Source organism: Chenopodium album, chromosome 1 (genome assembly GCF_948465745.1).
Source record: "Chenopodium album chromosome 1, dcCheAlbu1.1, whole genome shotgun sequence".
In the NCBI taxonomy this organism is placed as follows: domain Eukaryota; kingdom Viridiplantae; phylum Streptophyta; class Magnoliopsida; order Caryophyllales; family Amaranthaceae; genus Chenopodium; species Chenopodium album.
The window spans coordinates 17,147,965-17,208,912 of NC_137834.1; the positions used below are offsets into that span (position 1 = coordinate 17,147,965).

Genomic DNA, 60,948 nt, shown 5'->3' on the forward strand with positions numbered 1-60,948 from the left:
AAGATTTATTACTTTGGTCATGATTTTATGTTTTCTATTTTATTAATTTTTTACTTAGTCGTTGTTTGCAAAATATTTGTGGTTCACACTAACATAGACTGTGCAGAACAAATACACTCGACGAACTAAAGAAAACAAAAGGCAAAGTACCATAAGCAAAAGTATGACAAGGTCATAACGATGTCCAAAAGAATCATTTGCCTCCAAGTGGAACAAAACACAAGATGCAAAGAAAAAACAAGAAAATTTCTTCAAACATAAAGCCTGAAGCAAAAAAAAAAAAAAACCTAAGCAAAAGCATAAAACCATCATAAGCGATGGCCTTCAAGCATGAGCATCAGATTTGTCGGCATTTAGACCGTCAACAATGTCCTTGATAACTTTATCAGCTTGAGCATTGTCGTCGATGCCTTTGTCAGTCAGAAGTGGCATCACAGCACCATCAGCAAGCTAGGAGGAAGCCTCGTCGAAATTCGACGGCACCTAAGCAGCAACGACAGGGAAAGGAACAACATTCGATAGAGACGACTCCGAATCAGTATGTAATGTGATCGCAGCATCCTCTCCAAGCTCAGCAAGAGTCCCACCATTGGTTAAAAAAAAATTTATCTTCTCTTGAGGATGCCACTCCAAGGCCTTTCCTTCAAGGTATTCCTTCAGCAGTTTAGCTTTAAGCAACAATAAAAAATCATCATCATAATATTCAATAAAGCATGATAATATTTGCAAGATCCTAGTCATGATATTAACAAGATTATTAACAAATCCTAGCATGTCACTAAACATTAAAAATCAAAGCTTTAGCCCTAACATGATGCTAACATTATAGAAGAAGCAGGAAGCAACATAGAAACATACATGATGTTAGAAAGCAATAAATAACATCCTAACATGATACTAGGAATTAAAATAATTTAAGCATGCTTTCTATATCAAAAGAATAATTAAATATCGTACTTTGATGCCTCGTATCTCGTTCTAATAACAAAATACAAACGTTGGTAGTTTTAAGAAAAATATTAAATCAAACAATTAATTTAAATAAATGAAATAAGGATTTGGGACCAAACCCTCAAAATTTATCATCTTATCACATCTAGGGCGAAGGCTTGGCTTAGAAAAAGAATAGAAAAGAATAGAGAGAGAATAACAATTAATTTAAATAAATGAATGCGATATTTTATTTGTAAAAGGCTTGGCTTAGAAAAAGAATAGAGAGAGAATAAGCTTTAGCTTAGAAAGAGAAAAGAGATGATCGGTGATCAAGCTTTTAGCTGATTGAAAAAGGGGTTATATGAAATCTATTTATAAGGACAAAAGAAGGTCAAAGGAATAGAAAAGAATCCGAATTCGAATCGAAATAAAACTCGACGGTCAGCAGTTTTTACATATTTTGTTTTTATCACAACTTTAGATCCAAGAGACCAAATAAGGCATATAATATGTAGTTGGAAAGCTCTTGAAGTCTACTTTCCAACCCAATTATAATCATATTAAAATATTTTTTGAATAAAAGATATGGCCGAAATAGTGGAAGAGTGTCAATTTTGGATAGAGTTTTGTATTTCTTTCATATCTTTTTCGTTATAGTTCGAAATTGATATTATAATAAATCATTGGAGATATAATTTCAAGATCTATCCAACCAAAAAAGATTTTGATCAAGATCATGAGGAAAAAAATAATATCTGAACATATTCCATTTCGCACAGAACAAGGACACTCAAAATGAGAAGTTTTATTCAATTTCGAATTCTTTGATCTTATCTTTTCAAAAGGGATAATTAAGATATTTAGAAACTTATAGAAGCTTCTAATTAATAATAATTATTTTAGGAATGGTATTAAGCTTTTGGACCCTCCACATGATCATTAGGTCGTAGGTATAATCCAGTTTGAGCCAAGTTTAGTATTTTGGCAATAACTTCCTCATTATTCATCGGAATTGGGCTTATAGTACATCGTTGAAAAGGTATTTTCAAAACCCATACAACTACACTATTATTGGACCCACATCACAGACCAAACAAAATTGGATTGGCTATTTTCATAAATAGAGTACACTTTCAAAAACAGAAAGAAAGTAATTTATTAAAAATGACAGCATCACAAGACTTTTCACACTTTCACTTCGTTTGTTCATGAATGACGTGAAAGGTATACATCACTAGGTTTAGTTTTTGGGGAGACACAATAAGGTGTCCATAGAAGCCCCCACTTTAATTGAGTTTGGAGAAACGCATGTATCGAAAATAGAATTCAAAGTAGCAATAGGGACGGAGATTGATTCAAAACGTTCTGCGATCCTAAATTGTTCTTATAATGTCGATACCTTCAAACTAGCATTAGTTAAAATTGATAAAAGAGTTAAGAAGCGCGTATCTTGCACCGTCCAGTACACGCCTATGGGGTAACCATCTTTGTTGCTGCATTTTTGCTGTGAAGACCGCCATAGTGCCTCATAAACGCCATCATTGAAGACTAGTGCTTTAGCTATCTTCAATTGTTTGTGACAACTCTCCACATCATAGGGAACGCCGTCGAAAGACCATTCTTCTTGTAATGATCCTCAGTTTTGTTGTTAGAATCTTTCACATCCTAGGGAACATCGTTTATTATTGCTGCTTCTTCACGAGCTATTTTCTTGAATCATGGTGACAACCTTCACAATCATAGCGAATGTCGTCAAGGGCAGCCTCATCACAAACTGTTCTTCTCAAATCTAGGTGATAACTTCCACAATCTTAGAAAAAACTATCGAAGATTGCCTATCTCGTGTTATCTTTTCAATTCCAATGACAACCTCCACAATATTAGCAAAAGCCATCGAAGATCGCCATCTCGCGCCATCTTCTCAAATCCAATGACAACCTCCATAATTTTAGCGAAAGCCATCGATGATCGCCTATCTCATGCCATCTTCTCAAATAAAATGATAATCTTAGCGAAAGCTATCAAAGACCGCTTTATCTAGAAATGTATTTCTCAAATCCAAGCGAGAGACCCTTTAATCTTATAGCCCCCTTGTTTAAGACTTCTTCATCTTGAGTCTTCAAATTTTCTTTTCCTTACTCCTAGAAGTAATTGACCTTTCTATCTCTGGAAAATTCTTCTTAAGAAACATATCTAATATTCTTAAAGTCTTCAAATTGATTTGTAGAAATCTTTCATCCTAGGAATCCTTTTGTGATCATAATCAATCACTACTCAAATATTCTTAATCAATTTTCAAATCTGCTTCAATCGGTCGTCGTCAGGCCAGTCATCAATCAAGTTGTAATTAGGATGACTACCAATCAAAGGTGTATTTCAAAGCTTTTCATTTTATATGATCATCATCAGGCCGATCTTCACTCCAGTTATAATCGGGGCGATTACCAATCAAATTAAAATTAAATGCCCATCATGCGGCTCAAACGGATCAGTCGCGAACCAACAAATCAATGTTGTGAGACCATCGAAGGCCGACATAGGTGAATTAGAGCCATCGCGCAACGGCAACACTATCGTGTAGCGACAGGTCTGTCGCGCCACGTTTGGGTGCATCGCGCTGCGTTGGGGTGCCTCGTGTTGCGTTGTGCTAGAATCCAAGTTAGAGCTTTTTTCTGCTCTCAAATTGTGTCTTAGTGTACTTATAGCTATGTTTTAGATTATAGGACTTTGCTCATTATTTTCTTTGGGTTAACCTACCTAAAGCATGGTGTTATTTGACTCATTATGACTTGATGTGTTCTAGCACATATGTTAGACTTGACTCAAGGTGCAAACTCGATTTGGTGATGACTCAATATGACATGACTCGACGTACATGACTCGTGTGTGAATTGTATTGTGATTGTGCTCGTGTGACATCGAAAAAAGCAAAAAATTTCCGTCATTTTAGTGGAGGGTACCGAATTTCTCCCGAAAAAGAAATACACAAAGAGGAAGAAGTGAAGTGTTTGCGATGCATGTTCAATGAGCTTAATCAAGTGTATGCATTGATCGTTGTATCTTAAGGTGCAAGGATCGTAACATCCTAGACTATCCTAGTTAATGACTTGATGATGAAAGTATTTGGGTAACTTAGGTGCGGAGGCTAAGCAATTCATACTTCTTGATGTGATGATGTTTATGAGTGAAGAGTGATTTTGATATGACAAGGTATGAATGCTTTAACATTACGTTAAGATTTCATGACGAAGTGTTCCTATGGGAAATTTTATTTGGTCATGTATTTGTGATGTGTATGAAAGTGATACTAAAGTTAGGCCGCAAAGGCTAAGTGTATGGAAAAGATACTTTGAGAAGAGTCAAATAATGGTGACTCTTAGGCTAGGTAAGCTAATGATGTAAGGATCAAGCCCCCAAGTCTAGCTCTTAGTTGATACGGATGAACATTAGAGATCCCTTGATATTATTATGTATTAATGTGAATGTGAATGCATTTTTATTACGGTCGCACCTCAATGTGAGGTTGCCTACGTATCTGTTAGGAATCAGGTCGAACGTAGCTCTAGCCGAACCTCGCACAAGTGAGTGTATACCTCAAAGTGGTCTTTTAAGGGTTATAACGTGGTTAGGCTAAAGGTTGAAGAGAAAAGGAAATAAAGGCTCAAGACCCTAGATAAGAAAGCCCTAAAGGTGTGCAACCTTGCTTTTGAATCTTAGTGTTTATATGCTTAAGGTTTCCTCACTTTTGAACTCACTTTTGTTTATATTTTCCTCTCTCTTTTTTTTTTTTTTTTTGATAAGTGTGGGCAATCCCGATCTTGCGATCTATCACTCACTTGGCATTCATGTTTCTCAGGCACGGTCCCGAGCACTCTATAAGAGACACAATCTGAGACGTGTTCATATCAAAGACATGTTCATATCAATGACATTAGAACACTTGCCCTTTTGTACACTTTTATTGCTATTGCTTTTTTTGCTATTTTAATATTTTGACTTTTTTGTAAAATCGCTCAAGCTTTGCTTTTGGAAATTGCCTAAGTTACACACCATCCCATCCCAAGGTTAGGTATATGTGGGTTGAAAAACAAAAGTTTTATCGTTAGACGTGGCTCAAAGTGGTTTATCAAGAAAGGATTATGTAGGTGAAGAGGATATGATATGGATACAAGGGGTGCCTCAAATCATTGGTGTACCTTGTGCTTAGTTCGGCGTGTTTTTTTTTAATGCAATGCAATAATCATATGCATGAAAAGGAAATATTAATTTTATTAAAAGGAAATGTAGAACCTACAAAATAAAACCTAAGGAAAATAAGAGGTGCCTATGCTTGACTTATTGAAGAAAGGAGGAAAAAAGTAAAAAAAAGGAGGTCATGAAATCTTGTCATTAAAGTGAGCCTCATGTCTTGTGCTTTATCATCACTCGGTTTTCTTGCAAGTTGGTGGTATGGGAAGCTTGTTATTATCGATCGAATATTAGACAGCCTCTTTTAGCTTCCAACAACTCTCAGTAGTATGACCACTACCCTGATGTTTCTTGCACTATGCATTTGGGTTCCAACTAGGCAGCCTCTTTCCAGGTGCAGGATCTTGAATAGGACTAATGGTAGTAATAAGCCCCTTGGCATTGAGTCGATCAAAGGCAGTATCATAGCTCATCTCAATAGGAGTGAACTCTTTCCTTAGTTTCTTTTTAGGTCCTTGATTATCCATGGCTAAGACTTCATCGAGATCAAAGTTACTAACATTCACTTCTAGAAAAAGGCATATTACCGACCGACTAGTTTCGACGGATACGTAATTTTGTCGAAAACCCCATATACTCTTACGGGATTTTTATTCTGTTGTAAATTTACGACGAAATAAAAATCCGTCGAAGTATTCGATTCAAAACTACAATTTCCGATGGATTTAAAATCCGTCAAAAATTTTCAAACGAAATTTTAGTCGGAGGATATTAAAAAAATCTTCGACCGAAATTTCCGTCGGAGGATATTAAAAAAAAAGTTTTTTTAAAAAATTAAAAAACAAATTGGTTTGAAGTGCGCCTACGTTAAAGCATGTGTGAATATGCTTGGCACTCATAGGAAGTGGGAATTAACATAATACGATTAGGGACAAATAAAGTAGGAAACCGCCAACACGTTTTTAAGGAACTTGTAAACCGTTCACGGATCACGAAAGGCAACCATGATTAAGGGACAACGATAGGAAAAAACAATTGACCCATGAAGGTTACACCCCATTCATAATCCATGAGATTACTAACTCCATATGGTTCGGAACCACGAAAGGAGGATCGGGGATGATGGTACGAAGTGAGTCATGGAGTCACATTCGCCCGTATTGGCCTCTACTCGATTATTATAGTGAAAAATGATTCCTGCGATCTCAAAGGCATACAAACAGAGATTCAATTTACTCCTAACTATTATTAGGCTAAATTGGTTGAATATTAATGCAACACATAATTCTAAAATACTGTGATAACTTGAATTAATAACAAGATTAAAAAGGAACCTAAACCGGTAGTCCAAATTATCTTATTAGGCGTGATTTTCAATTACATATTCCCTTTAAACATGCAATATGGTGATCAATAAATATAATAGAATAAACATTAACATTGGAAGCAATTTAACAATAGTTCTAACAATATAAAATCGTTAGAAAAATAATAGAAATAAAAGGAACATAATTCTTACTTTGATTCTGTTTGCTTGAAACTATAAAATAATAAACGAGTTATTAACTTCAAGGAAATATTAATAAAACAATAATTAAATTAAATTAAATTAAATAGAGGTGATTTGGGGCAAAACCCTCAAATAGTTCTACCTTTTACGCCTTGGCTTAAGGACAAAACCACGAGTAAAATATGGACTCCTTGGAGTGCTTGAAGAAGGAATTTTGAAAGAAGAAGGGTAGGCTAGTGTTTAGGCTAGAGCATAGAAGAGGGAAAAAATAAAGAATTAATTGATGCCCCGTACATCATAAATGAGGGGGTATTTATAGAAAAAATGAGCTTAGGGAACACACGGAACCTTAAAAAGATAAAAACCCTAAAAAAGTGCACCGCAACACGGCAAAGTGTACCGAGACACGGGAATCCCCACCGTCAGACGTGGAAAATTCCCGTGACATGGTGGACTATTATGTGACGCGAGAAATATTTAGTGAACGGGAAACAAAACGCGTCAAGGGTTCACGCGGAAAGGAAACGAAAACTCCTGTGTCATAGCAGGTGCCCCGTGTCATGGGGAATCCCATCGTAATACGGGACAGTTTCCCGTGACACGGTGGACTAATGTCGTGACGCGGGAGTCTTTAGTCTGTTTTTTCGTTTAAATTCATTTTTAACCCAAATTCCGTTCAGTATTTTAAGCGTCGATTGATAATTTCGGGCCATTTCTGATTTATTATTATTAGGGCTAAAAAAAAAGAAAATAAGTAAATAAAATAAATAATAGGTTTGGGCCAAAATAAATAATAAAACAATAAAATAGAAAGGGTTTGGGCTGAAATTAAAAATTGTGCTTTGACTAAACATCAAGACTGATCCATGGATTATTCAAAAATTGAATTTAATTAAATTACGATATTTTAAGCACTCTCAGGATTAAATACTGAACCCGAACAATAGTGACAGTGAAAGGTTGTTCATCATCGGGTTTGGTTTTGGGGAGACATTTTTAGGTGTCTACAGAAGCCCCAACTTTGACTGAGTTTGTACAAACGTCAGTTTTGAAAACGATAGTCAAAGTAGCCGATAGGGACGGAGAATGATTTAAGACGTTCTGTGATCCTAAATCATTCTGCATACACCGATACCTGCAGAAAAATGTTAATTCCATAGATAAAAGAGTAAAAGGATGGAATACATATCTGGCACCAGTGTATCGGTTACAAATGAGTTTGGCAGCTTCCTATGCTTGAAGGAATCCATTGGATGAAGTTCGTTGAAACGCTTTCCATGCCTGAGGAAAGCCGACTGATGAATTTGGTAGCTTTCTAATCCTGAAGAAACCTACCGGATGATACTTTCCATGCCTGAGGAAAGTAGACTGATGAATTTGGTGTCATTCTATGCTTGAAGAATTCCACCGATAATGCTTTCCACGCTTGAGGAAAGCCGATTTGGTGGTTTTCTATACTTGAAGAAAAATCCACCGATAATGCTATCCATGCTTGAGGAAAGCCGACTTGGCAGTTTTCTATACTTGAAGAAAAATCCACCTATAACGTTTTCCATGCTTGAGGAAAACCGACAACTGATGTCATCTCTTAAATTTTTAAGTGTATGATGGTTCAATTATCCCCGAACGGGGGCCGCAGATGATTCACACCTTCAAGTCGACTATCCGACCATATTAGGTGTTTAAAATGTCGACAAATTGACTTTGACACTAGCTAGGGGTAAAATAGTAAGTTTTATACCCTTTAAATGCCAATTAAAATTTTCCGCGTAATTTTACTGAAAAACTAACTGTCCAATTTGGGCGGAATATTCGCTGATAGCTTCATGGAGCGTGCAGGTCACGCTTAAGACCACCGTGTCACGAAGTGAAACTCCCGTGACACGGCAGCTATCCCATCACGCGGTATAAAATCCAGTGACGCGGGATTTTTGTTGTTGCAAAACTGGTCAACTAGTGTTTTTGACAAGCAAAATACACGTGCGCCACGTCAAATTTGTAACGTTACACGGTAACGGTCACCGTGGCACGGGAAACGGGGAAGTATAACGGGATGCTCTTCTCTTTAAATTTGAGCTTCAATTTGCCATTTCATGCCACCCTTTCACCATTTTCATCTCCCTGTTCTTTTTTTCTCCTTAAACTTTTTAATTTTAATCCCAAGAACGAATGTGCCACTTCAGCTCGGAACCAGTGCACGGCCGTCCTCACCGTGTCCCGTTTTCAGTCACTGTGACACGGCGGGTCTTCTGCTGTATCTTTTGTTTTTTTTCTGGCAACTGCTCGCCGCTGGTGCTGTTGTTCCGGAGCTCCGCCACGCCCAGATTCACCGTGACATGGGCCTTTACACCGTGTCACGGATTTGGCTAACCGTGTGGCGGCGACTGTTAATGTTGTCTTCACGGTTTCTCGAGCTTTGGAGCTCAAATCCTGATCAATTTTGCTCTAATTTTTTGCTATTTTCTTCATTTTCGATTCTCCACAAGGATCCATGTAAGTTTCCTTTGATTTTTGTCTCGAATTTTGCTTCAAGTGAATAATTTCATGCAAAAACCCTTGAAAAATCTATTTGGGGATTTTTTATTTTGAGGTTTTATGTTGAAATTATTGGCATGAATTAGATTTTATATGTATGTATGTGTGTTTGTGAGCGATTTGAGACAAAAACTGCGTGATTTGGTGAAGAATTGAGCAAATCCATTTTTTTTTGTACTACTTTTGTGAAATGGTGTTCTTTTTATTTTTGTCTTTCCTTTGCACTTGTATATTAGTTGTAGATCTTGTAAAATATGTCGCGATGTGTCGATCTATTGTTTTCGTGCAATTTTTAAACATGTTTTGTTTTGTGTATGTACTACATTGTCATGGAGAACATAGTATCATGTAATTAGGAGAACATAGTATTAGTTCGTCATTGAGAAACTAAATACTAGAAATAATTCCATTATTTTGCTAATTTTTAGCCTTGAGGTAAAAATTTAGTGTATAATAGAAAATGCAACTTGAAATAACTGTTAAGCTGTTTGGAATAAATAACTAAATAACTTAAGAAATGATGCTAAGCATTTAGATTTTTATTTTTGTAATAGCATGCCTAGACAACGGGATCGCGATCTTTCCACTCGTTGTCGGCGTCAGGCTTTTCGGGAGCACACTCCCACAGTTCTTGAGGGCATGGACGAGGATGCCCTGGAGACGGATCCTCGTCCTTCTTCGAGCAGGGGCAGGTGGGTTCCACCTCCGTGGTCGTTGGATGAGTTGGTTTTCTACCGTGAGAATCACGTTTCTCACTGTCCACTTGCCGGCATAGTCGACGACACACTTTGCCATCACAGTTCCGGAACTGGAGATTTGATTCCTCGACTTCATGGGATTATCACAAGGGATCCTGTTACGAATGCCTTGTGGGAATCTGCTGGTTTAGTAGATTTTTATTCGGCGATCGTACGGTTTCGCAGCCCCCAAGGTTGTGGCGCGACGATCGTTCGAGCGTTGTTGGAGTGTTTTTGGGATACTACCAACACTTTTCCCTTTGCTTGGGGGGAGATGACAGTGACCCCTCTGGATTTTAGCATGATCAGTGGTCTACACTTCACCGACCGGGTCGTACAGTAGATGTCTGATCTTTCTTGGGGGGGCAGCCGAGGTAGCCGATTTGTTAGGTCCGATCGTTCAGCACATCAAGACTCAACCGGTGTCTCGAGGTGGTCCTAGGAGCGGGCGATCAGAGTTGGCTTCTGTTCTGGCCCGTGGTTTTGACATGGATGATACATCACTTGAGTAGCGAGTGCGGATCTTCATTTTTATTATCATTTCCATGACTCGTTCTCCTTATAGGAGTTCGCGTGCGCTCGTTTGCTACCTTCCTTCTTTGCTAAGGATCAATGAGATAGGATCCTTTAACTGGGCCAGCCTTGGATATGCCAATCTTCTCTTTTCGTTACGTCATGGTTGTAGGCTGTTGAACGACCAGGCCCCTGTCACTGTCTACGATTTATGGAGAGTCGTAGAGGTGACACTCTTCCTCTTCTTATTTAGTTTTAATTTGTTCGACTCATGTGCTCAAAGTTTACTTTTCATTGCAGCTATGGTTCTATTAGTACTTACCGAGATTGGCCCCTCGACGGCGTCGTGGAGTGGTCCATGACTTCCCTGTCTGAGGTAGTTGGCGTGACCGAGGCGAGTCACGAGTGGAGTCTGTCCCTATGCTACGCGGGCTGCTACGCCGAGGCACCTCTTCGGTTGGTGTAAGGATTACTTTTGTAGCCCGTTATTTTCTATCCTTACGTTATTTTCGGCGTTTCTTTGCAACTTTTTGTGATTTTTAGGTTGCTATTGATATCCATTATCGGCCTTGCGCTGGGATGGCTAATCTTCCCGAGGCCTTGCAGCTTTCGGCGCACCGCACTGTTTTTGTTGGTTCTGGACGCTTTATCTGGTATCTCGGGGAGCGTGTCGTTTGTCAGCACAGTAGTGATCGCTTTATGGTGCCCTTGTCTCCACCGGAGTCGATGTTGGACTCACGCTTGCTTAAGGAGTTGATAAACAGGGGAGAGCGCTATACTTTTCCTTGGCAGGAGCTTGTGCGTATGGAGAGCGATTATGCACAGGATTTGCTTCCCTCCTTGGCTCGTCCACCCCGTCTTCCTGAGGTATGATTTCTTTTGAGAAGTTTGTTGCTAATCTTTGTTTAAACCGTCGAATAACCTGATTATTCGATCGTATTTTCAGACGACTATTCGTCGTGTGTGGAGGATTGAGATCTCGCCTCAATCTGTCTGCTACCCGAGGCCGATCGCTATTACTGAGGACCATATTGCTGACGCGCAAGAGAGTTTCAGACAGGCGCAAGAGTCTTTGCATGATGTTTTTGAGCCGGTAAGCTTTTGATACATTATTCATCCCATTTAATACCGCTTGTTACTGATTTTTTCTTTGCTTTGTTATCAGCCTACCTGCCAAGTGATGATGGGTTCATGAAGCTGTTTGACGCTTTGAAGTACTGCATCATCAAGCTTCGGCGTGGTGCAAGTTGTCGGGTCGGTTCTAGTGATGTTCTTTAGGTATGTTCACTTTTTCTCAGTTTTACCATTTGTTCTATTTCGCATTACTAACATCTTTTGATTTTGTGTCTTTTAGGAGCGATGGAGGTCCCGCTCGCGCTCAAGGCATAGAGGCTCGGACGAGGGAGAGCCTAGTCGTGGTAGACAATCTCCTGAGGTTCATCGGCATTCTCAGTATTAGCGGGAGCCTCAGCTTTCTCAGCCGTTTCAGGAGGCTCAGTGGCAGCAACCTCAGTCTTCTCAGCCGTTCCAGCACTTTCAGGGTCAGTGGCAACCACATTCGTTTTCACAGTCTTCACAGCCTGAGTTCAGGCCAGTTATCACTCCTGTGGATCATGGCTTATACTCAGCTTCATCGTCTGGGGCGCTTCCTCCACCGATGTCAGGCTTGTTTTCAGTTCCAGTGTATGGGACGATGCCTCCACGGACGCTTCCTACCTCTTGGAGTCCGTCTACACCATTTTCTAGTTGGACGGGTCCTGCTTTGAGTTTGACTACTACTAGAGTTACAGGGACTAGTAAGGATACTACTCCTCATACCCGGATGATGGCGGGACTCTTTGGTTCACCGCTCCCGTATTCACAGGCTAGATATGACACTGATCCTCACTCTTCTAGTTCTATAGATTTTTGACCGAGGGTCTTTATTTGTACTTTAGTTGGTGACACTTGACACTGCTTATGCATCATGACTCATTCTGTACATTATTCACAGTTTATGAATTTATTAGTGTGTGCTTGAGACTCATTGTGTGTGATTGTGTATTTATTAATGACGCAAAAAAAAAAACGTAAGTGGAGGGTACCGACTTTCCCCAAAAGAAAAAAAAAATAAAAAGAAAAGAAAAAAGGGATTAGTTTTACAACTCCTCCAAACTAAATAAGTATGGAAATGGGACAAGGTTTACAACTTCCCCAAAGAAAGAAAAATAAAATAATAATAACAGAAATAAGAGTAATCAAAATAAAATAATAAATAATAAAGATAAATAAAAATAGGAATAAAATAATAAAATAAAATAATAAAGATAAAAATAATAATACATATATTAATAATAAAAAAAATTGAGAATATTATTAGGAATGAAACTCTCAAAAACAGAATTAAAAGATAAACGGTGAAGATAAAACAATAAAAATCCGGATAAAAATAGGAAAAGGATAAAAAAAAAAAAACGCGTGGGCACCGCGACACGGCACTGTACACCGTGTCACGGCAAAAGCTGTCGTGTCGCGGCATAAATTCCCGTGACACGGTGGTAATTCCCGTGTCACGGTGCGCGTATTCTGCAATGGTGTGGTTTACGCGTAAAGAAAGATAGATTCTGAGTATTTCCGAGCGTTTTTGCTATAAAATAGGACCAGTATATTCGTGATATGCATAATTACGAAACATAAAATAATTAGAATTTCATATTTCAATAATAATGTCTCAGTTTTTTTATAATACACTGCGCGACTGGTCTTATTTTTTTACCAATGCTGACAAAAGAGAGTTGGAATTGTTTCATGTCAGGGGTTTATTAGCCCTGAGACATGTAGCAATTGAACATGATTTTCTTAGGGCAGCATTAGACTATTGGAGTCCAGAAACACATTTTTATAAATTTGATTACGATGAAATATGTCCCCTACAAGAGGAATTCGGTGCCATCTTTGGATTTCCTGCCAGGAATCTTGTTGCCATGCCTACCCTACGTGAGTATCATTACCAAGACTTTGAACGCCATCTGAATCTAACAGATCCAGATTTAATTAGAATTGTGTATGGTAATGAGGACTTAGAAAAACTTGCAAATTTATATTTCAATCGTCTTGTCTCTTAGTCTTATCATGTATACCGAAGAAGGGCTTATATTTTTTGCATGTTTAGCAAGCTTTTATTTGCAAATGGTAGAGTAGGACATGCTTGTTTAGCATCTGTGCTTGAACAAGTTGAATCTGGGATATCACCTATGCCTACGTGCCTTGGAGAAACTTTGGGCGGCCTTGACGAAGCAAAAGCTGACCAGAAAGCCGTCAGGAAGGGCTCTCTAGTACTGCTGCAGGTAAAAACGCGCTCTGAGTAGCCCTCGTGACACAAAGCAGGCACCGTGTCACGGTGCACTTCTGCCGTAACACGGTGCATTCTGCCGTGTCGCGGTGGATTCTGCAATTTTTTTATTATTATTATTATTATTATTTTTTACTTTTTTTTTTTTTTTTTTTTTGCAGATTTGGTTGATGGAGCGTTTAGAACTTTTTGAAGCCCCCGACAATATTGAAACTAGTCCGCAGGAAGAAGAATTACTCTATGAACATGTCGTATCAAGATTGGAAGAATTTCTTTGCAAACAGAGAATTTTCCATTCGCTGGGTGGTGCCTTGGTGGAGGCTTAATAGGATGGTTGCTACGAATGATACTCCGTATTGTCGTGTTCCTAGTATCTCAAGGCTGACTTTTCATTGTCCTTCTCGATTGATGCGACAATATGGACTTGAACAAGTATTTCCACACTATAACGATAGTCCTCGTGAAGTATCGTTGCATGAAAGTAACGTTCACAAGTACGAGGCTTATTGGATTGGAAGACCTTTGTGGACCGTTTCTGCAAGTAACCAAGCTCCTCCTCCCTTATATAGTGCATACAAGGCATGGTTGAATCCTAGAAGTAGAAGAGATCGAGTCGGATCACGCAACTTTGATGTGAAGGGCCATCTTGGAAGTAAGAAAGCGCCTCGTAAAGATCGTCTAGGTCCGAGAACACAAGGGATTGAGTTTAAGACTCCTATAATGCCTAAAAGGAAGAATTATGTGAAAGGGAAGGGTAAGGAGAAGATGGTTTATAGAGAGAAGCAACCAAAGAATGCTAAGAAAGGTGAAAGGGGTGAAAGTTCGACTAGGGGTGTGACAGTTCGGGCTACAAAAGACACATTAATGGTGAATGCCGACCTAGTTGAAAAAGAGAAGGAGGTTCCTAAAGTGAAGAAGGATTAGAACAATATTGATTTGCTTATATGATATATATATATTTTTTTTTTATTTTTTTAAAAATAAGGCGCATGATGCCAAAAATTGTAGTCACATTTATTTTAATAATAATAGCATATTTATTTTCTCCTTAAATAAAAATTACAATGACTTTTTTTTTTTGTTTTTTTATATATATCCGAATCAAGAAGTCGGACGCAATGGAAGAATGTAAAAAACGTCGAACAGATAACAAAAGTCGCAAAGTCTGCGTCACTAAAAAAATCGGAAAGCCTGAGATTCCACCGTGCCACGGTGGAGACTGCCGTGACACGGTGGAATACCCGTGGCGCGGCAAATTTTTTTTTTTTTTTTTTTTTTTGCAGATCCACCGTGCCACGGTGGAAACTGCAGTGACACGGTGGAAAATCCCGTGGCGCGGCATTTTTTTATGCAGTTTCACCGTGCCACGGTGGTAGCTGCCGTGACATGGTGGAAATTCCCGTGCCACGATGTACTCCGGATGCTGAACATGCAATTTTTTTTTATTTTAGCTTCATTTTGTCGTGACGCAATGCTGAACTGGCGCGTATACTTGATCGACGGAGGAAGGATTTTATTTTTATTAAACTGGTCGGGCCCCCTTGAGGGGTTGCCTACGTATACTTAAAAAGGAATCAGGCCAAACGTAGCTCTATTGGGTCATGAACCCATGCAACTAGGCATAAAATTTCTTAAGTTGATCCAAGTTGGTTAAATTGTGGAAACTGTTACCTACCATGTCTACCAATTTTGCCGCTCCACCAGACAAGATGGATATAACAATGTACGGGCCTGACCAATTTGGTCTGAATTTTCCACTTGGATCCAACACATTTTTGCGAAGTGCCTTAACCACCAGGTCACCTTCTTTAATGTTCCTAGTCTTAACTTTTTTATTGAAATGTCGCGCCATACGCTGTTGGTGGGTTTGTACATGATGCAAAGCTGCCAAGCGTTTTTCGTCAAGTAACACTAGTTCATCATATCTTGCTCTAATCCAATCGACTTCATGTAGTTGGCTTTGCAACGCGATTCGGAGAGAAGGGATTTCAAGCTCTATTGGTTGTTCAACTTCAACTCCATAGACCAAAGAGAAAGGGGTAGCCCCCGTTGATGTATGAAGAGAGGTTCGATATCCCCAAAGGGCGAAATGTAGCTTACTTGGCCAATCTTTGTAATTTTCCGTCATCTTTTCGATGATAGTTTTCACATTTTTGTTGGCTGATTCGACCGCACCATTTGTTTGTGGCCTGTAGGGTGATGATCGGTGATGCTTGATATGATATTTCTGTAATAATTCCGCGCATTCGGCTTGGAAATGTGTTCCATTATCACTGATCATCTCATGAGGTACCCCATAGCGGCATATGATATTTTTCTCAATGAATTTAGCTACGTGTTTTGCCGTTAACTTAGCATATGAGGCAACTTCGACCCATTTAGTGAAATAGTCGATTTCTACAAGGATGAATTCATGTCCCCCTTGTCCTGGTGGCATTATCATTCCAATGATGACGATACCCCAAGCAGAGAAAGGCCATGGAGAGGTATATTTGTAGAGAAGCGAAGGTGGAACGTGCTGTAAATTTGCATTGGTTTGACATTTCATACATTTCTTGACGTATTTGTGACAATCTCTCTCCATGGTAGTCCAATAATAACCTTGTCGTTGAATCTTCTGGACTAACATCTTAGCATTCATATGGGTTCCACATATGCCGGCATGAAGATTTTCCATGGTTTCGTGTGCTTCTTTCTTGGCTATGCATAAGAGATTTCTCCCTAGTGCAGTCCTTTTGTGGAGTTCTTCCCTAATGAGCATATACTGTGAGGCCAGGAGCCTGAAAGCACGGCGTGCCCTTTTATCAGTTTTAGGAGGGTATTCTCCTTTTGTCACGTAGTTAAGGATATCTGTATACCAAGGATCTTCATCTTCTTCTTGTGATTCTTGTTCATCATCAAGTGAGTGAACATTAGCCGACTCATATCTTCTTTCTATGGTCAGTGGCATTCTGATTGAATCTATTGGTATTCGCAGCATTGATGCTAATTTAGCCAGTGCGCCGGCAACTGGTTTCCTTCTCTAGGCAAGTACGTATATTCCACTTCATCTAGTTGCTCCGTGAGAGTTTCCAGATGAGCTTGATACGTAGCGAGACTTTCACTTCTCACCTTCCATCTCTTGGAGATCTGGTTAATGATTAGTGATGAACCACCGTAGATTCTGAGCCTCTTAATTCCCAAGGCCACAGATGTTTCTAATCCCAAAATGCATGCCTCATACTCTGCGGCATTGTTGGTGACATCAAAGTCGAGCTTCATAGAAATTGGGATATGCTCTACATTAGGTGATACAAGCAACGCTCCTACACCACAACCTTTTTGGTTTGAAGCTCCGTCAAAATAGATCGTCCAACTATCATCTTCAGTCATGAGTAAATCTTCGTCACGGAAATCGTACTCATCTTCTTCTTTCTTAACTTCTTCTAGCTGAAAATTTGCTAGGAAGCTAGAAACTGCAGAACCTTTGATGGCTTTTTGTGGTACAAATTTCAAATCAAATTGAGCAAGGTTGACTATCCACCTTGATAATATGCCATTGAGTGTTGCTTTTTCGAACAAGTACTTGAGAGGATCCATCTTAGACATGACATGCACTGTATGATTGAGCATGTAATGTCTTAGTTTCTGTGCAGCCCACACAAGTGCGAGACACAACTTTTCAAGCGGTGTGTATCGTGTCTCATATCCGTGAAGCTTCTTGCTCAAATAGTAAATTGCATTCTCCTTGCTTTCGATCTCTTGTGCTAGCATTGCTCCCATCGTTTCTCTTGTGACCGTAAGGTAGAGTCGAAGAGGAAAGTCAGGCATTACTGGCGCTAGCACGGGTGGGTTTGCCAGGTATTCTTTGATTTTGTCGAAAGCTTTTTGGCAATCATCATCCCATGTGACTGGGACATTGTTCTAAATCTTCTTGAATATAGGTTCACATATCGCCGTGAGTTTTGATATGAACCTACTTATACATTGCAGCCTTCCAATGAAGCCTCGAATTTCTTTCTCATTCTTGGGCGGTGGCATGGCCATGATCGCTTTGACTTTTGTCGGATCAATTTTGATCCCTCGAGAACTGATCACATAACCAAGTAGTTTCCCTGAGGTGACCCCAAATGCACACTTTGCTGGATTTAATCTCATGTTGTACTTGCGGAGTCTTTTAAAGAACTTGCGAAGTGCAATGATGTGGCCTGGACGATATTTTGACTTAACGATCATATCATCGACATAGACCTCCACCTCTTTGTGCATCATATCATGTAACAATGTTGTGGCTGCTCTTTGGTAGGTGGCACCCACGTTTTTCAACCCGAATAGCATTACCGTATAGCAATATGTACCCCATTGTGTGATGAATGTGGTTTACTCCATATCTTTCTCGGCCATTAATACTTGATTATATCCGGCGTTGCCGTCCATGAACGATAGGAGTGCATGGTTTCCTGTGTTATCAATCGGAATGTCAATGTGAGGTAGAGGAAACCCATCTTTCGGGCTTGCCTTATTCAGGTCCCTGTAATCAACACACATTCTGACCCTTCCATCCTTCTTTGGAACTGGAACCAAATTCGCTATCCAGTCTGAATACATGGATACTTTGACAAAACCTGCGGCCAATTGCTTTCTGATTTCTTCTTTGATTTTGACAGCCACATCCGGTTTCATACGGCGCAGCTTTTGTTTGACAAGCTTCATACCTTGAATGAGTGGTATCGTATGCTGAGCTATATCCCTGTCAATTCCTTGCATATCTTGGTATAACCAAGAAAATACATCAACAAATTCACTAAGCAAGTTAATTAGCTCTTTGCGTCCATCTTGACTTAGTGTTAATCTAATTTTTTCTTCTTTGATAGTCGTATCATTGGAAATATTAACTGTTTTTGTATCTTTAATAATTGCTGTTTTATTTTCGTGTTCTTCCATTGCTTTTATTATTTCTTTGTCATTTTTATCATTATCAAGAAATATTGATCAGGGTTAGGGGAATGACACGCATCGTAAGCAAAGGTATTCATTTTATTGAATTCATTGGTCATTACATCAAGGAGGGCAAGGTCAGCTGCGACCTCGCCGGAATTATTTGGGACAGAAAGAGAAGGCTCAACAAGAGACTCAGGATTGGATTCTATAGCAGAAAGAGGGTAGGCCTCAGACCTTAAGGACTCGTCTACAGACTTAGACTCAGACTCGGACTCGGACCTAGACGACTCATACTCATCAATTATAGGACCTTCGCCAGCGGTTATTTCCAACTTATCTCCGCTTGGCGTAGTGATCTTAACTGTCTTGCGCCATCCCTTTGAAATATTATTAGCCTAGACGATTAACTCGGAGGGGTCAAAATCCTTGCTTGATATAACAGCTTGAATGAGCTCGGAATCATCATTGCAGACAGGCTTGGATTCGTTCTATTCTAGTCCAAAAAGAAGGTTAATGTTCAGATCAGCACAGCTTGGACTAGATGGTTTCTCAGTTGTGAAGAGTTCTTCGCCTTCATTGACAAAGTCACAATCAAGGAACATCTCAAAACCTGGTTGACGCTTCCCATCGTGGAAGAAAGGCTCAGGGAATTCATAGCATGGGAAGTCTTCCCCTTCTTTGATATATTGGCCATTGAGGGTGAATGGATATGGATCCATGGCCATTTCCGTCTTCATGATTCGAGCATTATTGCAAGCCCACATTTTAAGGAGGGCTTGTTTCACATCTTCTTTTGTTGGCTTGAATCCCAAGCCAAAGGTATCTTTCTTAAGTGCACCAAGATGGCCCCAAAGTTCAACCATTTTCTTTTTTAGTTCGAGGGTTATTCCAGGGAAATGCCCTTGCTTCTTCATAATGGAATTAACATTGGTATTTTAATAAGGATCAAATTCGAGATGACACTTTTCCTCTTCTTCGATCATGAGAACATCATCGAGCGAAAAACCCCAGAGGTCTTCAACTTCTTCGTCATGTTCAACATGGACGATGGGAGTATCGATAACTTGAATGCGCATGGGGGAGGCATCAATGGTAATTGGAACCCCTCCAACTATGGCTTTCACTTTCTGGTGCAATGACGATGGGATCGCATATAGCTCATGAAGCCAAGGATGTCCTAACAACAGATTGAGAGAAGCCTTAATGTCCACCACCTGAAACTTTGTGCGACGTTCAATGGCTCCTATAGTTATGTTTAGCATGATAGTACCCACGGCTTGACGGCGAGTATTATCATAAGCGTGAATCCCTTGAGTAGAGGGAGTCAGTTCTTCATTTTTTATGCCCAACTTCTTTGCAGTGCAGAGTGGGCATACATTGATTGCAGAGCCATTATCAACCAGGCTCATAGCAACATTCATCTGTCTACACACCACAGTGAGGTGTAAGGCCTTGTTATGTTGGTCCCCTTCCGGGGGCAGATCCTTGTCAGAAAAGGAAATCAAATTGGTAGTACTTGGCAATTTAGTAGTGAGAAAGTTGACCAGTCCTTGGGGAGTCATATCATTATCAACTCCTATTTTCACTAGAGCATTCATCACAGCCTTTCGATGCTCATGAGAGGTGGCCAAAAGCTTCCTTACATTCATTTCCACCTTGGTCTTTTGTAATTGTTTGACCACATCGTTCTTCACAGGGTCGGTGGGATCAACTATTGGTTGTGATTGTGGTGGAGGTGGAGGTGGACTAGGCTGTTGCAACCGTCCAGTTCTGGTGAGAACCTTGACCTTAAGGTCTCCCCAAACATCTTCACATGTGCCAAGAGACGAATAGGCTATATCCTTGAGATAGACGTCTTCATCGTCACTATCCCAAATTCCATTCACTTCTTCATAGCTCGAGGCAAATACAACTTCCGGCAAAGGTTCATTCACATGTTGAATGAGTATTGACGGATCAAAGGAGACTTCATCTCCCATGATAGCCAAAGCATAAAAAAGAAGACTTGTTTGAATGTTAGGCTTATTGCCCTTGGAGGGACAGGAAGTTGATTAGCATCAATCAGGTCTTGGATCGCATCCTTCAACCTCCAACACTTCTCAGTATTATGACCCTTGCCTTGATGAAACTTGCAATGAGCATTTGGGTCATAGCTAGCGGTTTTGTTCTCTGGTCGAGGCTCTGGAAACGGTCCTATTGGCATAATCAGTCCTTGACTATGCAAGCGATCAAAAGCGGCATCATAAGTCATTCCTAAAGACGTGTAAACCCTCCTTTGCCTTTGGAATCATTGAGGAGGAGCATTACGGGCCAGCACATCATTGATATTGATATTGTTGGTAGCATTATTGGGCTTGGAAGACGAAGAAGAAGGAGTGTCGTTCTTCTTGTTTTTCCAAGTGCTGTTGTTATTATTGTTGCTACCAGCAGTCTTCAACATTTCATCTTCGATATATATTACAATGTCGTATACATCTTTAAAGGTACTCAAAGGCAAAAACTTTAAGTGTTGCTTGTACTTATGAGTCAAATTGGCAATAAACAAGCGAACCATCTCTTTTTCCTTGGGGGAATCCACCAAGAGCGCAACTGTTTCCCTCCACCTGCATAAGTAAGTGGTGAAGCCTTCATTCTCTTTCTGTTTGAGAATGGAGAGTTCACGTTCAGAAGTCTTGGCCTGGATGTTACACTTGTAACGATTCATGATGCTTTCAGCAACATCCTCCCAGGTCGCAACATGTTTGGATTCCAAATAGTAGAACCATTGTTGACAGGCATGCTCTAAGGAAAGAGGGAACACAGTAGGGAAGAGTGTCACATCTACTCCCTTAAGAGCCATGGTCGCAGAAAAGGCCTTCAAATAGAAAAGCGGATTATTAGTAGGCTTGAACTTGGGAATGTCAGCAGTGGAAAACTTCTCAGGAAGCTTGTCCCTTATGGACGAAGAAGTGACAGGTTGCTCCACACAAGTGAATTCTTCAGAAATCTTACTCATCTGTTCCTTAATCTTGTCCATAGCAGCGGCAGTGACATTGTTCTGATTGTCTTGATCTACTGTGTTGACTGTAGTGGTGAGTGTTTGCATCATGTTAGACAACATCTCAATTGTCTTGTAGATGTTCTCGATATCTTCCTTAGTAGCCAATAGTTGGAAGTAGACTGGAAATGGATCCTGTGGAGATGATTGTGGTGGTTTCCTTGTACCCCTCTTTGGTATAAGAGGTTGTTGAGGTATTGACTCGAACCGTAACAATCTACCCCTGCTTCTTGACCAAGTGTTGTGACACCAAAACAAACACACCTTTAACGACCAAACTTAACCTTAACCTATTTGGAAAAAAAACATATTTATTTTGAAATTTGAAATTCTCTTTATTCATTTTTATTTAAAAAAGAATATGGGAGGATACCATTTGACTTACTCTGAAAATAAACGACACATAAAAACGACACAAGACTACCCTAAAATACGATCAAGAAATGGTGCACAACTAACGGAAAAAGTGTGTGAACACGACATGTGAGTGATTAAGTGAAGGTTATGGACATGTGTTATGACCGTACTGTTAGACGGGATAGCAAACCAGACATACGAACCACATAAGCATGCACGAAGACCACCTGGGCACCGTGTGACGGTGCTGACTGTCGTGACACGGTACAAAGTACCGTCAGACGGGGCAATGTACCGTGCCACAGCATTGTACACCGTGACGCGGCAGACCTGCCGTGACACGGTGCGCAATTCCAGGCCTAAATTTGCTTATTTTCCAGATTTTAATAAGTTTTAGTCCGTACTAATTACTATGTGAAAATAAAAACCCTCGGTCATGGGTTAAAGAAAAGGAGCAAACACAGGAGGGTAAGCACCAAACAAACCATGTAGCATTTAGTCACGATGATGTAAAAGAGTTCGCAACCTAAGCTCAAGATCTATGTTCAACTATTAGTCAAGCTTTGGGTGTCAAAAGGGTACCATGGTTAAGAGTTTGGACGCGTTAGCAAGGAAGCCTCCCTTGAGGGTGTATGCCAACGGCCGGCTCCGCGAGTTCGTGATGAAATCGAACTCGACTCCATGGTTTGGGTTGATTTAATAACTCGGATGAACCCTTATTGCCATGAGCGTTTTTGGGTTGATAGAGCTTAAATCCCTCGAGGCTAAGACGCATGTAGAACACACACGTTTTTTCAAAAAATCGAAGGAAGTTGACTATGAGAAGGGAAAACAAGCCACCAAAATGATTTTTGGACTGCCGTGAAACGGCATATACCACCGTGCCATGATGCAGCCCACCGTCAGACGGTGAATTGCTCCGTGACACAGCAAATTCTACAGTGTCACGGCAGTTAGAAGATCTGACTGTTGCCCTGTTTTCCTTCGTACGCAATCAAGTTATTCAATTTTTCCTACGGGACATACCTAAATGCAACGTTAAAACGTCTATGCTTATGCAAAAATGCCAAATTAATCACAGGAATATTTTTCAAGAATCTTTTAAGTCTCATCCACTCATCTTAATTAAATATTGATCACTGAAATCGATAAATAACCAAGAATCCTCCCCAGTGAAGTCCCCAAATTGTAGGCGTCGTTTGAATTGCGCCTACGTTAAAGCATGTATGAATATGCTTGGCACTCATAGGAAGTGGGAATTGACATAATACGATTAGGGACAAATAAAGTAGGGAGCCGCCAACAAGTTTTTAAGGAACTTGTAAACCGTTCACATATCACGAAAGGCAACCACGATTAAGGGACAATGATAGGCAACAACAATTAACCCATGAAGGTTATACCCCATTCATAATCCATGAGATTAATAACTCCATATGGTTCGGAACCACGAAAGGAGGATCGGGGATGATGGTACGAAGGGAGTCATGGAGTCACATTTGCCCGTATTGGCATCTACTTGATTCTTATAGTGAAAAATGATTCCTGCGATCTCAAAGGCATACAAACAGAGATTCAATTTGCTCCTAACTATTATTAGGCTAAATTAGTTGATTATTAATGCAACACATAATTCTAAAATATTGTGATCACTTGAATTAATAACAAGATTAAAAAGGAACCTAAACCGGTCGTCCAAATTATCTTATTAGGCGTGATTTTCAATTACATATTCCCTTTAAACATGCAATATGCTGATCAATAAATATAATAGAATAAACATTAACATTGGAAGCAATTTAACATAATTCCAACAATATAAAATCATTAGAAAAATAATAGAAATAAAAGGAACATAATTCTTACTTTGATTCTGTTTGCTTGCAACTAGAAAATAATAAACGAGTTAGTAACTTCAAGGAAATAATAATAAAACAATAATTAAATTAAATTAAATTAAATAGAGTTTATTTGGGGCCAAACCCTCAAACAGTTCTACCTTTCACGACTTGGCTTAAGGACAGAACCACGAGTAAAATATGGACTCCTTGGAGTGCTTGGATAAGGAATTTTGAAAGAAGAAGGGTAGGCTAGTGTTTAGGCTAGAGCATAGAAGAGAGAAAAAATAGAGAATTAATTGATGCCCCATACATCAGAAATGAGGGGGTATTTATAGAAAAAATGTGCTGAGGGAACACACGGAACCCTAAAAAGATAAAAACCCTAAAAAAGTGCACCGTGACACGGCAAAGTGTACCGTGACACGGGAATCCCCACCGTCAGACGGGGAACATTCCCGTGACACGATGGACTACTGTGTGACGCGGGAAATATTTAGTGAACGGGAAACAAAACGCGTCAAGGGTTCACGCGGAAAGGACACGGAAACCCCTGTGTCACATCAGGTGCCCCGTGTCATGGGGAATACCACCGTTAGATGGGACAATTTCCAGTGACACGGTGGACTAATGCCGTGACGCGGGAGTCCTTAGTCCGTTTTTCTGTCTAAATTCATTTTTGACCCTAACGTTCAGCATTTTAAGTGTCGATTGATAATTTCCAGCCATTTCTGATTTATTATTATTTGGGATAAAAAAAAAAAAGAAAAAAGTAAATAAAATAAATAAAAGGTTTGGGCCCAAATAAATAATAAAACAATACAATAGAAAGGGTTTGGGCTGAAATTAAAAACTATGCTTTGACTAAACATCAAGAGTGATCCATGGATAATTCAAAATTTGAATTTAATTAAATACGATTTTTTTAAGCACTCTCGGGATTAAATACTGAACCCGACCAATAGTGACGGTGAAAGGTTGTTCATCATCGGGTTTGCTTTAGGGGAAACCCAACATATCTTTTCCGCCCCTTTTCTCTTTTCCCCTTTTTCCTTCTATCTCCTCTTGATCCTCTTGTTCCTCTTCTCTCTCCTCTTATCTCTTCACTTTCCTCCACCTTATATCATCTTCTCGTTCCTCTCCCCTCTCTTCTTTCTACCTCCGTCCCCTTTCTCCTTCTGTCCCCCTTCTCCTTCTTATTCTTTCACCTTCTATCTCCCTTTCTATTTCCCCTTTCGATCAACCACTGTCCCACCTTACTACCACCGTACCGTCTATATATATATCCCACCACCACCGCTGCAACAAGACCAACAACGACATCAACTATAACGACACCAACAACGAAGGTTTTTAGGTCAAATTCGACCATGAAAACTTTAGATCTAGAGTTTTCATAGTCGAATTTGGCCTTATAAACCCAATTCCGAGATTTTGTTTGGTCAAATTAAGGTACGTATCTTTTTTTTTTTAATTTTGATTTCATTTTGTTAATTGTTTATTGGGATTTTCTTAAAAAATTTATGGTGGTGGTGGTGGTTGTTGGAGTGTCAATTTTAGGGGTTGGGTTGTCAAATTTTTTTGAATTTTTTTCTAGGTTGCAGTGTCGAGGTAGTGGGCTGAAGGAAAGGAGGTGGTGGTGGGTAGATCTGGGTTTGGGTAGGTGGGGTTTAAATTGGGTTGGAATTTTTTTTATTTTTTTATTGCGGTGGGGGCTGGTGGTGGTGGTGGGGATTTTTTTGTTTTTTTTTTTTTTGTAGCGGTGGCGGCTGGTCGTCTGTTGGTGGGTAGTGGAGGTGGTGGTTTGTTTGGGGTTAAAGTAAGTTAGGAGTTGGAGGTGGTAAAACGCCGCACCGGTGGTGGTGCGACGTATTTTTTTTAATTATGGTTAAAACAATTTCCGACGGAATTCCCGTCGGAAATTTACGACGGAATTGTAAAATCCGTCGGAATATTCCGATGGATTTTTTTAGGGGCTTCCGACGGAAATGTTCGTCGGAAAATCCTTCGGAAAATACTTTCCGACGGAATATCCGTCGGAAAAGATCGGATTTCCTACCAAGTAGTTTCCGAAAACCACTTCTGACGGAATTTCGTCGAAAACCCCTTTTCCGACAGATTTTAGGTTGTTTTTAACGAAATTTTCCGTCGGAAATGGGCCTATTTCTAGTAGTGATTGTTACTAGAGTGGGTGTTTTCGGAAGAAGAAAAGTTATCGTTCTTCTTTCCTTTCTAGCCACTGTTAGAGTTGTTATTATTAGTACCTTTTTGCTTTGCAAGGTGACGATTTCAATACATGTGTCATAGACGGCCTTGAAAGTATTCAAATTGGGTTGATATTTCAAATGATTTGAATACTTTTCATGAAGGTTCTTAATGAACTTCCTACAGATTCTTTTTTACCTGGCACGCCAACCATTTAGAAAAAGTTTTCCTCTACTTATCAAAGAAAGAAGTAAAACCTTCATTCTCTTTTTGCTTTAACATCTCAAGTTATCTATGGTCAGTTTTAACTTGACTGTTACATTTATATCTTTATCGATGAAAACGTTTACTATTTCATCCCAAGTAGAGATCTTCTCTTTAAGAGAAAAGAACCATTGTTGACAAATGATTTCGAGAAATAGTGAGAACAAAGAGTGAAAAACTTTCCTATCAATCCCCTTAATGTTCATTATAGTTTCAAAAGCCCTTAAGTGGAAATAAGGATTGTCAGTTGGTTTGAACCTAGGGATGTCGGCATTTAACTTCTGCAGAAGAAGCTCCTTGTCCACTGAGACCCCTTAAGAGCTAATGCCCTGGAACTTATAGTCATTGGAGAGCTTGCTCAAGCTTTCCTCCATTAGCTCCATCCATTGTTGTTTCGCCGGGTCATTGATTTGAAGAGTCATAGTCTTCATCATTTCTATTAAATTGGCCAAGTTTTGCCTAAGTTCATTGACTTCTTCTTGAGTTTCCTTTATCTTCTTAGCTTTACTCTTTTGAAAAATCGGTTTATCAAAAAGTAAGACATGAACAAAAGTGTTATCTTTGATTAGTCGACCTTCTCTCCTTGACCAAGTGTTGTGGAAAGGGAAGTCATGGATGTTTATCATTAATTATTTGACTCAAACTCAATTCAATATGCAATAGATGGGAAGAGATCATGGAAGAATGTGGGAGTGGTATCCATGGAGAAAGCATATAAAGAGTGGAAAGATTGAAAGATATGAAAATTAGGAATAAATTGGACCCCCAACTCAAATGACAGAAAGGACGACTCATGCATGAACCTAAGACATGGTCATGGTGTGAAAAGAGTATGTACAATGAATACTTTTGAGTGTAAGTGATATGTTCAAGACTCGTGTTATGACCACGGAACTAAACTATGTGACTAGACTCAAACAAAGACTAAGTTAAGACTTCTCGTATGTGCACTAAACTGGAAAAGATGTAGTATTTTAGTCATAACTTTTGATATGTGACTTTCAATTGGACGAAACCAACGCAAAATTAAAAATTAAACTCGGGGCTACAAATCCATAGGTTTTACGACTCGTAGTATTATCTAGAACTCTGGCTATGACAAAAACAAGTTGACGTTTGTGCAGTATACGGGATTAAAAATCCGGGTTGACTCAAAGGAACTATGACTCGATTTTAGACATATTTATTAGCTCAAATTATTTAATCAATAAATTAAGCAAAGTCTATTAGTCATTGGATAGTTTATTTAAGTATATAATCACAAGTCAAACCAAACGGTTAGTTTAATCACATGTAAGTATGCACAAGCAAGTAATTCACAAGTAGTCAAATAGTCCCAACATGATGCAATGAGTTTGCAGCCTAACCATGGCTCTAGTTCTCTAAAGTTCAAGGATAAGGGTTGGTCAAAGAGGGTACATGCTTTTGAGTCTGGGTGCACCGTGCGGAAGCCTTACCTTTGGAAGGGTTGGCGCGTGTGGATGGGACCCCGTGAGTTGAACTCTCTTCCACGGTTTAGTGAATTAACAAACTCAGATGTAGCCTTCGTTGCCATGAGCGTTCGATTGGGTAGATGGAGCGTGAATTCCAAGAGAGTTATGGCTATATGTAGAACATATATGGGTTCAGAAAAGTAATAAAAACTCAATCAGGAAGTAGAATCGAGCGAATAATACTAGAACTGGTCGAAACCAAGAAGGTAGATTTCTAGCTCGGTATTAGAAGAACATAGCGCGAGCTGAGACAACATGGCTTGTTGCCTGACGATGACCCTGTCGCCAAATGACATTGTTGTCGCACGGCGAATTACCCATTGCATTGCGTTGGCACTGTTATCTAGGTGCCGGTTCCTACATGCCTCGGCAGCTTTCTGTTCATTTAATTTTCTATTTTTTCGCAGCGTTATTTCGATCCTAGTTGTGAAAGATATTTCCCAAATTTCCTACGTGTAAAAATCCTATGTTTTTGACGCATTACATATGTTCTATCCAATGCGTACCTTTTTATGCATATGTCAATAATGTCAATTAAAATTACACACATAAATATTTATAACTTTTCGAGTCTCATCCACTCAATCTAAATTATTGCCAAAATAAATTTTTAGATTATAATAAAAATCCTCCCCAGTGGAGTCGCCAAAAACTATAGGGAATAATTTCAAGCATCCCACACTTGAGCCCCACAGTGATCATACTCTTAAGTATGGTGGTGTCCAAAGGGAAGGAAGCTAGAGCAAAAGAGTCGCCAACAAGTTTTAGGAACTTGTAATAAACTGTTCACAGGACAAAGGTTACACCCCTTCACGATCCACGAGATCGCTAACTCCATAGTGGTCCGAAACCATGACCTGATTTTCAGGGATGAAGGTACAAATCCAACTTAAAAGAGATTGAACCTGCCCTAAAAATAAGCCTCTACTTTATTCTTCTCATATTCATGTGCGCTTTTTGACTAACATACAATCAATAGGTTAACCCTAAACCTGTTTAATCTATGTATGTTGAATATTAATGCACAAACAAAATAATTATTAGCGATCACTTGAATTATAATCATATTAGCCTAAAAAAATATTAATTATCTTACTAAGCGTGATTACAAGTACAAATTCCCTTTAATCCTGCAAGAGAGGGCGTGATCAAGCAATAACAATAATAATATATAAAGCAACAATAAATAATCATCATCATAATACTCAATAAGGCATGATAATATTAGCAAGATCCTAGGCATGTTATTTACAAGATTAATAACAAATCCTAGCATGTCACTAAAGATTAAAAACCAAAGCTATAGGCCTAACATGATACTGACATGATAAAAGAAATAGGTAGCAACATAGAACCATACATGATTTTAGAAAGCAATAAATAACATCCTAACATGATACTAGGAATTAAAATAATTTAAGCATGCTTTCTTTATCAAAAGAATAATTAAATTACATACTTTGATGCCTCGTGTCTCTTTCCAATAACAAAATACACACGTTAGTAACTTCAAGGAAAATATTAAATCAAACAAATAATTAAAATAATTAAAATAAGGATTTGGGACCAAAGCTTAGACGTTATCAACCTTTCACGTCTTGGGCGAAGGCAACTTCGAGCTTGGCTAGGTGTGTCTATGTCTCGTGAATGCCGTGTTTTCTTTGTAAAAGGCTAGGCTTAGAAAAAGAAATTTGAGAAAATAAGAATTAGCTTAAAGAGAGAACATAGATGATTATTGATCAAGCTTGCTGATGATTGAAAAAGGGGTTATATGACCTCTATTTATAAGGAAAAAAGAAAGCCGAAGGAATAAAAAAGAATCCGAATTCGAATCAAAATAAAACTCGACGGTCGGTTGTTTTTGCAGATTTTGTTTTTATCATAACTTTTGCAATAAATTTTGCATCAAATCGGTTTACAATAATTTATTATAAAACAGCGGCGCCACACGTGTGTTTTTTTAAAAAAAATTACATTAAACACGCAAAAAGCCAGAAAAATGGAGGAGAGAGAAACCAACAAAACGTAGAAAAAACACAACAATGGAGGAGAGAGAAAACGCACTAATGGAAGAGAGAGAAAAAGAAACAATGGAGGAGAGAGAAAAATTGATAAACTTTGGGATTTAATCATCATCAGTGGAGGATTAATCAGAAAAATTCAATTCATCAAATTATATTAATTTGATCCATGATTTTCTACAACAATAGAGGCAAATTCAAACGCCATTGTTAGGTGATTTCGACCTAAATCGCACAATAATAGAAGATGAAACATAGAATTTGGTAGAAGATAACATTAAAACTACTCAAATTGATGATGAACATAGAGAAGCGCCATTAATGAACTAGGATAGAGAAAGTATAAACACGAAGCAGGACAATGTAGAAGAAAATCATGTGGTTCCTCATAAGTCAATTGATTATTGGAAAATAAGCTGGAAAACTATTCAATAAACACCCCTAAAAGTGACATAAAAGTCACGTATCAAACTACCCCAAGCTAACCTTTTGCTCGTCCTCGAGCAAATTAATATGAAACACGGGAGAAGGAGAGTGATTTATTCAAGCAAATCTAAGACACTAAAGGAGACAAGAATGTACACTAACTCACTTTCGTAGGAATCACGGTCTAGAGGACGAGTGTGCTCTCGTGAGGGTGTCCTAAGAGTTTAACCCACAACTCTAAATAAAACCAAGGCAAAACAAAAAGAAAAAGAAAATCAAACACAAAAAGCAAACATAACCACGACCAACATAACATGACAAGGCTTAAGAAAATCAAACAAGCTTTTTGATAGAAAATGCTCCATTTGGACTCAAACGTAGAGACATGCACCAAAGAATGCTTACCTTTCTCAATTTAATGAGGGGAAACACGTTATAAGATGCTAATGGTTGAAAGAGACAAACCTAAGCTAAGCATAGAGAACTAATGATTTCACTCTCCGCCCTAGCCCCATCTAAGACGGTCCACGTTCTCTCCACTAGCTTCAAATCATCCCTTAGTTAGCTCCTCATGATTCCTCGAGGGAACCGGAAAAATAAATTTTTATGTGGAATCATAAGGTCATCCCGACATCTCAACTATGCATACTCTCTCCATAGGGTTGAAATCTATCTCCCTCCACCAGGCTTTGACCTCACCCTTCTAAAGTCAAAGGGTCTTTACTAGGGTTGTAACGTAAGGCTAAGGGTCAAGGCGGGGCAAAAATTTGAAAATTTTGGTGATATTTCCTAAGTGAAGCAAAAGAAGGGCCCACTCTCAAAAACAAAGTCAAGAAGTCACCAAACATCAAACAAAAATGCCAATAATGCCATCACCCCCAAGCTTACTCAACACCAACACTCAATATAAACAAAAACGAAGTAACGCTCCCCCCCCCCCCAAGCTTGAACGAAGCATTGTCCTCAATGCTTAAACTAGGGAAGAAAACGAAACCAAACTTTTTTTTTTTGAAACTTTTATTTGATGTCCTTGCCTTTTTTAACTAAGGACGGCTTTTTCTGGGATGCATTTGCTTAATTACACACAATATATACAATTTACTTTCTTGCTTGGTACAAAGAGCATAATACTTTCTCATTTTCATTACAACACAAAACAAACTCTCAAATCGAAATGCTTTAAAAACTAAAGGTTAGGGAAACAGAAGGTCATAAGGATTGTAATGTGGCTCATAATCAAGAAAGGGAATAGGCTTAAAGGGTTGGCAAGAGGAGCAAATGCAAAAAAAAAAACAAAATATGTAACAAAACAAAAAGAAGATAAAGAAAATGAGAAAAGGGTGCCCTTTTCATCCCCTAAAGTTGCTTGGTCACGATCTTGGGAGCTAGAGGACAACACAAGGATTAAGTTATGCATAGTCAAGGATCCTAAATCGCAGCTCACAAGAATGATGAAGGCTAGAAAAAATAACTCACACACAGGATAAGAAATAAGCAAATACTAACCAAAGGGAATCCTATCCACCATAGAGAGCAACACCATCTTACCACTTTCCCATGAACTAGGCCAGGGGTTCAAATGTTCTCAAAAGTTCTAAACCGGGCTACATTAGCTTACAATGTGTCTAATTCAACCCTAAGCATTCTCAAACCGTGTAAGCCATCATCAATTAGGAAGAAAAACATTCTTTGGCACATTATCAAAGCAATCAATTCCAAATGCATGAGCGAATTCCAAAACAAATTCATTTAATCTTGTCATAGTCATGTTTTCCACAAAAAAAAATGGAAAACAAAACAAAAGAAAGAGGAAGAAATCAAAAAGGTTCACAAACGAGGCATATAATCCAAATAAGTCCCAATCGTCAAACAATTGATCGTTCGATAACATCATCAACATTCCCAGGTTCCATAGAACCAATGCAAACAACCTCGAACCCTTCAACTTCTTCCTAAACTAATCCTAAGCTAAGCACTCAAAGAAAAAAGTAAAAGAGTAAAAATAAGAAAGGTATCACCGGGAGGTTGGCTAAAAAGAATTAAGGAGCATAAAATAGAGTTCACCAAATGTCACTCCGCTCCAAACTTCCAAAAAGCAACCTACAAGGCAAGACAAGACACAAAAGAAAACATTAAAAGAGAACAAAGAAATAAAACAAAAAGAAAAAGAAAGGAGGGGGAGAAAAAGGGTGAGAAATCCTCAGGGTTGCCTCCCGGGAAGCGCTTGTTTATGGTCTCTAGCTTGACCCTTCACCTCATTCAAGGTGGATTAAAGAACATCACCCTCATCAACTTGAGGATTGAATCATATATGCCCCCAAGCATGAGAACTAGCACTCCTTGAAATCTCACATCACCACAAGGAAAAGGAGGGAATGAATCAAGAGCCAATGGTGGCTCATCTTTTCTCTTTCTCTTCTTCTTGTTGATTCTTCTTCTTTTTTCACTCTTCTTTCTTTTCCTTCTAAAAGGGGGATCGAGCTTGGAATCCTTAATATTAGGAAGGGCAACCTCACCTTCCTCAAGAAAGCCTTCAAACCAAGCGGGACTTTCAAGGAAGTCATCATGCCTCATTGTCACCTTATCATCATGTGGAGGTAAGCTCTCATTAGCCATCACATCATCTACCACATCAACTCTACATACGCTCACCGCCATAGGGCTCTTCAAAAAGATATTATCAACTATCCTACAAAAGGGAACCGGACCTTTAAACTTGTTTAGTTCACTATTAAATGGCTCCTCATTTTGTTCTTAAACCTTCTACTCAACCACATCATCTACATTCTTGTCCTCCTTGCAAGTTTCGGGTTGATAAGTATGTGAAGTGTTAGTAGATGATTGTAAGGGGAGTTTTGTGGTTAAATGGAGAGAAGAAGTTTTGGCTAGTTGGGAATCAATAACTTCATTGTAAGATTTGATTTCTTGGAATTGTTGAGTGATAATTTGACGTTGTTGAAGAATTTGGGTTTGTGTGTGGTCGGGTGGGGATTTTTCTTCATACGCTTGAGGACATAGGTCATGATTTTGATCTTGAGAGTTCTCTACTTGATTGGAAAGGTAGGAAAATTTTTGGGTTGGTGGATTGAAGAGAGGTCCATCTTGGGGGTAGGAGTTTTCTTGCCTTGGAGGTTGTTAAAGTTCTTGGGATTAAGCTTGGATTACAAACTCTTTTTCCCTCAAAGTCAAAACTTCACCATGCTTGAGATTGAACTCTCTACAATAGGATGCATCATGATCCGTTCCACCGTACCACAACGAGCACATGAGAAATCAATGATTTGTGAAGGTTTTGAACACAAACCAACACTAGAGTTCAACTTGGAAAGACCTTCATTCAAGAGCTCAACTAAGTGCTTAAGTTGGCCGACTTTCTCCAACTCGTAAAGATCTCCTTGCTTCCCTTGGGACCTTCTTTGGCCTCCCCAAGAATAGCTAGTAGCCACTTCTTCAATTGTAGCTTCAACTTGGCTTTGAGGGATATTAATCAATTGGCCACCGGCACCCGCATCTAGATTAGTCCTTGACATTGGCTCCAAGCCATCATAAAAGAATCTCATGAGCAAATTACGGTTGAATTCATGATGAGGACATGCTCTAATAAAATCCTTAAACCTTTCCCATGCTTCCCCAACAGTTTCATCCGGTTCTTGCTCAAAGGAAGCTATCTTCCTCCTCATTTTTGCGGTTTGCTCATCGGAAATGAACCTCTTGAAAAAGGCCTTCGTTACTTCCTTCCATGTGGTGAGAGAGTTGGGCTTCAAAAGCTTGAGCCATTTCTTTGTTCTTCCGGTGAGAGATTGCCGAAAGAGATGCATACGAATGTAATCTTGGCTCACTTCATTTGTTTGCATCATTGAACACAACTCAAGGAATCGGTCCAAATGCTCAATGGGGTCTTCACTTACGCCTCCGGAAAATTGCTCAATTTGCACCATCCTAGAAAATTGTGGATGGATTGTGAAATTAGTCTCGGTGGTCGGGAGAAGTATACCACTCGTGAGCTCATAGATTTCCGGATTTCCAAACTCCCTAAAACGAAGGTCATCCTCTTGTCTTGCCATATCTCTCTTTGAATACAACAAAGCTAAGCACACGATTGGCAATGACAAGTAGGATTAAACAAGCAAAATAAAATAAAAGAAAAAAAAATAAAAAGACTCTAACAATAGCAAAAATAAATGTTCAACAAGTCGCCTCCCCGGCAACGGTGCCAAAATTTGATAGAGGGTTAGATAGGTCGTTAAGCTACTACCCTAATCAAATTAATCATTTATAATACCTAAACCTACACTAAATTAGTTAGTGGCAAGTAAAGGGTCGAACCACTAGGGAAGCACACTAATTCAACATCCATAATCACTAATGCAAGAGTAAAAAGGGGATTGTTTTTGTTGGTGTTGTTGAGTAAGAACACTAAAACTACAAATAAGCAAGAAAATGATGATTAACATCAAGGGAAAATGACGCTAGGGATACGGGGGTGTCCAATATGATTAGAAAGAGGGGAATAATGGTGATTATCATGAAACACATGCCAAAGAACACAAGATTCTACCTAAACAATTCATTCTCATGCAATAGTCTAGGCAAATCAATGAAAGAGGTCTACACTAATAAGGATCATTCTCATGCATCTTATTAGTTACAATCAAATCAAGAGAATAAAGAAGCACAATCCATAAAAACTCCACTTTAATAACTCATTCTCATGCAATCATTAAAATAGAGATGATCTTAATCTAGTTCAAATCACTTTCATGCATTTAAACTAGAAAACATCAAATAGAGTGCAACAAAAATCTCAAGCTATTAAAAATCCTGTCTTTCATCAATTTATGGCATAAGTTCAATCAAACCATCATCATTCATCCAATATCAACTCATATCTTCCACCCCCTTCCCCTAGCTAAAAGTTTAACCTAGATAAGGGAGATTAAACATAATATCAAGACTAGAAATAAACTCAAGAAACTCAAAACAAAACATGATTAAAATCAATGAAATCAATAACAACTAGATGAACTAATAAGATTAACAAGAATAAGCAACAAATAAACAAAACTAAAGGAAAGGAGAAGAGATTACTAAAGAAAGGATTAATGAAATATGAAAACTTGGATTCTTGCTTGATTGATTGAAGATTAAAACTTTAGCAAAGTTGAATACAATAAAGGATGCTTGAATAACAATCTACTTTCTCTCGATAAAAAATTATCTAATCTAACCCTAAGAGAAAGAAGCTCTCCTAAATTAATTAAGAAAATAGCATAATGGGTCCTCCTTTATTACCCACAAATGGGTATTTAAATACAAGTTCAATAAAATAAAGGAAAAGAAAAATAAAAGATAAGAAAAATAAAACAAAGAAAAGAAAAGGAAAATAGAAAAAGAAATAAAAATAAAAGAAAATAAAAAGGGAAATAAACCAAAACACCCATAAACACCATCAGACATTCAGACCCCTTATTTCCCCTCATTTCGTGGCTACTCTCTGATCTTTGATCTTCTTCACCATCACCGCATCATCAACTATCATCTTCACCGTTCAATCATCATCAACTATAATCGAGCATCAAATCGTGGCCATCCAATTTTCACTAAAATCACGTGAGAAGCTTGTGATTGAACCCACATTTGCGCGCCCGCGAAGACGTCACGCAGAGATCCCGCAAATGCTACTGTATCATTCTGTTTTTATACTCCAATTGTGTGCGCCTTCTGACAGGGTTGTGCGCCCGCAAAACTCCAAAAGTGAAGCTAAATTGAGGCTTGATTGTTTGAAAATGGTGAGAGAGGTGGCCGGAATTCGCTGCTAGTGTAGGTGGCGTTGCTTAGTTTTGTTGTTGCTGCAATTGCGGGCAATTGGCGGCTGACAGTGGTAGATTGGAGGTGAGTTCGGGCTGCGAGTGGTGGTGATGTAGGGTGGTTTAAGTGGGCAGCGTTGCTGCTGATGGTGCTGATGGGAGCTGTGTGAAGAGATGGGAGCAGGGGAGAAGCTACTGGCGTTGTTGGCGTTGTTGAGGGGAGCAGGGGGAGGTTGGTGTAAAGAGTGAGTGGTGAAAGTTTAGGTGATGGTGGAGGGTAAGATAAGGTCGGGGCAGTAATAGGATGTTCAATTGCTTGTTGAATCGACCCTTGAAGCTCCAAAAATGGCTTTTATTAAAAACCCATGCCTCGACTCGAACACGTACCTACAGATCAACCTAACCGAGGGTGAAACCGAGACAAATAAAAGAAAATAAATAATAAAAAGAAACTAAATAAACTAAAATAAAATTACGACAAATGAATAAAACTAAACACTAAAAAAAATAAATAAAGATAAACAATAAAATCAAATAAAATAAAAATAAGAAAATAAACTAAAACTAATCAAATAAAGATACTAAACACAAAAACACTAAAAATTACCAAAACATTCAAATAAAAGATAAAAGACAAGAATAAGAAAATAATAGAAATAAAGGGTACAAAGAGTTAAATTATTGGAAAATAAGCTGGAAAACTATTCAATAAACACCCCTAAAAGTGACATAAAAGTCAATTATCACAAATTCAGCACAAACATCCAAATAAAATCAAAGTGAAGGTAATTTTGATACAATAAACCTTGGAATGAAACAGAATTTTGAAGTTATTGTGAACAAATTTTATGCATAAAGGTGACCCTTTGTATACACAAATGTTACCCTTTAGTAAACTCACAGTACATGTTAACTTTTTGTTATAAAACGTACAATCAACCTTGTAATTATTATGCATAAAGGTGACCCTTTTGATGCTTAAAGGTTACCCTTATTATGATAAAATGTAACCCTTTTTATGCATAAAGGTGACTCGTATTATGCATAAAAGTAACCCTTATTATGCATAAACGTAACCCTTTTTATGCATAAAGGTGATCCTTTATATGCATAAAAGTAACCTTTTTATGCATAACAGTAACCCATATAAAACATATAATTTCTTTAAACATAATTATATGCTGCTTCTGCTTATCTGATATGAAAATATTAAATCACATATGCAAATCCAATTGACGCTTTTGGTTTAGATCTTAGAGGATCTTTTGTTGGTGTGGCAAGACAAACTTTTAGAGAAATCTTGGAATTGTATGAAAAGCATGCAGCTATACTCGGGTTTTCAATTAGAAAACATACAACTAGATATATCACAAAGACAAAGATAGTGAGTGAAAAATATTATGTGTGTTCTGCTGAAGGAAAAAGAAATTCAGGTGACAAGAAAACAAAATTGGTTGAAATGATTGATGAAGAGAATGTATATGTGAAAGTAAGAAAGCAAAGACAAGTAGCCATCACACGATCTGATTGTAAGGCAAGCATAAGAGCAAAACTTAATAAAGAAGGAAAGGTTGAGGTGGTGTCACATGTAATACAGCATATCTAGGAACTAACAAGGTTACAGTGGCATTACTTGCATCGTTCTGAAAGAAAATCGACGAAAGAAAAAGATGAAGCAATCAAAACAATGAAATCTTTAGGTTTAACTATAATGGACAATTTTAATTACATGGTTGCTGAAGCTGGAGGAGAACATAATATAAGGCATAGTGTTTTAGATCACCTAAATTTCTGTTCAAGGTTAAGAATGGAGCAAATTGAGGCTGGAGATGCTCAAACTTTAGTGAACCTTTTAAATCAAGAACAATCAAGGGATCCAAACTTCTTTTTTTAAAGTGAAGTTTGACAATGAAGGAAGAATTTCCAATATATTTTGGAGAGATTTGATGATGCTAGAAGGCTATAGAACATATGGAGATGTTCTTGTCTTTGAAACAACATACAGAACCAACCAGTATAATCTTATATGTGCTCCATTTCTTGGCATAAACAATCACTGGCATAATTGTATGTTTACATGTGCTTTTATTAGGGATGAAAAAACATAATTGTTTGTGTGGCTACAATAAACCTTCTTGAAAGCTATGGAGGGTAAAACTCTAACTTCAATATTCACTTACCAGGACCAAGCAATGGCAAATGCAATTGAGTAGGAATAAGTTTATATTTACTGCATAAAGTGATAGTAATAAGTTACACATTTTAGTTTGAAAAGTGACCCTTTCTAATACATAAAGTGACCCTTTTTACTGCATAAAGTGACCCTTTTAAATGCATAAAGTAACCCTCTAATTTTGAATGTAGGTGCATCCCAATACAAGGCATAGACTTTGTAACTGGCATTTGGAACAAAATGCAATAACCAGATATGGGTCTCTAAAAAAAGACAAAGAGTTCAAGTATGCATTCAACCAATGCTTAAAGTGGTGTGTGACATAACAGGAATTTGAAGAAAAGTGGAAGGCAATGATGCAGAAATATAACTTGATAGCACACTCTTGGTACAAAAGAGTATACGAATTGAAAGAGAAATGGTGTCCTGCCCTTAGTAGAGATTTCTTTTCAGTAGGAATCTTGTCATCACAAAGGAATGAAAGCACTAATCATTCTATAGGATTTAAAGCAAGTAAAGCAACTACCTTGACATAATTTTATACCATATTACCATAAAAAGGGGAATACAAAACGCCTAAAACAAGTAATATAGAACGCCTTAGAGGCGTTTTTCTGTGGGGGTGCCCCATAAAGTCTATAGAATTCCTCTTGGAGGCGATCTATATCCAGTAATATACAGAACGCCTTTTAAAGATAGGCGTTTCTTATTCTAGGTACAAAGTAAACAAAAAACAAGGAAAAGAGAGATGTTATCTTCAGATAGGCGCTCTATAATCATACAAATACAGAACGCCTATCTTAGATAGGCGTTCTCTTTTCTTAAACTTTTTTTTAAAAAATATTATATTTATTATTATTATTATTATTATTATAACAACAACAACAACAACAACAATAATAATAATAATTCATGCGTAAAAAACAAGCCATCATATATCCGTAATGATAACATTTTTCATATTAAATAAATTAAAAATAAAGTATTTCAATTACAACTAAAGTCCTTCAAAAGATAATTACATTACAACTTCTCTAAATACGAGACTAATTACAACAATTAACTATAGGCAAAAAGAAGTCAATAATTTAGATGATTTTAAGATGAAAGTAAAGAGAAAGTAGACACACTAACAAACCACCACCAGGCTGCCAGCCCTCGCAAGTCGCTACCATCTCAATTATCCAAACCTAACAACCGCGCTTCCACCAACAACACATACAAACTGAGCAACCGCACTAATTAGTCATTATAATAAATTTATACCCACTAATTATAATGTTAAAAAATTCAATAAATTTAAAAATTTTAACACTGATAATTTAATCAGTTAAGCAAATGAGGAAGAAAGTACACAAAAATCAATTACATTAAAGGAAAATTAAGAACTTTTACCATATTCAAGTATCTAAAATGATTAAGAATAAAAAAAAATCTAGACTTGATTTGCTAAAAAAAAAAAAAAAAAAAAAAAAAAAAAAAAAAAAACCTAACATAAAAACTAGAAGAAACTTTAGATCTAAAGTAAAAATTTGAATTTTATGGAATTAAAAATTCAGACGAAATTTTAAAATAAAATCAGAAATTTTAGATCTTATATAATTAAAGTATAAAACCAACAAAAAAATGAAAATTTGAAATTTGATATCTAAATAACTGAGAATAAAAGTGAAATTAGATGTTACTGCTTCCGGTAGTTGTAAACGATGGGTATTACTTCCGGCAGTGGGGGGGAGTGGTATTACTGCTTCTAGGGAGAGTGAGGGAAGTTAACAATGTGGTGTAGAGTTTGATGTGGGCAGTGGGTTGTGGCCGGTGTTTTGGGATGGTGCATGATAGAGTATAAAACATATTCCTGGGCTTCAACCATAAGCTTAAGCTTTTGGTTGAGTTGGTCCTCTAACATGGAATCAGAGCAAGCGTGACACAAAGGTCACGGGTTCGAACCTCATCCGCCCCTCCTTCAAAGTGGAATTGATTCGCACCAGGTATGGGTGGGTCTGTGTTGCATCCACATTTCAAGCCCAAAGGGCCTTTCATGTGAGGGGGAGTGATAGAGTATAAAACATATTCTTGGGCTTCAACCATCAGCTTAAGCTTTTGGTTGAATTGGTCCTCTAATAGTGCACGAAGGAGTACGCCGGTGGCGTTGTTGGAGTTTGGTAAGTCCAACTTGCTGCGGAAACAACCTTAACCCAAAGAACCACTCGCAATTAAGAAAACCATAAAGCATAACATATAAACATAAAAGGATAAAATCGGAATTAACCTTTGACGCGTGCTTCGCCCTCAATATCGGGCTCTTACTTGAAAGCTTTAGCTCCGAAAATACTAAGCCTCCACTGGTAACACCCACAAAGGACGAACACCGACTTTTTAGGTCCGCTACCTTGGAGTTAGCAAGGTTCGACCAAAACCCAAGTGTTAATGGAGTTTAAGAGTTTTTGCCAAAATGCAATGCTCTTTCTAACTCCCACTCAAGCACTTTTCTCCAAATCCCAAGATGGGTATTTATAGAGAAAAGTGGGAGTGAGAATTTCAATCCCATCAATGTGGGATCATGAAATTACACAATTTAATTTAAAGCTAAAATAAATTAAATAGGCAAGCAAGTAATAAATCAACAAGTGTCCTTGTTGTATGTAAAGAGAAGTGAGGACCAGTTGGAGAGGAGGGGACCATACTTGTTCCCCACTCCTTCCTCTCCTTGTGCCACTTGTCCTCACACAAACACACTCCCTTCACATGCTTCCCCAATGACTCGGCCCTAGCACCCAGCCCAGCCTAGCCCCGCACACGCGGGCTGCTAGCTGCTGCCTTCTTAGCCCAGCACGCCCACGCACATATGTGCGGGCTTCTGCTGTCGATAGGCGCTGCTAGAAAGCCACGCACATGTGCGGGCTGCTAACAGTAGCGCGCGCCAGCAAGCCACGCAATGCTTGCAGGCTGCTAGCCGTAGCTTGCTAGCAAGCCTTGCACATGGTGCGGGCTGCTAGCTTGCCTAATCCCCTAGCACTCGGGATTCCGATGCTAGGGGTATTTTAGTCATTGTTCATTTATCACTAATTTTTTCATCTCGTCTTGTACTATTTTTTACTCCACTTTCGATGCTAGGTTTCGACGCTCTGAGCCCGAATTTCCGACGTCTAAATATTTAACACTCGGGCGACGAATTAATTTCTTCCGAATTAATTCATCGAGTTGGTTCGTATATTTGCTTGGGTGTGACCCAAAGGTTTTAGTCAAGATTAAGCTATAATATTAATTATACATTAATATTACTGATCGGAAGTGGCCTCCACCCAGGCATTCCGATCACTTGCCCTTACTGAATATATTAGCTTTCTAATAATTCTGAACCCGCTATCAGAATAATACACTTGTTCGAAGGACATCATTCCTTTCAAGCTTCTGCCGTTGCGAGAAGTGGGTGAGCAATAGGTTGTGATTAAATGTTGATTGTTGTTGAGGGAGTGAGAAGAGTTAGGGATAGATCTTAGAGGAAGTAATGAATTTAGAGAAGAGGAAATGAGAGGAGGGGGATGTGAATGAGTGACGGCTTGGGAAGAAAGAGAAAGCTCTAGAGTTAGGTTTTGGTATACCCGCATAAACGTGAGGTTTTTGTTTTGTTTTTTTGGTTTTTTTTTAATCCATTATAAACACATATAGAGAGCTTGATAAAGAGGGGCGTTCAGTATATTATGTAAAATTTTGATGTATAATATAGAACGGTGAACTTTGGAGGCGTTCTATAGATTTCAACATACAAAATGCTCATCTTACTTAGGCGTTCTACATAATTATAGAGATCGCCTATCCAACTTAAGCGTTATTTATTATGTACTTATCTTATTCTACTTTTTGTGGTAGTGAGACAACCAATCGTTGGAGAAGCATAAAGAAATATGATGAGTTTACCTGTAGCAAGTCAATAGCATTCACTTCATTGCCCCTGTTTGGAATGCTAAAGCATGCTGCACAGGTAAAAGGTTCACTCAAAAGTTCGTAAATAACACATAATATATGACAGCTTAAATCTAGCTCATGATTTTGAAGAGAAGTTTGGATACTCTATGGCAACAACTGTTCAAATGATAGGGACAAGTGAAAAATGCTTAGTTTATCAAGTAACCCTAGAAGACAAGTCATGGTCTGCACATCAAGTAAACTATATACAAGAGAGAAAAAGTGTATGATGTACTTGCAAAAATTTTGAAGCATCTCGATGGTTATTTTATCATTGCATCAGAATACTAAGTGTAGGGAATATTTCAAGCGCTAACCCCTAACTTGAACCCCACTGTGATCTTACACTAAAGTACGGTGGCGTCCAAAGGGAAAGAAGATAGAGCAAAAGAGTGGCCAACAAGTTTTTTAGGAACTTGTAAAACATTCACGAGGTGAAGGTTACACCCCTTAACGATTCAAGAGATCTTCAACTCCATAAGGTCTTGAACCAAATAGGGTTCGGGGATGAAGGTACAAAACCAACTTAAAAGAGATTGAACCTGCCCTAATAATAGGCCTCTACTTTATTCTGATCGTATTCATGTGCGTTTTTTGACTAACATGCAATCAATAGATTTAACCCTAAACTTGTTTATCTATGTTTTATTCAATTTCAAACTCTTTGAAACATAATTATCAATCCTAACTCCATTAGGATTTAAAAGAACCTTCTAGAGTATTCTAGAAGACTATAATCAATCCTAATAGCTTTAGGAATGTTAATTAATAATAGGTCCTCCCCTAGATCATTGGGCCGCATATAAAAACCAAGCTGGGCCAGTTTAGTATTTTGGCCATAACTTCCACATTATTTATCGGAATTGGGCTTATAATATATTGTTGGAAAGTTCTTTTCAAGCCCTATCCAACTAAGCCATTATTGGAACCTTATCATGGACCAAATTAAACAGGAATGCTAGTTTTTCATAAATAAGGTAAGAAAAGAAATATTTTCTAAAACAGAAAGAAGAGATATTTTAATAAAAACATCCTCTTCACTAGACTTTTCACACTTTTTCTTTAATCGATAATCAAATGACGTGAAAGGTATTCATTACTGGGTTTGGTTTTGGGGAGACACAAATGGGTGTCTACACTAAGTTTGCAAAAACAGAGACATGGAATAGGTTTAAGAGTCAGGATCATACACAGCCATGTATACCATGGAGGAAAACACTGATGTGGAAATACTACAATCTAATTTTAAAGATTCAAGAAAATGAAGAGACAATAGAACTTATAGAAGAAAGCTTTAAAAATAGTCTAAAAATTGTGGAAAACTTACTTGTTACTGCTGCTCAGAGAGAAGAAGGTGCAAAAGCTGCTTCTGACATTCCTGATGTGGCAGACAACACTCAGAGCAATGATGTTTCTTCGGCACCCAGTACAAGCACAAATGTACGAACAATACTTGATCTAAAAAGAGTTGTAACAAAAGGAAGAAGCAAGATAGCAAAAGGAGGACTTGAAAAAGGAAAGAGAAAAAGGAAACCAGCACTAACACCTCCTCATTCAGAATTTGGATAAAAGACACCAAACCTACGACACTTTTAGTAAAATTTATTACTACCTTAGAACATTTATTTTAATTAATGTTATATTACTTTGTATTGTTATACTTTATTTTTTTTATTTTACTCTATGACTAGTTTGATTAAAATTTTAATGATGCTCATATTACTTAATAAGCATATGTTTAGTTTCCCTTTTTACCCACAAAAGTGACCTTTTTAAGTGCATAAAGTGACCCTTTTTATGCATAAATTTACCCACTTACTTTGAATGTAGGAGCTTCCAAAAAAAAAGGCATAGACGTTCAGTTTTCACTAGAATGAACACAATTATCCTTTCTATCCACAAAAGAGACCCTTTTTAGTGCGTAAAAAGCACGAGGGAAGGGTGAACCAGTCTCAAAGCAGTGCATGAGATGTTGGATCAAGTTCTCCTTACCTTTGTCGTCGGTGGCCATGTAAGCATCTTTCAAGGGATCAAGGTTAATCATGGTTGAGAGGGGACGTGTGTTTGAGAAATAGAGAAGGAGAGAAGTTTAGATCTGGAGAGAGGAAGTGGGAAATCGAAGAAGAAGAGGAGAGAGAAAACCCCAAATGATGAACTAGGGTTCATCTGTAGAAATATCCAGAAGAAATAGAGGAGGCAAAGCATCGTAATTAATTTTAGGTGGTTGGGGATGTGAGTGAATGAAGAGGTTGGTGGGAATTGGGGTAATAAATGGAGGGAGTCATTGGTTTAGGGAATCTTATTAGATTAGAGTAACTGTAAGGTTAATGTAATTAGGTTAGAGTAAGGGTAACAATTAAAAAATTAAAAGGGGCTAAGTAAGGGTAAATTAGTAATTTCCACCTTTTTTTTTACTAAAAATAGTAAGAAAATGGAAAGTTGCACATAACTCCGATCATCCCGAAATGGCAAAAGTTGCACAAAACAATTAACAGATGTAGTATAATATGTTGTTGGAAATCTCTTGAAGTCTAATTTCCAATTCAATTTGAATCAGGTTAAAAAAAATTAGAATAAAAGATATCGCCAAAATAGTGGAAGGGTGTCAGTTTTGGATAGAGTTTTGTATTTCTTTCATATCTTTTTCGTTATAGCTCGGAACTGATATTATAATGTATCATTGGAAAGATAATTTCAAGATCTATCCAACCAAATAAGATTTGGATAAAGATTATGAGGCACAAAAATAATATCAGAACATCTTTCATTTTGCACAGAACGATGACTCTCAAAAGGAGAAGTTTTATTCAATTTCGAATTCCTTAATCTTATCTTTTCAAAAAAAAAAAGGATAATTAAGATCTTTTTGAAACTTATAGAAGCTTTAATTAATCTCAATTAGTTTAGGAATGGGATTAAGGATTTGGACCCTCCACGTGATCATTGAGTCGTAGGTAAAATCTAGTTTGAGCCCAGTTTAGTATTTTGGCCATAACTCCCTTATTATTCTTCGGAATTGGATTTATAATATATCGTTGGAAAGGTCTTTTCGAGCCCCATATAACTACAATATTATTGGACCTACATCATGGAAAAAACTAAATTGGATTGGCTATTTTCGTAAATAGAGTACATTTTTGAAAACAGAAAGAAAGTATTTTATTAAAAATAACCGCATCACAAGACTTTTCACACTTTCACTTCGTTTGATAATCAATGACGTGAAAGGTATTCATCACTAGGTTTGGTTTTTGAGGAGACAGAATTAGGTGTCTACATCTCCCCTAGCTTATTCTCTTGCTCCTCCAGTTTGCACTCTAAACCTTTCACCTTTAATTTCTTCTCATCTAACTCCTCCTTCACAGTGACGAATTGCCTCGTCCCAGTCTTCGTCTTAGCCTCATAGTTTTTTGAAACATCGTCCAACCTTTTCATCTGCTTAGCCATTCCTATCACCCTATCCCTCAAAACCAATGAGTTTTGCAAACACTTCCCAAAACAAAAATACCAACATAGATCATACATTGACTCATGTGACAACGATAAAAAAGAAAAGAGATGAAAAGCTTACATTGAGATGAATAAAGGCAGCCTCCGACGCAATATCAAGAGTAGATGTCCCAGCCAAATGTTCACGGGAACCAGGGAAGAGTAGTGGTTAAGTTGGGGGAAACATAGGTGGACGATTCGTCTTACCAAGGTGAAGAAAATTGGTAGGAAAGCGCATTTCCACATTGGGAACCGCCGGAGCATCATCAACCTTCTGTTACTTTGACATAGGGGACGACGACACCAATATCATCTTAGGTACATTACCCTGTTCCCTGCGGCGACAAAGCATAAAGCTTCTCTGTCCTATCGGTTACCAACAGCGGGGACAAAGCCTCTGCAAGTAGTCCTCGTTTCCTCCTCATCCGAGCATCCTGTTCTGCCTGAGACATGTTTCGCCCCCAACGAAGACCCTGCGCTGCATATTCTAGAACAACGAACAACGAATAAACAAAATGGATAACGACAATGATAAAACGACTAACGAAAGTAAGTCAAAACTTACGAGTTGGTGAACCTATGTGCTTTTGACCTGAATCTTGGACTTTCTGAGATGCGCTTGGTGAACCTATGTGCTTTTGACCTGACAATTCACCTAGAGGGCGCTTCGTCCTCTCAAAGGTCCTTTTTGCACTTTTGACTTTGAGAAATCGCTAAACCTTGGCAGCAGATTTGTCCGATGGTTCTAAAAAACTCAAGACTGAGCTCTGCACAATCAAAAGCAGCATCAAACATTTAGAAAACTTTAGTTCTAAGAAACCAAAGTACCAAAAAAATCCCTTACCATCCTCCGGCTATCCTTCCATCATCCATGTTTCGTCAACACCCAGCAAAATCTTTTTTATATAGACAAACTAATAAGCCCAACCCCTGTCATTACAATTAGTATTCAACACCAAAGGTTCCCTCTTCTTAAATAAACTTACAAAACGATCCTCCCTCATCTTTATATCATAAGCTTCTATCAAATCCTTCAAAGTAAATGGATCCTCACTATCTTTGGTAACCTCCTCAAAAACTAAAAAAATAATCCTCCACCCAGACGGCATAAGCTGCCCGAGACTTAGCCCAACAATTCAAAGAAAGATCTAGTCGGAGGTTAGAATGGAAACATAGTCACTGTCTCCAAGAACCAAGACCGAAATATGACGAAACCCTTGGGGTAATGTTCTACCTTTTTACCCTTTCCAGAAATGTAAGCAAAAACACTCTCAGGAAACCTGATCATCTTCACCAATTCATCCTTTAGAACAGGAGTCATTTACAACTTCTATTTGGTCTTTTTCAACAATTCGAAGTGAAAACCTAGACCTAGTTTTGGGAATTTTACTTGATATTAGCTAAATTGAACTACGAAAGCAAAGAATTGAAGTAATTACCTATCAATTGAAGCTAACAAAAGCACAAAACCAAGAATCGCAAGCCATTCGCCGCCTAGGAAATCACCAGGGAACTTCCGCGCAAAAGAGAGAAAGAAGAGAGAGAGTGCAGTAATTTTTGGGGAGCGAGAAATGTGTGGCAGTAATAAAGGCAAAAATGTAAGATTAAATGAGGAGTGGGAAGTTGAAATAACTTCTCACGGTAAAAGCACCAAAGTGCAAGAAGTACGATTCTACCCTTTAGTAAATGGTTTTTTAAATTTTGTAATTTTTGAAATCTTTTCTTTTTAAAATTTTTTATTTTAGTAATTGCAAAAAATGTACATATCTGTCCATGTTTAGCAATTAGGGGTAAAATGTTATGGGTAAATTTTGATAAGGGAAGTCAACAAAAGTCAACATAAATCAACCTAGGTCAGCAACGGAGACTAAGCTTCGACAAGAGGTAATTCTTGACGAAAGGGAACCAGCCTTCGACGAACGAAATTCGCAACAACTGCCCTCCTATTTTCTAGGAAGACCAAGTCTAACCTCAGTAGGGTAAAGCCGTTAGTGGGCTCAACAAGAGGGAAGTATTTGAAATACGTTTCTGAGAAATAGGGGAGGCACCTTATCCCTTCATAAAAGCCGTAATTCGCCCTAATTATCACCTATAAAAGGCCGAGCTCCATTGACATAAGGGACATCAAAACTTAGTTACTAAACATACATCGAGCATACATTGTAATCTTGAAATTCATCTTTTTCCATAGTGAAAGTTTGGTAGATCTTCATTCTACCCGCGGTTTTTACCTTCTTTGGGTTTTCCACGTCACCAATTCCTTGTGTCATTTCTTTATTTTCACATTACTTTCATTCGCGGTTTTATTTAGTTGATCCATAGCCTAGATTTTGATATTCAATCCTGCTTAACGAAGATTAGCATAAACATTTGTAACATCAAAATTACAGTCGTTGCAAATAAACTATTTTGCAATGGCCTAAATTTTGTCATTATAATAAATGTGTTTTCTAGTAGTGAAAGTTGAGATTATTCTAGATAAATCACATATAATTGAGATCATTAAAATTGATTTTTTCTTATTTATTTTTATTATCGTATTTTTTATTTCCATTTTTTATTACACAAAGAGGGAAAATACTAATAATTCCTAACAATGGTATTACAGCTTGGTTCAACAATTTTTTATTTTTTTTACTTTTTTTTATATATTTGTTTATTGTGTGTGTGATTCATGATGGAGATATTACTGTCACTGACGAAGGTGACATGTTTAAACTCATGGAGGAGAATTTTTCTTACTGGATGCCCATAATGGATTAATGGAGGATCACTTATAATATAATGCAAAGATTTGTACGACCCAATCACAATCGAGTACGGGAAGCCCACCATAAAAGATGAGGATCTCATATATTGCAACCTGCAAAGATTTGTACAAGCCAATCATAATCGAGAATAAGCTGGTGGTAAAAAATGACAAAGAATGGGAGGTTCAACTTTTATATATGCTTCATGAAGTTTAATTTGTACGTTCCTTTAGGTTTAGTATCTAATTGTTGCTAATCTGCACAAATATTGCATAACTAATGATAATAACTCCATTGCATTTCATTTAATATTTTAATAGACCATAAGTGGTCAAAGTATGTAGTATACACTAAAGCCAAAGTTGTGGCTTTAATCCATTACAAAACATAAAATTGTTACCCCGACAACAACAACCAAACTAAACAACTGAATAAAATACAACTAAAACCCACCCCTAACCGCTCTTTCCGCATTCCCTCGTGACATTTAGCTCTTTCCTTGTGCTTCCAATACTTCTCCATCATATCCACTTGTAACACTAAAAATAACACATACAAAAGCGAGGGAGGGAAAAAAAAAAAAAGGTTAATTAAAAAGGGTAAAATAAATAGGGGAAAAAAAGAGTAAAACAAAGGGTAAAAATGGCCAACATTTGAAAATTGTAAGGCCCTGATCATTTCACCTTAAAAAATAATATTAAGTAAAAATAATATCAGTCTAGTAAAAATAATTTTAGTTCTGTAAAATTAATTTCATTTCAGTAAAATTCAGTATTCTTAAAGAAGAATTATAATAAAAAATAGTAAAAATAATTTCAGTTCAAAAAATATAATTTGAGTTCAGTAAAATTTATTTAAGTTCAATAAAAATAATTTAAGTTCAGCAAATATAATTTTGTTTCAGTAAAAATAATTTCAGTTCAGCAAAAATAAGGCGAAGTCAACGGGCCTCACTAAAAAAAATAAAAAATGAAAAAAAAAAAAAAAAAACCAAGGGAGTACTAGAAACTGAAAATGAAGATTATAAATTATAATAATACATATATAATAGGTTAGTCCCATACAATCCACAACCTTGGCAATAAATTTTTTTCCTGTACGCATGTCCTCAAAAAAAATCTAAGCAAAACATATACTGTATTACTATGTATCACAAAATGTGATCCCTCTCATTAGATAATTTGAGCTAAAATGAATTGAAAGACATGAATTAAATTTTCTAATTCACTTCCTAATTAAATAAATTGTATAAAATGTTAGCATTAATTTAGTAGTTTTTGTTTCATTATAAAAAATTTGTAGAAATAGTAAAGAACGGGAAGTCCGTACTCATACAATTACTAATAAAATGTAGAAGATGAAGATTGTTTTTAAAGGCTAAAAAATTGTGTAGGAGGAAAATAAAAAAGGAAATGAAAGAGCAACCACCTTTTGTTTTTAGTAAGATACTAGATTAAACCTCGTGCAATGCACATATGTTGAATAATTATAATAACAATATAAGTATATATATAATAAATAATGTTCCTTTATAAAAAAAAATATATAATAAATAATGAATTGATTCACAAGGTATTAAAAATGTATAAAATATGAGAAAAAGAAAATGTTTTAATACTTGTATGTAATAGCTGAAATGCATAAGTTTATGTATTAGGAAACTAAGTACAAATATTTTTATTTTATTTTATTGAAAATTATTATTTGGAGGGAAATTACATCACCATGAAATAACACGTGTCATTCATGTGTCATTCTTAATTAGTGTCTTATTTAATAATATGTAATTGATTGTAGTGTAATTTATTAGTCATAAAAGCTTTCCAAACAGTTGATTTATCTGGAGTGGAAGGGGGGGGGGGGTGGTTGAATAATGTCACTAATAGTATTGGAGGTAAAATTTTTATAAGAAGCCGACAGTAGATAGGGTAAGCAATAATTACTGTGAAATAGTTATAGATAAAGTTATATTCAGGTCATTATAAAGTTATTGGTATCCACACTTGCTACCAACATATCAATCAATTCTAGAAAAAAAAAAAAACATATGGATTCAGCAATCTACGCCGAAGAAGAAGCAAAAGAGCAACTACTAGAGGCTCAAGCACATATATGGAGTCATGTTTTCTACTTTCATAAATCCATGGCCTTAAAATGTGCAATTCAACTTGGCATTCCAGACACCATTCATAAACATGCCAAACCAATGACTCTTAAAGAGCTTGCCAATTCACTTCCTATCCTCCCTGACAAATTTACTTCTCTTTCGCGCTTGATGCGCCTTCTTGTATCCTCCAAATTCTTCTGTATGAAAACTTTAGCCAACGGTGAAGAAGGATTTGCTCTTACATTGAGCTCCCAACTACTGTTGAAAGATCACCCTCTTTCGCAAGCTCCCTTTGCCCTTGGAATGCTTGATCCACGGCTTACAAAATCATCTCATCATTTAAGTAGTTGGTTCAAAAGTGAGGGTATATATCCTTTCCATATTGCTCATGGGAAGAATATTTGGGAATTAGCTGGCCAAGATGCGGAATTTAATGATTTCTTTAACCAAGCCATGGAAAGTGATTCTCGTTTTGTTACAAGCTTGTTGGTCACCAATAACTTTTTTAAGGGCTTACTTGAGGGAATCGAGTCATTGATCGATGTCGGTGGCGGTAACGGGGCCACAGCTAAGGCCATTTCTGAGGCCTTCCCATGGTTGAAGTGCAGTGTACTTGATTTACCACAAGTGGTTGGAGTGTTACAAAAGGATGGTAGTAACGTCAACTTTGTTTCTGGTGATATGTTTGAGGCTATTCCTCCTACTGATGCCATCCTACTTAAGGTACAAGACGTCATTTTCCTCTATTTTTATTATATAAAGGCCTACATATATTATCAACACGTAATTATGAACAACTAGCTTAGGATCCATGTCATATGCAGTTATTACTAAAACTTAATTTATTGTTATCTTAATCATAAATAATAATAAATCATAAATAACAATAAAAATATATAGTAATATATATCAATCTTTTTTATGCAAAAATATACATTAAGCATTATTTATGTACAAATATACATAATAATTTGTGTACAAAATCAACAAAATTATTATAAACACTACGCAACAATAAAAGGGTTATAATAAAGTTTGTCCATTTGTACTCAATTTCGTATGTCAAACCATGATAGAATAAACATATTTTCTTGAATTTTATTAATAAAGTGTTATATAAATTAAATTATCTTTATTGTTGCATTAGTTTAATTTTAAAACTTAAATTGATTCAATATTGTTTATACCACATACTACATACTATCTCCGTTACACATTATGTGCAACATTTGCCAAAAAGGAATGCTACACATTATGTGCAACAAACTAATACTTTCCATTTTTAGTAAATTTTTTGGCTTAAATTACTAACATACCCTTACTAAAGTTCAATTAATACATTAAATCAAATATTGTTAAATAATTAATCCAATTTAATACATTGACTAACTTAACTTAACATCCCTCATTAAGATTTAAATCTGTAACCCAGATTCTCTCTCCTCCTTTCTAACCACCAGTCCACCACCAACACACTTCCTCTCTCATCTCTCTGAGCCACCAACACCAACACACTTCCTCTCTCATCTCTCTGAGCCACCACCACCAATCCACAACTACCAACTTTCGTTATCTTCTCTCACATCCACCACGTTTCCTCTCCCTTCCCTCATAAACCACAACCACCACCACAACTACCACATTGTCGTCGTCATTAACTGTCCTTTTTTCATGCCTAATAAAAAAGCAACTCCCTTCTAGCGCTAATTGGACCCAGCTCCCTTCACCCCCTTCCAGTCGTTTCCCATCTCCCCGCTCTAGTCAGATCTGTTGATTTTGAGGGTAGGTGGGATAGTTTCGGGGTTGGTGGGTTGATTTTAGATCGGTTATGGGTGATTTCGAGGTGAGTGAGGTGGATTTTCGGGTAGATGTAGGGTGGGGAGGTAAGTTTTTAGTGTTTCGTTGCGGCTTGCAATTGCCGACAATGTTGCCAGAGTGTTCGATGGGACGTGGTTGTTTGGGTGGTGAGGTTGAAGGCGGTGGTCGATGAGGGTTTGTTGAGGGTGGTGAGATGTGGGTTGAGGGCAGTGAGGTTGAGGGCGGTGGGTTGAGGGCAATGAGCTTGAATGCGGTGGGTTGAGGGTAGTAAGTTTGATTATGATGGCTTGGTGCCTTGGTGGGTGTTGCTACCAGCGGGAGAATGGCAAGGTAGTGGTGATAAGGTGGAGTCCCTTGAATAATTTAATATTCTCATTTCCTCTCTCATGCTCTTAATCATATGCCCCTCACTTTCTTAAACAACCATTACGAAGTTTTTCTTGGGAATTGTGCACATGAGTTTGTTGTACTTAATATGTAATGGAGGTAGTATAAAAAAAGTACAATATTACATGATTAAATAAATATAAAAATATATCCCGTCAAAAAAATTAATAAATAACTATAAAAATATAACATTTCTTAAATATTTAAATTTCAAAGTTTCAATGCATCTTTTACAATGCTCTTTATAATGTATGTATTTTACTATGTGATCTAGCATGTAATATATTTTGTTAAAAATAATATTTATTTATTTAAATCATATTTGATATAATATTTCTTTAAAGTGATAATAGAAAATTTTCACAAATTTGTCATTTTTACATGTAGAATTTAAATGTATTTAATTTGATGATTTAACTTAGAAAATTATATTAGCAGTATATGGTTTAAAATAATATTATGGTGATAATTTTTACATATTTTATATAATACGAATGACATGATGAATTATTTTGTATTATTATAATTACATGATAAAACTATGGTGCTCAAATAGGAATGTTATACTATTATACTAATATGTTAAATATTATTCTAAGAATATTTGACTAAAAAAAAACAGAGAAAGAAGATGACTTTGGAAGGAAAAGGCAACACCAATTAGTGACTTGTGTTATTCTTACCGTCTATTTTAATATCACTAGGTTATGTAATTTTCAATAATTCTAATCATAAATTATTCAAAGAAATAACAAAATTATCATATGTTGATTTGATACTTGCATTTCATTATTTAAACATGAAACTTCTAACATACAATCAAAAAATGAAAAAAATATATAATCTTGTTGTAATACATAGTACATAATAAACTACGTATTTTCTATTAAAAAAATTATTCCATGTCACAAATTATGTTAGGAATATTATTTTTTTTTCTTTGAAAGTTTATAATTGTTAATAAGATTTTTTTTAAAATATATTTTTAATGTACATAATTATTACTTTATATAAATAAGAGATTTGTTTCTTAAATAGATTTTTTTTTTCAAAAAAAAAAATAAATAAAAAAAAAATAAAAACAACAAACTAAAGACACAACAGAAGATGACACGTGTCATTACACGTGTTTTTTTAGTATATAGTTATTGATTATTGAGGTACCCTTTCCGTATTTTAATAAGTGTTACAGTTTGACCAAATACGTATGTCGAGACACGATTTTGACCATTAATTTATTTAATTATATGTTAATAAAACCATAGGAAAATTTATAATAAAAAAGTATATATTATAACGAATCCAACAATGTCTTATGCAACGACAATTCTTTTTAATATATTAGTAAAATAATCAAGTTCATGTCATTATATGAATAGTGAAAAAAAATCAAACAGTAACACTTATTAAAACACGGAGGGATAACTAATTTTTCTATATAAAGATATATCATACAGAGGTATTATTTAGAGATATAAAGTAACAGAGAGTGAGAGATAGCTCAAGTGGTTAGAGCTCTCCTCCCGATTTCAAGAGATCTTGGGATCGATTCTCATCACCTGCCCTTGTGGCTCTCTAAGCACAAAAAAAGAGAGATATAAAGTAACAAATATGAAAAATATTTTATTACATATATAGAAAGTATGTGAATCAAAATTACTACAATTATAATAAAGATTTTGTAAATATTTCATATATAAATTATAGTATGTTGCATAGGCTTAAAAAAGGGAAAATAAAATGAGAAAAAAAGGGGAGATTTCAAAGGGAAAAAACAGAACCAGGAAGTGACATGTGTCATTCCTAATGTTTGTTTTAGTATTATACTAGGTTAGTTCCATGCGATGCGCGGCTTTAGCAGTAAAGCTTTTACCCTATGTGTGTAATATAAATAATTTAAGAAAACATAATAAATAATTATCTCTCTTGTTAGATCAATTGAGTTTAAACGGACAATGTTAAGTATCTTAGTTAATTTTCTCGTAAAAAAAAGTATTCTAGTAGATTTCACAATTAAAATAAAATATATGAAATGTTAGCATTATATTCGGGTTATATTAGCTTAGTTGTTTTGTTTCATTATAAAAATTTTAAAGAATTAATAAAGGGTAGAAAATACAAACTCACATCATCACTAATAATATGTAGAAAAAGTTTTATATAGGAAAGAAGGATAACGAATGAGACCAACCATCAATTTCATTACTCGTATTATTACTTTATTTTTTCTCACCTCTATAGGAAATTTTGTAGTTAGTAAATAATGTAATAAAAACTTTTAGGATAATATATGATTTATTTAGCTTTTTCTAACATTAGCTTTATCTTGAAATAAAGAAGAAGAAGATAAAGGATGTCATTTAAAGTTTTGGATGGACCTTTTTAAATAAGAAGCTGACACGTGGCAGTGATGATGTCAACGGGGTAATTACTTTAGTATTAGTTATTAGAGACTAGGTTAGAGCACGACTTTTATAAAACCTATTTGCACTTTGTATTTTTTCAAAAATAAATGGCTATTATACATGAATATAAATAAGAATTATGTTAAAAAAATGTAATTTTAAAATTTTAGTTTTCTATCAAAATTATGGCATATTTTTTTTTAACGTCATCTAATACATAATTCGATGTAAGAGGTCATTTATTACTGTGGTATTTAAAATTGTTTCAATTTTCTACAACAAATTGATAGGTTTAGTTGTAATGTTGAAGCTTCTAATATTTAAATTTTAAAAATGTTAAATATGATATCTCTACAAAAAAAAATTGACATCATCATTGCATTTAGGAGGGAAAAAATCTATGAAAAGAGCGACACACGGGTAGTAGTAATGTCAGCATACTCTATTTTAGCAATAGTTAATAGATATTGATTTATTTACATAGTCATTCTAACATAGGAAAGTTCCGTTCATATTTAATATAACTTATAATTTTATAATTTAGTAATGATAACTTATAGATAGTCCAAACCTTATGATTACACCACGTACAATGTTTATAATATTTGAACTATATGTATCTATTGAGACCATGATATGTTATAATAATCAGACAATTATAATTTTCCAAATATATAAGTATAAATTATCATGTATTCTATTTATAAAAATAAAGTAAAGCGACTCTAATAACGAATACATTTGTTTTTTTTTTTTTTTTTTTTTTAATAACAACTTATGTCTCGTCAAAAAAAAAAAAAAAAAAAAAAAAAACAACGTATGTTATTTGGAGTGGAGTATTAATGTTCTTAGAACCATTTTCAAGCTTAATATTTACCTTTATTTTCACAGCTACTTTTAAATCATAATAAAAACTAATGACTCAAAATACAACCACATAACTTTAAACTCTGTATATTCAAAACTGTTCGAATTAGAGTGAGACAAATGGAATGTCACTTTGTAACACTACATTTCTTCTTGTTTGATGAAAAAACATGAGCATTGGGCACTTGTGGATGTATAAATGTGCGTACATAAATTGTGAATTTGTGTGATTGATAGATATTATGCAACTTGACCTTATAAATAGATGGACCACAACAGTTTGTTTGTTTGTTTTTTATTTTTTACTTTTTTTTTTCTCCATAATTTTTTTATAAAACAAATTTGTACATTAGCTAACATGTTACTTAATTACGTTTGTAATGCTTAAACTTAATGGTGAATAGTTGATCTCTAATTATGATGAACCTAAAAAGATCCCACATACCCCCTCCGTGTTTTTTTAAGTGTTACATTTTGACCGGCAAATAATTTTAGGCAATTTAATTGACTTAAACAAAATAAGAGGTATATGGATGGGGTAGTTGGAGTATAAAAAATATAAAAGAAAGATTGTGTAGTTAATAATTTATTGAAAAATAATGAATGTGAGAGGAGAGATATAATAAAAAAGTAGTAGTGGGATTGGGTTGAGACCATGAGAGGAAAGATAAATAATATTTTAATGGAACTTTTTGCCAAAAAAAAAAGTGTAACACTTATTAAAACACGGTCAGATTTGGTATGTGTAACACTTAAAAAAACATGGAGGGAGTAATTATATTTTTCTTTTCTATTTATGAATTATAATCTAGTTAAAATTAAATTTGTTATTAATAATGTCAAACCACAAAACGTATCAATAATTTTGAAAAAAAATATTATGAGTAATAACAGTGCATTTTACTAAAAAATCTGCAGTGGATATTGCATGATTGGAGTGATGCTGATTGCATAAAGATATTGCAACAATGCAAAGAGGCAATTCCCAACAAAAAACAAGGAGGTAAAGTGATTATAATTGATATAGTTGTGGATCCTCAAACCGACAATTACAAAGGCTTTGATGAAGCTCAATTATTATTTGATATGGAGATGATGTCCGTTACTGAAGGACAAGAACGAACTAAACAAGAATGGGAGAATATATTCACTGTTGCTGGTTTTAGTGACTATAGTATTCTTCCTATATTGGGTTTAAGGTCAGCAATTGTGTTACATCCCTGATAAATTTATTATGTTTACTATGTTATTAAAGATACGTATGATGGTTAATCGGTCTATTTATGTCTTTAATTTTCCACTTGTATGAATGTATTCTTAAGTATCATCCTAGATGAATTGACACATCTGACTGTGTATGGCAATGTGAGTTATTAAATAGTTAACTAGCCTTTTGGCCCGTTCGATGCACGGGTTCTTACCTAAGTTATTTCATATGTAGGTATGTTTTTCAATAGTTGAAACTTTTGATATGAAATACGAAGTAATTGTTTCATTGCTAAAACTAAAAGGGAAAAAAGAATGAGGGTAGATCAATGGAAAAAGATAATGAAATTTAGTTACGTATATATACATGAAGATTGTAGGATATGAAATGACATATTGTTTTAAGTTATGTTTTAAGTTTAGGAATTAAAAAGACAATTTTTATATAATTCAATTCATATGTTTATGTGAAGCATATTAATTGGTTCAACTTTATTTTATTATGATGGAAATGAAACACTTCATTTTCTTAATTGAATTTGCAAGTTATGGAATACATTAAGACTTAAACAAAAAGATTAAAAGGGGTGACATGTGTCATATGTGGTATTGAGTGACTTGTGATGACATGTGTCATTTGAAAAATTATGGTTTGTGTTTTTAAATACTAAGTATAGATAGATTGGTCTATTTATATATGTTCTTCACTTGTACAAATGTACTCTAAGGGTCAAATATCCTACATGGATTGATGACACATACATTTGATTGTTTATGGCAATATGTGTTGTTATAAATTTATAACACTAGTAGAAAAATATGTATGGTTAATTAGCCTACTTATATGTTCTCTACTTGTATGAAAGTACTCTAAGGGTCAATTGACACATTTGATTGTGTCTGGCAATTAAGGTATAGATTTGAGTGTTTCGAATGGGTCAAAGGAAGGATAAAAGGCAAGTAAGGAGTCTGCAAATTTAACTTGATTAACTTATATAACTTCGTTAGAATCTTACAAAAATTGTTGAAATATATCTAGCTCACCAAATAACACATGTAAGAGTCCAACATTGATAAAAGAAAAAAGATTTAAACATGCATTTTATGAGGCTAAGGGGCTACTCATCCTGTTATCATACTCCCTCCGTCCTCTTTTGATAGTCCCTTATGGACAAATTTTAAACCAAAATGTTTACCCTATTTGCTTTGTCCAACAACCATTAATATTCAACTTTTACCAAAATTCCTTCCAATTTGCAACAATATTTGGACAAATTTAACTTTCCCATATAAATTTTGTTATCCAATATACATTTATTACTTTCTCTCTCTACTTTTTTGCATACCCAATGTCAATTTACTTTTTCAATGTACTTTAACTATTCTTATTTGTGTTTATTAATTCTCGTGAAAAATGTCCATAAAGGACTATCAGATCAAAAGGGGACGGAGGGAGTATGATTCTAGGACGGAAGCTCATAAGCCTTGTTTGTGGACCACACTCTTTCCTTCCTTGTTCGAGTTGCCTAGATAAGGCACAAATAATCAAAGATACAAATTTTATCAATAAAAATATAATATAATTGGATAGAACTTATTGTAATTAATTGAAACAATAACCGTAAGATTTCGTAAAATCGTAGTAGTAATAAAGGGCCTGTTCTGTTTGACTGAGTTGAAATGAAGTGAATATTTTTTGAAAGAAGGAAATTAAGAAGTAAAATGAACTGAACTGAACTTATTGGAGCTGATTTGAGCTGAAGTGAACTGAAAATAATCTGAAGAGAAAAAGCCCTAAGAGCACCCACAATGGGTGACTCAAGACCCTCCCCACAACACTATCTCTTCTATTTGAAGCTAGCTTACCATTGTGAAAGGTGACTCATGGGGTGAGGCTCCTCCCTCTTCCAAGTCACTGATAACCTCCGCACACGAGCATAGTGACAAACAAGGAGAAGACAAGTGGCAATTTTTTATATTTTCATTTTTTTCCGAAAATTAACAGTATACACCCATTTGTGTCTCCCCAAAACCAAACCCAGTGATGAATACCTTTCGCGTCAAATCATAATCGAATGAAGTGAAAGTGTGGAAAGTTTAATGTTGCGGTTAGTTTTAATAAAAATCTTTCTTTCTGTTTTCGAAAACCTACTCTATTTTATGAAAATATCCAATCCAGTTTAGTTTGGTCCATAACAAGGGTCTAATAATGGTGTGGTTGGATAGGGCTCGAAAAGAGCTTTCCAACGATATATTATAAGCCCAATTTCGATAAATAATGAGGAAGTTATGGCCAAAATACTAAACTGGGTCCGGTTTGTTGGGGTTTGGTAAGTCCGACTTACCGCGGAAACAACCCTGACCCAAAGAACCACTCGCAATTAATAAAACCAAAAAGCATAACAAATAGACATAAAAGGATAAAATCGGAATTTACCTTTGAAGCGTGCTTCGCCCTCAAAGTCGTGCTCTTACTTGAAAGCTTAAGCTCCGAAAATACGCGAGCCTCCTACGGAAATCCACCCGCAAAAACTACTAGCGACTTTTAGGTCCGTTACCTCGAGGTTAGCGAGGTTCGAACAAAACCCGAGTATTATATGAGTTTAAGAGTTTTTGCTAATGCAATGCTCTATTGAACTCCTACTCAAGCAAGTAATTCTCATGCCATGCTTTGGCTATTTATAAGGAAGGATAGCTTGTGAATTCCACTCATCTTTCAACGTGGGACTTTTCACAAAAAGATCTCACATGGAAAGATTGATGAATTCAATCCTTAGTTAAATAAACCAAGGAACAAGTAACAAGTGTCACATGGTTAGGTGAGGAACACTTTCCCACTTGGTCCCCAAGGCATTTCACATGTAATGTGAACTAACCATGTGTCACCCAACCTTGAGCCCCAAGTTGGGTTCGGTTGGGCTCTTTTATTTTTTCCCGTGTCCATGACCCATCGCCTCGGGTCCACGGCCCTTGCCACATGTGCTGCCACAATGGCGCGTTGCCAACGTGGCTGCCACAATGGCGCGTTGCCAACGTGGCTGCCACATGACGTTTTGCCATGTGTGCTGCCACGTGGCACGCTCCTATTGGGCGCGCTTTCCTAGCCTTTCAAGTGGCTTGGATTTTACTTGTTACTTGAAGCATTTTTCCGTCTCGCCAAATCCTAAATTTTGGCTCGACATTTGAGATTCTCCGACGGTCAGTTTCGACGCTCCAAGCTCGAATTACCGACGTCTAAATATTTAATACTCGGGCGACGAATTAATTTCTTCCGAATTAATTCGTCGAGTCGGTTCGTTTACTGCTAAGGGTGTGACCCGAAGGGTTCAGTCAAGATTAAGGTGTAATATTAATTATTCATTAATATTACTGATCGGAAGCGGCCTCCACCTAGGCATTCCGATCACTTGACCTGACTGAATATATTATCTTTCTAATAATTCTGAACCTAGTAACGGAATAGTACACTTGTTCGAAGGACACCATTCCTTTCAATCTCCCACTTGTCCTTCCGGACAAGTGCGCATTTAGTGTACAACCTTTTTCCTAAATCGCTTAATGTCTCTTCATGAACTATAAGGTAAGATTATTTCGTCATCCTTATTACATCCAGAAGTGTTTCTCGATTTCGAGTACAATTGTCAATAAACAAATGATTTATAAAC

General features: G+C 36.7%; 1 protein-coding gene, 1 long non-coding RNA gene and 1 other non-coding gene across 6 annotated transcripts; 2 read left to right on the top strand and 1 right to left on the bottom strand.

Moving 5' to 3' along the window:
• Positions 1–33,884: 33,884 nt before the first annotated feature.
• On the top strand, positions 33,885–33,991 carry LOC145564277 (small nucleolar RNA R71). The gene has a single exon (XR_014094787.1). It is a non-coding gene; the product is annotated as a small nucleolar RNA R71 (small nucleolar RNA).
• A 5,233-nt stretch (positions 33,992–39,224) lies between these two features.
• Positions 39,225–47,413, bottom strand: LOC145568472 (uncharacterized). Of its 4 annotated transcripts, none has more exons than XR_014095850.1 (5): positions 47,183–47,413; positions 46,309–46,510; positions 45,826–46,230; positions 43,582–45,711; positions 39,225–39,513 (listed from the first exon to the last, which is right to left on the bottom strand). It is a non-coding gene; the product is annotated as an uncharacterized LOC145568472 (long non-coding RNA). The 4 variants fall into 4 exon arrangements; XR_014095845.1 differs by adding an exon at positions 42,207–42,262 and having other exon boundaries at positions 43,582–46,230; XR_014095835.1 differs by having other exon boundaries at positions 43,582–46,230.
• A 3,127-nt stretch (positions 47,414–50,540) lies between these two features.
• On the top strand, positions 50,541–57,423 carry LOC145568623 (trans-resveratrol di-O-methyltransferase-like). Its single transcript, XM_081628084.1, has 2 exons — positions 50,541–51,323; positions 56,996–57,423. Exons 1-2 carry the CDS (start codon positions 50,541–50,543, stop codon positions 57,299–57,301), a joined length of 1,089 nt encoding a protein of 362 aa, XP_081484210.1. The 3' UTR covers positions 57,302–57,423.
• The last annotated feature ends 3,525 nt before the right edge of the window (positions 57,424–60,948 follow it).

Coding starts and splice junctions, on each gene's coding strand:
- LOC145568623 (XM_081628084.1), top strand. CDS start 50,541: ATGGATTCAGCAATCTACGCCGAAGAAGAAGCAAAAGAGCAACTACTA. Junction 51,324..56,995: donor CTGATGCCATCCTACTTAAG/GTACAAGACGTC, acceptor AAAAATCTGCAG/TGGATATTGCATGATTGGAG.